This window comes from Musa acuminata, chromosome BXJ1-4 (genome assembly GCF_036884655.1).
Source record: "Musa acuminata AAA Group cultivar baxijiao chromosome BXJ1-4, Cavendish_Baxijiao_AAA, whole genome shotgun sequence".
Classification (NCBI taxonomy): Eukaryota; Viridiplantae; Streptophyta; class Magnoliopsida; order Zingiberales; family Musaceae; genus Musa; species Musa acuminata.
The window spans coordinates 25,921,449-25,993,537 of record NC_088330.1 but is presented as its reverse complement, the minus strand read 5'-3'; the positions used below and the strand labels follow the sequence as shown (position 1 = coordinate 25,993,537).

General features: G+C 35.5%; 2 protein-coding genes across 3 annotated transcripts in view; one reads left to right on the top strand and one right to left on the bottom strand.

Annotated features, from left to right (window-relative positions):
* The first annotated feature begins 35,949 nt into the window (after positions 1-35,949).
* Positions 35,950-37,609, top strand: LOC135651190 (probable methyltransferase At1g29790). The gene has a single exon (XM_065171083.1). The coding sequence runs from the start codon at positions 36,001-36,003 to the stop codon at positions 37,156-37,158; it is 1,158 nt and encodes a 385-aa protein (XP_065027155.1). The 5' UTR covers positions 35,950-36,000; the 3' UTR covers positions 37,159-37,609.
* A 29,989-nt stretch (positions 37,610-67,598) lies between these two features.
* The window catches only part of LOC103981817 (uncharacterized), a 7,248-nt gene continuing 2,757 nt past the window's right edge, over positions 67,599-72,089 (bottom strand). The window contains exons 3-9 of one of the 2 annotated variants that reach the window (XM_009398561.3): positions 71,872-71,982; positions 71,483-71,792; positions 70,694-70,784; positions 69,508-69,844; positions 69,276-69,424; positions 68,229-68,730; positions 67,599-67,913 (exon numbers count right to left, since the gene is read on the bottom strand). In XM_009398561.3, the coding sequence (XP_009396836.2) occupies positions 67,899-67,913; positions 68,229-68,730; positions 69,276-69,424; positions 69,508-69,844; positions 70,694-70,784; positions 71,483-71,792; positions 71,872-71,982 (1,515 nt within the window). In that variant the 3' untranslated portion in view covers positions 67,599-67,898. Of the gene's footprint in view, positions 67,914-68,228; positions 68,731-69,275; positions 69,425-69,507; positions 69,845-70,693; positions 70,785-71,482; positions 71,793-71,871; positions 71,983-72,089 lie in introns of those variants that run through there. The other variant, XM_018824464.2, reaches the window with a different exon arrangement.

Genomic DNA, 72,089 nt, shown 5'->3' with positions numbered 1-72,089 from the left:
GCAGGAGCCGTTACCCCACGGCGCCTTTGCCTGCGGGCGCAACGGTAGTAGGCACTACTGCCCCACGGCACCGCTGCACGTCGGCGTAGCGACCACAAGCGTTGCTGCCCCACGACGCCTCTGGCCATGGGCGCAGCGGCCGCAGGTGCCATTGCACGCGAGCATAGTAGTCACAAGCATCGCTGCCCCGCAACGCCTCTGCATGCTGGCTGTCAGTGGCAGCGCCAGCGGTTGTAAGCAGCAAGCCTGCTGCAAGCAGATGGCAACGCTGCCATCTACGAGGGCAGCAACAGTTGTTGCCCTTTCTCTCTTTTGTGTCAACAAATTTGACGCTAAAATCTTCTCCAAAACACAACACACGTAGTTCAAAACTAATCTTTCACACGAACAACCTGGTTTTAAGGTGGAGAAGGGGAGGAGAATAGGAGAGGCAAGCAAAGGCTCTAGCCTATGAACCACTGATCCCTCCTATTTGTAGAGGTCCTCTATCAACTTAACCCTAATGGATACTCCCCTATTGGGTATTGGATCTTTATCCAACTACCCAAGCCTCTTAGATTAGTGGATCTCTATCCAATAATCTCTCATGGGCTCTTATGGATCTCGTTCATGGGATCCCATTCATGGGATCCAATAATTCAGAAGCTTATTAGAAATCCAATAAGATAGGGGGTTCGGCGGATATCTCATATCCGAACATCTACTCATCGCAATGCCTATCATATGTGTGTGATGCTTTAGGCCCAATATCGAGCTGGCCGTAAGTCATACTTGTCAGAACTCCTTCTGGCTCAGTGAATTATTATCTCCATAATAATTCACTTGACTCATCGACTACAGACGTACTAGGCCACTATGCCACAGTCCCCAGACGATACAAGAGAATCCAATCCATTGGACCTGTCTGTCCTCAGTTACCATGTACTTATAGTCCCTCATCCAACTAATATCCTAAAGACCATATACCGGGCTTGGTGCTATCAGACCCATACAATTTCTACTCGAGTCTTATTCTAATATGATTCTCCCAGAGAACTCTTTCTCTCTCAATCCGAATAACCTTGGCCAGGGATTTGTCTTAGCAAAAACACTTAAGACATTCCTCTCATGATATCGAGAGTGGATGATCCTCTATCGACACTCAATAGCCCTCGTAAAGTTGACTACCACTTCCGAAGATCGGTTGTGCTAGATCTTGGACATCTAAACCTATAAGTCCGGTATCAAAGAATGGAGCACTCATACAGGACATTCTTGATGTCTCAAGTCTAAAGACCAGATACACCACTAGGACTACGGAATCACTATCTGACAATAAGACATCATTAACCATCCAGTATTCAATAAGCGGATCAATCAGTAAACTCATTCCCTAATGAACACTTGTATCGTACCCCTAGTGTCTTCACATGAGCAGTTATGAGACCAGCTGCATCTATCATATGGAAGGGTATACAATACACCAGTCCGTTTGGTTATCTCGATGTCCCACTCGAGTAACCTATGACTAGAATTATTTAAGATCTATGTTTAAAGGCGAATCAGTCTCATTCTCTTGATCTCATCACGATCTGATTCCCGTTACACAGATCCAAGGATATCACAATATATATATGTGTGTATGCAATAGTCAATATAAAGTGATAAAACGCTAAAATATAATTAGCAATACGACTTCGTGTCAAGTCATACATGTCATCACGCACGTGATTAGTTTGCTGGGCACCTATGAATAGCAAGCTCGCCATAAGTCATACCTATCAGAACTCCTTCTGGCTTAGTGAATTATTATTTTCATAATAATTCACTTGATTCATCGATTGTATTCATTGATTGCAAGCGTACTAGGCTACTACGCCGTAGTCCCCAAATGATACCGAGGAATCCAATCCATTGGACTTGTCTGTCCTTAGCTATCATATATCTATAGTCTCTCATTTATTTAATATTCAAGATATTTTATTCCAGGCATGGTGCTGTCAAGCCCATATGATTTCTACTCGAGTCTCGCCCTAATCGGATTCTTCCGGAGAACTCTTTCTCCCTCAATCCGAATGACCCTAGTTAGGGATTTGCTTGAGCAAAAACACATGAATATTCCTCTCATGACACCGAGAGTGAATGATTCTCTATCGACATTCAATAGCCCTCGTAAGGTTGGTTGCTACTCCCGATGATCAGCTATGCTAGATCTAGAACTTCCAAGCTTATAAATCCGGTATCAAGGAGTGGAGTACTCATATAGGACATTATTGATGTCTCATATCCAAGAACCAGATACACCACTAGGATGACAAAATCGTTGTCTAACTATGAGGTATCATTAACTATCTAGCATTCCGTGAGCGGATCAATCAGTGAACTTATTCTCCAATGAGCACTTGTGTGGTATTCTTAGTGTCCCAACATGAGTAGCTATGAGATCAGTCACCTCTATTATATAGATAGGTATACAACACACTAGTCTACTCATCTCGATATCCCTTTTGAGTGACCTATGACCGGGATTATTTAGGGTTTGTGTTTAAAAGTGAATCGGTCTCATTATCGTAGTCTCATCATAATCTGATTCCCATTGCTCAGATCTATGAATATTACAATACATACAATAGGCAATATAAAGTGAGGAAAATACCAAATAAATAATAAGTAAAAAGAGTGTGTATCATGTCACACGTGTCATCACTCACGTGATTGGCTTATAGGGTACCTATGACTAGCAATCTCCCAATTGACCTAAAGTCAATCACCTACATGTCTGATCCCCATCAGACCCTTATGACACTCAAAGATAATATGAGATAATGACTTTGTTAGTGGATCTATGATATCATCTTTGGACGAAACTCTTTCTACTACTACATCTTCTCGAGCCATGATCTCTTTGATCAAGTGGAACCTCCTTAGAATGTTCTTAGACTTCTGATAAGACCTGGGTTCTTTCGCTTGAGTGATCACCCTATTGTTGTCGCAATATAAGGGAATTGACTCCTCACTGCCCGGCATGACTTCTAGATCTGTGATGAACTTCTTCATTCATACTCTCTCCTTTGGTGCATCTTCTGCAGCAATATACTTTGCCTCTATGGTCGAGTCAACAGTAGTGTCTTGCTTGGAACTCTTTTAGCATATTGCTCCTCTATTTAGGGTGAACACATACACTGAATTAAACTTACTATCATCAACATTAAATTGGAAACACGACTCCTGTAGCTTGAGCAATCGCCCTATTGTTGTCGCAATATAAGGGAATTGACTCCTCACTGCCCAACATGAATCCTAGATCTGTGATTAACTTCTTCATTCAGACTCCCTCCTTTGGTGCATCTTCTACAGCAATATACTCTTCCTCTATGGTCGAGTCAACAGTAGTATCTTGCTTGGAACTCTTTTAGCATATTGCTCCTCCATTTAGGGTGAACACATACCTTGAATTAGACTTACTATCATCAACATCAGATTGGAAACACGAGTCCTATAGCCCTCAACCTTGAGGCTTCTACCTCCATATACCAGTAAAAGATCCTTAGTCCTTCTCAAAGTACTTAAGGATATACTTTACTACTTTCCAATGCTCAAAGCCTAGATCTGCTTTATACCTGCTCATAACACTCAAATCATGTGCTATATTAGGCCTAATACATAGCATTGCATATATGATAGGCCCAATCGTTGAGGCATAGGGTATCCTATCCATGTTTGTGTTAGAACCCTTGCAGATTCTAATCTTGGGGTTAATCTCTTTAGGGGATCGACCTCCTTGGAACTCTATAGGAGTTCCTCCCTTGGAGTTACTGCTCAAAGGCTACAGAAAATATTCATCTATTACTTATCAAAAGAGGAGGAATATATGGTTATTTATAGAGCTTCTAAACCCTAACTCCTAATAGGACTCCTACTCAAGACTCCTACTTCTAACCAACTTCTAATATGACTCATATTCAAGACTCCTAATCCTTTACAACTCCTAATTCTTCTCTAAGAAACAACCTCCTAACCCTAGCCGGCCTCTTCACCTCTTTAATAAGGGTCAACTTAGGTAGGTTTTATATAAATGCCCCTCTCTATTAGGACTCTCCTAGCTAGAGTCCTAACAGACCCGCCCTCTTCAAATCAGACTTATCTTCGAGGCTGAGATTCCATGAACTCTGGGAATTTGATCGTCAAGTCATCATAGTTCTCCCAAGTGGCACCTTCTATTGGTAAGTTCACCTACTATATTAGCACTTCAGTAGTGGGTCGTCGTCGTCGAGTCATGATCCGTTGATCAATAATGGCACTCGACTGGGTTTGGAGTTGTCCTTGGGTAGTCATATTTGGTGGATGGCTTTGGGTTATCTCCAAGCACCTATTCACCACTTCTGTCTAGCCATCGATTTGCGGGTGATACACCGTACTACTTTTCCATTTAGTGCCCTTATAGCGTAATTCTTTTGAGTCCCAATTGTAATGAGCCTCGGAGCTTGGTGTTTCCTCCATGATCTTACTTATATCTGGATCTTCCTACCATTCCCTCTTAATATCCTCAGGGATGTTGCTAATCGAAAGTGAAATGGCTGAAAATTCAGCTTGCTTGGGTAGCCGTGAAAGAGCATTTGCAACAATATTTTCTTTCCATTTTTTATAAATTATTCCATAATTATATCCAATAAGCTTTGTTACATATTTTTACTGCTCGGGGGAAGATATCTTCTGCTCCAAGAAATATTTTAGGCTTTTATGGTCGATCTTGATTTGAAAGCATCGTCTGATTAAGTATAATCTCCATTTGGCCACCGCATGTACAATCGCGAGCATCTCCTTGTCATAAATAGTCATTTTGAGATGGGAAGGAGATAATGTCTTACTAGTATAAGTAAGGGGGCGGCCATCTTGCATTAATACATCACCAATTCCGACTCCGGAGGCATCGGCTTTAATAACAAAAGTCTTGTCGAAGTCGAGTAGTGCTAGTACGGGCGTTGTCATCATTGTGGCTTTAAGTTTATCGAAGGCGGTGGTGGCTTTGTCCAACCATTGGAAAGCATCTTTTTTCAGCAAGGAAGTAAGTAGTACACTAATCTTTCCATCATTTTTTAAGAACTTACGGTAATAGCCTATTAAACCGAGAAAAGCCACGTAGCAATTTTATGTTCCTCGAGGTCAGCCAGTTCTCTATTACTCCAATTTTAGAGGGGTCCACCGCTGCACCTTCCTTTGATATGATATGCCCAAGATATTCCACCTTTTGTTGAAGAAAGCAAAAATTCGTAGTGGTCGTTGTGTGTTCAAAAGGTAGTTTTCGGTATATCTTCTTCACACACTTGTATTTGATGATACTCAGATCAAAGGTCTAGCTTTGTGAAGATTTGTGCTCCCTTTCATCTAGCAATTCATCTACTTTTGGAATAGGGTATTTGTCCTTGATGGTTATGCCATTGAGAGCTTGGTAATCAACATACAATCGCCATGTTCCATCCTTCTTTCATACGAGGAGCACCGATGAAAAGTAGGAGCTGCAACTGTTAGGATCAGAGCGGCACTAAGAGGGGGGGGGGTGAATTAGTGCAGCGGATTAAAACGTCGGTTTTGATAAATCTTTCATACAATAAAAATCGAACTCGGAAGTGCTTAACTTGAAAGCGTATTCGTAAAGTTGTGTAGCAAAGGTAATGAGGAAATAAAGCACGTAAGAAGGTTTACAGTAATGTAAATAGCAATAATGAAATGCAAACCAGAGATCACGTCGATTTTAAAGTGGTTCGGTCAAATGACCTACATCCACTTGCGAGGCCCTCTTCGATGAGGCTCCCACCTTCCACTAGCAATCTCTTGAAGGGGAAGGGCAAATACCCCTCTTACAACTTTTTACAAGCGGTTCACACTCTTACATATTTTCAGCAAGAAAGAAGGAGGTGAATACTCTAGCAAATTGAAAACAAGACTTGCTAAGACTTTTCTAAGACCTTTCTCTCAATCAATTGCTTCTCAAAAAGTTGTTAATCTCAGTTGAGAATTGAGGGGTATTTATAGGCCTCAAGAGGATTCAAATTTAGGCTCCAAAATTTGAATTCTCTTTGGTTCCCGATGCTAGCGATGCCACCGCCTGTCAGTGTCTGACACTGACAGTGTAGTAGCGGTGCCACCACCTGGCTCTCAGGTGCTGGGCGGTGCCACCACCCAGCCAAGCGGTGCCACCGCTTGGTTCTCGGGTTCTAGGCGATGCCACCGCCTACACTATTTCAGCTCACTAGTTGGGCTCCAAACTTGGCCCAAACCAGTCCGAACTCGGGCCCAATTGGCCCCTATTTGAGTTATAGGATTAACACCTAATCCTAACCCTAATTAACGTGCTAACTATGAATTTAAAGACATTTTCTAAGCTATTACAAAGTCCGCAAGTCAAGATTTTTTTCGGTGAACTTCCGACGGTCTTCCGACAAACTCTCGGAAACCATTCTACGGACTCCCGGCAAGCTCCTAGACTTCACGATTTGATCTTGTTGAGTTCCAATGAGCTTCTTCGGCAAGCTCCGATCTTTCTCGGCAAGCTCCGCGAACTTCCAACGAACCTTCCGGCGAGCTTCCGAAAAACTCTTCGGCAAGCTCCCTACTCATTCTCGGCTAGTTCCGGTAACATTCCCGACGAACCTTCGGACTTTCGTCGAACTCTTGAACTCACAACAAATCCTTCGCGCTTGACTTCGACACTTTGTTTCGCTTTATGTCTTCATCGTTATCGTAGTTAATCCTGCACACACAAGCCAAAACTCTACTCCGATCTAGACAATTATTACAACGCGAATTGACATTCTGTTGCCCGGCACATCATTGGTTGGCGCTTCATTCGATTCTTCAGCGCATCGTCCTCTCTTGCGGCTTGTTGCCCAATCGGTGGTTGACCTTCGCAACCCCGATATCCTTGGCGCAATTCCGCTCTTGGCCCGATGCCCGACGTCCGATGCCTTCTGCCATCCAATATTCTAACGTGATCTCCTCCGGTGCAACGTCAATTCCTCCTACGTTAACTGTCTAATCCTGATCGAGTAGACCTGCATCACTCAAAATACAGTTAAACATATAAATACAATCAATTAGTTTCATCATCAAAATCCGAGATTCAACAATCTCCCCTTTTTTGGTGATGACAACTAATTGATGACTAACAGAGTTAACCTTAACTCCCCGGAGTTTAACCAAACTCCCCCTATCAATATGTCATTAATAGAACACTTGGATTATCCCAAATCCAAGTAACATTCATCACATGTATCATGTTTAAAACCGAAAGTATAAGATTTATTACGACAAAGATTAATAAGGCATAAATCACCCAAAAATCATCGTTACTTCAAATCATCATACATAATTTTGAAAGATAAATTCATTAAGCAAGATCATTATGCATCATTACATTATTTCATCAAACATGATTTCATAAAGTATTTTCAATCAAAAGTAATACGGAAATCATTAAGATACATATTCTCATTAAAACATCTAGCATGATTTAAGTCTAATATTTTATTCCTTTATCATAACATATATAATTTTTATGATTATTTTTAAAATTACTAGAATGATAAGCATGATTCATATTTTTTTTACATTTTCATTACATTATTAAATATATAATTTTTAAGAAAAATAATTATTTAAACTAAATTAAAAATAACTCATGAAAAGCATTATGTAATTTCAAAGTAAAATAAGGGCATTTTGATTATCTCATCGTCGAAAGTCGTTAAGGCGTAGTTTGCCACCTCGCCTTTGTTGAGTTTCTCCTCGTCTTCGGAGGAGCTCGATTTGTCCCAAGTCGCCTTCTTCTTCTTTTTAAGTTCATTTTTAATTTTTGATTCTTGTGAGAAGTTCAAGTTCATCATCACTTGAGCTTATACTCGAGTGGTCTTCAATTGTTCTAAGTCTGAAATCCTTCCTATTCTTTGGAAGGTGGTTCTCAAGTTCTTCACGTGCATTGCACGTTATTTCATAGGTCATCAAAGACCCTATAAGTTCTTCAATTGGAAAATGGTTTAAGTTTTTTGATTCTTGAATAGTCATTATTTTGAATCTCAAGTTTTAGAAAGTGACCGTAAGACTTTATTCACAAGTTTAAAATTTGAAAAACATTTGCCAAAAGCTTTTAAACTATTGATGACATCCGTAAAGCGGGTGTACATATCAACAATAGTTTCGCTCGGCTTCATTTTAAACAGCTCGAAATCATACATTAAAAATTTAATCTTTGAAACTTTTACTCTACTAGTGCCTTTGTGTGTGATTTTGAGAGTGTGCCATATATCGAAAGCCATTTCACAAATAGAAACCCCAATTAAACTCAGTTTTATCCAAAGCGTAAAATAGAGCATTCGTAGCTCTAGCATTTAAGGAAAAAATTTTCTTCTCCAAATCATTCCATTCTTTCATTGGAGTAAAAGATTTTTGAAAACCACTTTCGATAATATTCCATAAATTCAAGTCCAAAGAAAGTAGGAAAACTCTCATTCGAGTTTTCCAATATGTGTAGTCCGTTCCATTGAACAAGGGAGGATGAATGAGAGAGTGACCCTCTCGAAAGCCGAAAAGAGTCATTTCTCTTAGGTGTTAAACCAAATGAGAAACGAGCATGGCTCTGATACTAACTGTTAGGAACGAGACGGCACTAAGAGTGGGGGTGAATTAGTGCAGCGATAAAAAATACGTCGGTTCTAAAAAACTCTTCGTTTCGCATGATTAAAATCGATTCGTAAAGATGCTTAGATTAACTTGAAAGTGTATGTGAGTGTAGGCATAGTAAAAACATAGTAAGAAGAGAGGCAGTTTTCTATAAAGTAAATTGCTCAAAGAAATGTAAACCGAGTTTATAGTGGTTCGATCATCGTGACCTACATCCACTCCCGATTCCTCCTCCGTCGAGGCCACCAGCATCCATTATCGGTCTTCCCTCTATAAGCGAAGACCAACCATCTTTTATAACTCGATTCTCCTTTTACCAGGTTTAGGAGATAACCCTTACACCCCCACTTACTCCTCTCTCAAACTATTCTAATACTTAGAACTTTGAGAGGAGTTTCACATAAGATTATAACAGTGTTTCTTTCCTTTTTACTCTCAATACTTGTGTAACTTAACCAGGGATGAGAGGGATATTTATAGGCTTCAAGTTGATTTAAACTTGGAGCCAAAAAAAGTCTCATCTCGGGTTTCCTGGGTACGGGCGGTACCATCGCCTGGCAGAGCTCGGAGACCGAGCTCTAATGGTACCACCACCTGACAAGGGTGCTACCACCACTGGCAGCATTTATTGCCAGCAGTACCACCGCCCATACCACTTGGGCGACTGGTACTCCCAGGTGGTGTCACCGTCGGCTAGGCTTTTAGGTGCTGAATAGGCTGTTCAATACGGCCCAATTCAGCCCTGTTAAGAGCCTAGTTGGCCCCTAATTAAGTTAGTGAGATTATCTTTCAATCATAACTTAATTTACAAACTAACTATAATATTTAAGACAATTGACAAGGCATTTTAGTTCTGATACGTCAATTGCTCTTCCGACGAGCTTCCGGCGAACTTTCGACGAACTCCCGGCAATGTTCTGACGGACTCCCGATAAGCTCCTAGACTTCATGACAATCTTCTTAGTGAGTTCCAACGAGCTTCTTTGGCAAGCTCCTGGACTTCTCGATTGGTTTCGGTATAATTGCCTACGAACATCCGGACTTCCGACGAACTCTCGAACTCCCAACAAAATCGCATTCTTGACTCTGGGACTTCATTTTGCTTTATGTCTTACTATCATAGTTAATCTTGCACATATAAAAATATCTTCGATCTAGATAATTATTTTAAAGCTTTGAATCATGTTGTCCAGCATGTCATTAGGTCATCGATGCTTCATCCGATTCTTCGGCGCATCATCGTCTCTTGGGGCCTATTGTTCAATCGGTCAGTTGACCTCCGCAACTCTGATATCCTTGGCGCAATATCCACTCTTCTTGGCCTGATACCCGAATTCACGGCTCGAAGCCTTCTACCGATACATCGATCAATCCTCCGGCCCGACGTCCAATCTTCTAATATGTTTGCTTCGGCCCAACATGATTCTTCATGCTTTAATTGTTCCTCCCTGATCGAAGCATCCTACGTCACTAAAAACGCATATCAAATCATAAACATTATCAATTGATTTCATCGTCAAAATCCGATATTCAAACACTTTCATACCTCAACTTATAAGATTTCAAGATCTAATTAAAGTCTACTCCATTTGAAACACAATAATAAGGGGTTTAGAGCAAATATAAATAAAGATCTATTGTAACTATGGCTTCTATTGTTCCCGTCTATTTGTTTTCTCTTATTTTCTCTTTATTCTCTTTTCTTTTTCTTCTAATCTTCTTTTTGAGAATATTTTCTCCCTCAAAGAAAAATGATAGGAAAGCAAAATCTTATCAGCTTGGTAAGAGAGACTACTTCCCATCATAAGTATACATATTTTAATCTCAAAGGTCAAACCATCCATTATAAAGATGGAGGACGACTCTTTTATCTTTTATTGGTTGCTTGGGTGATTGATTACATCTAAATGTCCTCCATTTTTATAGTGATATTCTTAGGCTTCTGAAAAAGAGGTTGAGATTACATTTTTCTCGTATACTCCAAAGGCTAATTGAATATTAGAATGAGCTATTGCTGCGAGTATGCCTCTTTTAGCAAATGTTTAAGAATTTGCTGCCCCATAAAAAAGTTTAAATAAGATAATTATTCTAAAAAAAAGTCTTTTAAAGCACTTCTTCGCAAATTTTATAACATGAACTTTTTTTTCTGAATATCTAAACTTGCCACAATATTTACTGATATCTTCAGTATCAACAAAATCTTTTTTTTTTTTTGCATCCAATTACACACTAAATTTTCATGAAGATCCTCAATTTGTTAGGGCCTCAACTTGAATCTCACCATGATCATTATTCAACAAATTTCAATTTCAATTTCAATGGATGCTCCTTTAGTTTGTGTTGATCGTATTTAAGATGGAAGAATTTATCCCCCTAACATGACCTTTCTCTTCTCTTCTTCTATGCTTTGGCAAAATGTCCCAAGTAAAACATCCACTTTCATATGTTCATATAATCATAAAAATCTATCATATTCTGAGAATAACCTTGAAATGTTCTCTATTTAGTTTCCACAGATACTGGGAATGCCCTTCTAAGGAAAACATTGCAAGTATATCTCACATAGACTTCATCATCCACTTTTGACTCCGTAAGGTAGACCTCAATTATATTTCCACCCGAGATGGGCCGCACCCATACCAACATCAGATTATGCAATCTCCTACTTTGATACCATCTAATGTAGGACGGAAAAGATGAAGTTGCAAGTATGCGTTGAGATACCATCTAATGTAGGATATATGTTTATAGCTAAAATACTTTCCTAACTGAATTTTATTGTAACTAATATATCCGATGAATATTTCAGATGAGGAAATAATATTCTACATAATCAAAATACATATATGGCATAAATGAATATAAAAAATTGAATTATTTTATTTGAGTAGCTGCATAATGAACCACATATGGTGGCATCGAATAATGGATACATGATACCGTGATAGAGAAAACATGTATTTTGTGATTGACTATATCTTGTTGGTTCCCCCCCAGTAATTCTTGTAAAGGATTATGGTACGTCTAAAGTTCGAGAACCATAATTACTTAAAATTATCGGAATCTCATTGCATGAGGCAAAATCTTATCGACCTTAATAAGCACATAAAAATAAGTATCAAAATTAGTACGACAACTTTTGTTGACATAATTACGTGCAAAATGGTACATGGGAAAAAAAGTGGTCACATGATATCTACCTGAATAACTTTAAATTGTAGTTGAGCCAAATACTATTTAAATGTAAGGTGTGTTCGTTGAATATCCATTAAATCGATAAAAATTACTAGCACCCCTACAATTCTCATCTAGAGTATGCTATATTTATTAATTGAAGAAATATCTATCCAGAATAATTTAGTTCGTTATTTGTTAATTATTTCAAAGAACCGTATTTTGAAATAGATAAGCAAGAACAAAAGAATTGAAATAATTTTATGATTTGAGGTAGTGTAACAATATGATATTTTGACAAGAGTTGAAAATTTTATGATCAGATTTTGGTGGAAAGAAATTCATGAGTGAAGGTGATCGTCCTAAGCAGGCCTCATAACATAATGTTTGATTACTTGTAACCAAATATGTTTATCCTCAAATTTAATTATATTATTATTTTTTTTAAGGATAGGAGGTAATAAAATTATTTTTTTATGATATATAAAATTGATATGATTGTTAAGGCTAGTAAGTATCTTAGGAGTCATGATTATATTTAAATTAGTTGAGAAAATTTTAATTAAATTTAACCCCTTTGGTGATTCAAGATTTATTCCTATAAATATTCTTGGAGTGAGAAAGAGTAATAACAATTTCAATACTCATAGGAGTGATATTAGGGTTGAGAGAAAAGTGTAAAAGGTGTACAGAGGGAATCATAATTGAACAGGGATAACTCAAGCATCTTATAAATAATCTTACATAGTGAAAATTTTAATTTTCTTCGTAAACATAGGATGGGATTTATCAAAGCACATTAATCTTATATTGGTTTCCCTTTATTTATTTATCTCGAATAAATTTCTCTTTTGATTTTTTATTTTTGATCTTTCTTCTGTCCCTCCCAATAATGATAATACTAGAAAAGGTTTCAAACTTATCAATGCTTTAGTTTCAGTGATTAATTAATAACATATGACAAACTTGAACACTATAGTAATTTCAAGCTTATGTGAGTGGTATACAAGGCAAATTATACTTGAGTGAGGATCATTCAAAAGTCTTGTAATTGACCTCATATACTATAAAATTTGATCTTCTCCGTGAGCTTATATTTTGAGATTCAACTAAATAACCTGTTCTAAATGAACTTATATTATAGTCTGTATTTAAATATTTGGGCTGAAGCACTTTCGTAGCAAGTCTGGTTCGTAAGTAAATTTAATATTAAATGTCAATCATCCACAACTGAAAATTTAGCTATAACATAAGTCAAGAAATTAATGCTTCAAGGTCTTTGTTATGATGTATTTGTGTAGACAACTATGAAATATTCATTATGAAACATTAACATTTTTTGTAATAACTACACAAAAAAATGAAAAAGATATCTTATTTCTCAATTTTTTTCATCACATTTATGTGACTAAACTGTAAATTGCTTGGATTGACGCTAATGAATAAAGATAAAAGTAAAAGAATTATGTTAAATGTTTAGTTGATTATATATAGTATCGATTGTAGGGTATTGTGACCGTATTATAATTAATGCGGGTCCGTCCTTGCTTTTTTTTTTAGCTTTGTCTTGCTTTCTTACGTATTGCAACTATCGAAGGAACTCAAAAACTATAAGAGGGAGTTACGTCTTAAATTGATGAAATATTAAGTCTCTGATGATAAAATTAATTGATAAGTTTATTAGACTAAATATATTTTTGAGATAAGTGATGTAAGAAATATTTTGATTATAGATTTGGATTACTGAAGGGCCAACCATCCAGCAAGAGGGTCAAACGTTGTATTGAAAAATTATTATGCCAAAAAATAGATGTAGTGCCAAAGAATTGGCTAACGTGCCGAAGATCGGACATAGTAGTAGAATTGACGATATGCCAAAGGATTAGATATTACATCAAAAGATTATAAAGTCAACATACTAGTAGAATTGACGATATGCCAAAGGAAAAAACGATATACCAGAGGTTCAAACATAGTGTCGGAAAATCAGATGACATATTAGAAGAGCGTATAATGTGTTGAAAGCTTTGTAAATATGTCAAATATGTAGTTGATTTGTTAAAGTCTTGATTGAGGTCATTTTGGATCAATTTGAGTTGGTATTAAGTTGAAACAATTCCAACTTATCAAGAAAGCTAGTAGGCTTAAAACTAGGTTAAATTGGGCTTGTTATAAGGTTAAACATATGGCCTAAAACAACTTGGGTGGTGGTACTGCTAGGACTAAGTGATAGTATCACCTAAGTCGATCGATAAGCACTATTTTATGTTTGTTAGGCTTTATAACGATAGTATCACCTATGCCGGTAGTAGTACCGCCTAGGCCAACAATAATATTGCTAGAGGCAATATTTGCAGCCCCATTGAAGTAATAGTATTGCCTAGTGTCAACGATAGTACCACATTTCAAGGATTTAAATTTTTGTCTCTATTCCTAAGGCCTTTTGGGGATTATAAATATTCCATTTAGGCTTAGGTGATGGAGTATCTATTCTTGAGTTAAAAAGTATTGTAAACTCTCATTTTGAACATAGTTTGAGTCTCCTCCTCTTAAATTTAGTTATAATTTTAAATTATAGAAAGTGGGAGACCATGTAAAAAAAGTATACGAAGATTATCTCCTCAGCTTGAAAAAGAAGAAAATTATAATAAGGATAGTTGATCTTCGTAAGCTAATGACCTTTTAAGGGATGAGGAATCGGGAGTGGGCATAAGTCGAGAAGATTGAATTACTATAAATTGATTTACCTTTTTTAACTATTTTTTATTTATAACTTAATTTTATTCTCCTTATTTGCAACTTTAACTTAGTCAATCGAGTTTTTGAAACATATTGATTTATCGATTGAGTTTTAAAATTGATTAAAAATATTATTGCACTAATTCACTCCCCCTCCTTAAGAGCCTAATAATATATCATAATATTATTAATCATTTTTTTATTCAAGGGGTCAACCCATCTTAATTGAAAAAGAAAATTTGTTTCAAAAAAATCTAGTTCTCTTTTCTTATTTTTCTTGGATTATTTTTTTTTAACTTTTTAATGTTTGATTTCATACAATCCTCTTCAAGATATTTCTTATGGTTTTGTTTTCATAGATTTGATACAAGATTTGATTGACTCTCTTTTTTTTTTGTTGAAAATTTAAATTTTTATTTTTGTGGAATCTTTGATTTTTTTATTTTGACTAATATTTTTTTTTTATTTTGACTAATACTTTTCATAATAAATATTAGAAAAAAGTAATTTGATTGATATAATCCACAGTTTAATGTTATATACATCAAAAAGTAACACAAATTCTAGGAAGAACCAAGGTTCTAGATTTGATATTGTAGAATAATTTAAATTTATTCCCATCCAATCAAAACAAAATTTTTGATGAGTCTTAGTATGTTTTATCAATTTTGATATCGATATGTATATCGATCCAATCCTCAATATCACTATTGTTCTCAATATCAATATTATTTCTAAGACAAAAAAAAAGAATTTTATAATCAAAATATTTTCTATCTAGATTTTTATGGGTATAAATAAAATATCCTTTTTCTATGCAATACATGAAACGATTAGGGTTTCAATGTGTTGAAATTATATGAAATTTCTTGATTCCTGTTTAGGTAGTTTTGGTCCATAAATATATGAGTCCTTACTATACCCATAATTTATATATTCATGTGATAAATGATTATATCTATAGTGTTTTTAAAAATTTTTTTTTGGCTCATCGATAAATCCATTGCATAAATATTTCTTTCATATAATGAATTAATCAGTCTTTACTCTATTCAACCATTTTTTAGTACAAATCAAGACCATTTGCTCTAAGATAAATTATATTGATAATGACCCTTTAACCAATTTTTTCATTCATTCACTTATGACTTATTAATTTTCTTATGCCTTGATTTGGAATTAAATATTTCTCGTGTTATAAGATAATACTTTATTCTATCTTTAATAAAAGGACAGATCCCATGATCATGATATTGAAGCATAGATCTTAAGTGATGGTTGTTAAATAATTGGGTTTGTGACAATTTATAAAATACATATGCTTGGGATAAGGAAGATAAGTCATGATAAGTGTTTAAATCATTTCCAATATTAGGATTAGTATGAAACTTTTTTATAGCCGAAATAAAGTTCATTGTATTTTGATCTATGTCATCAATTCCTTCTTGATTTCTTTCATCATTGTAAATGGATTCATTGATAATTATTTTGTTTAAGTTGTGCATTAACCTTAAAAATTGTAACCATACCAAGCAAGATATCTATGTATATTTTTTCAATAAAAGATTTCATAAAATAATGTGATTTGCATATTAATTGTAATTCTGGTCTTTTATCATGATAAGCTAGAACTATTTTCTTATCTTTTGTGATTCTTTAAATTTGATTCCTTATTGTGATTGTCTTATATACATGATTATTCTTTTTTTTTCTATTGAGTAAATAATTTATCCAATTCATAAATCAAATTTGACTGTTTGATTCATGAATAAAATGATTTTTTTAATCTTTGGCATTTTCATTTGGTTCATGTACTTTTTCCTTCCTCGATTCAAATAAAGAAATTTGGTTCACTTTTTCAAGTTTTTTCATTATACATTTTAGAACTAGAATTATTTGTTTTAGAACTAGAGCATTTTTTATGACCCATCTTGCTTTTCCTATTGAAACTTTTAGAGCTAGAAAATAGTTCTTTTTTATTTTTCTTTTTTTTGGGTTCGGGTTCAAAAAAGGAAGGTTGGTTTCGGGGAGAACCAAAAGGGAGTTCCATTTCCATTCCACAAACTATTAAAAAACAAAAATTTTCTTTTTTTCCTTTTATTTTAATTAAATCTCCATGATGAGATTATGTTTTAGATCTTCACCAAGGTTTTAAACGAAAAGGAAATAGAATCTTTATTTGAATACCATATGTTAACCAATCTTTGAGAAATTCTATTTGAACACCAATTTAATATGTATTTCTCTATTTCATTCCTTCAAATCCTCATATCACTTGGGAAATTGGAATAATAACATATGTCCAATATTTTTAGCTATTATCAATGAAGGTAATACAATGTATTTTCTAAAAAAAGATTGGGTTATCAGTATCAAACCTCGTATTACTTGAGCAAATATTTGCAGCCCCATTATGGTAGTAATACAACCTAGTGTCAGCAATAGTACTATCCATATATTGAAATTTTGAGGATTTAAATTCTTGAAATCTTTTGTGGCCTATAAATATCCCATTTAGATTTAGTTGATGAAGTATTTATTCTTGAGCTAAAAAGTATTGTAAACTCTCATTTTGAGTATAGTTTAAGTCTCCTCCTCTTGATTTTGGTTATAATTCTAAGTTATAAAAAGTGGAAGATCTTGTATAAAAAGAGAGTGTGAATGTTATCTCCTCGGTTTAAAAAAAGAGAAAATTATAACAAGGATAGTTGATCTTCACTCATTAGAAAGAATATTGATAGTGAAAGCTGATAGCCTCAAGGGAAGAGGAATCGGGAGTGGACATAGTTCGGGAATTCCAAACTACTATAAATCGATTTACCTCTTTTTACTTGCCCTTTACTTGTGACTTAGTTTTATTCTCTTTGCTTGCAATTTTAACTTATTCAATCAAGTTTTCAAAACATGTTGATTTATCGATCAAGTTTTAAAATTAGTTAAAAATATTATTACACTAATTAATCCTCCCTCTTAGTGTCATTAAGATCATAACAATTAGTATCAAAATGAGGTTCTCTCCTATGGATTAACACCCAAGAGAGAATAAATGATATTTTTAAGTAATTAAGAAAGACACTATTACATTTCCTCTCGTATTCAATGAAACATATTACACCTATTGGAAAACATGAATGAGAATTTTTATGCTTTCTATGCATTTTGATTTATAGAATGTTATTGAGTTTGGTTTTCAAAAATCTTCTAATCCAATAGAAGAATGGAATGATTTTTTTAAAAAAAATATTTTCTTTCAATGCTAAACCTATGAATGTTTAGTTTTGTACTATAAATAAAAATGAGTTTAATTGAGTTTCTACTTTTGACTTAACATATGATGTATGACATACACTTGAAGTCACTCACTAAAGCTTAAGTAGAGTAAAAGATTCTAATTATTTTTGTTTTAGTTCATAGTTATGAATTATGGCACAATCAATATTTCTTTTTTGAGATAGTCTTAGCAATCTTTGAGATATGCCCCTGAATATCTTAATACTAATAATATAAGTTACCTTATTCATATCAACTATCTTAAAATTCTTACTAAGAAATCTTTTAACTAGGTATAATAAACCAAGATCGCTATTAGCAAGCAAAATATTATTCACATATAGACCAATATAATAAACTAGCTTCCACTAACCTTTAGATATAAACATTGATCAATAGTATTTTTCTTAAATCTGAAAAATATAATGATATTATGAAACTTTATATACCATTAACTAGAAGTGTGTTTAAAGCTATAAATGGATTTCCTAAATTTTCATACTAAAATTTATATTTCTTTTCTTTTCTCTATGAATCATTTAAGTTAATTCATTCAAAAAGGTTATGTTCACTTCCATCTAATATAATCTAAAATCATAGTGAGGATGATTCTTAATGAGTTCATTTAATAAACTAGAAAAATTATTTCACTATGGTCGATGCATAAAACTTTTGATCGTAATTCTTACTTTTATATCATTTGATATTATCTTTTGAGTCACACTTTATCTTAATGATTTTTTTTTATTGTTATTAGGTAATTAAATAAGTTTTTACACACCCATTTTATTTCATTGATTTTAATTCTTCTTTTATTATATTGTATCATTTTTCATAATCATTATTTTTCATAACTTATGAAAACAACGAGGGATTCTTTTAATTCATAACTTGTTTTATTGGACTTTATTCATTCCATATTTTTATTCTTGAAACAAATTATAATTTTTCATGTGAACTCATAACTCATATTTTATAATGTGAACCTTCTTAGATGATGTGTTTTTATTTATTCATGAATATTTGGCAGTGTGCAAACAACAATATGGATGTAGTTCTTTCTTTGATTTTTCTGGCTTTATTTTCTTGTGTTTCATAACTACTTTTTTTTCTTTCTTATCCTTATGGTTTTTGCAGTATGTTATTACTTCTACTTCACATTGGACATCACATTCTTTGTACATTGAGCCATCATATTTATTAACTGATATTTTTTTGTCAAGTGCTTGAATCTGCGTGCTGCTCTTAGCATGCCGGTTGTATACCCTAGCATGTTTATTGTAGTGTCCATCATGGAATAAAACCAGGCTTATTAGCTAGTTTCGTTGAGAATGGAGCTTGGGCTTATCTCTAGCAAGTGCTGTGCTTGCTGAGTGGCAATCAATGGCAAGGAATGATATCTCAAAAATTGTACAAATATTATGATGATGATTTATGTAGATTATTTGATGTTTATTTAGTGAAAAAATATTAATCCAGACAAAGATTTGTTGTTTTTAGTCAAAAACTGGATAGTCACTATATTTGTGATCATAATGAGGTCGGATCAGTCAAATAGGTGTTGAATCTAATCTCGGATTTTGATGATGACGTCAATTGTCATTTGCTATCTAATCCATATGTTGAGATAAGTATGCAGGATTAACTACGATGAAAGTAAGACATGCAGCAGGAGTTGCGCCGGAGTCAAGACTATGATCACATTGGGGGTTCGAGAGTTCGACGAAAGTTCGGACGGTCGTCGGAGGTTCTGCGAGAACAAATCCGAGAAGTCCAAGAGCTTGCCAAAGAAGCTCGTCGGAACTCGCCAAGTAGATCGTCGCAAGTCTAGGAGTTTGCCGGAAGTCCGTCGGAGCATCGTCGAAGGTTCGTCGGATGTTCGCCGGAAGCTCACCGGAAGAAGCGATTGACGCACCGGAGCAAGTTGCAGTAAATGCCTTAAGAAATTTGTAGTTAGCACGATGATTAAGTTAGAAATGGGAGGTGATCCCATTAACTTAATCTTGGGGCAATTAGGCCCTTGGCAAACCCAAATTGGGCCGAATGGATCAGTCCATTCGGACCTAGATTACTTGGCCAGAGGTGGCACTGCCTAGGTCGGCGGTGGCACCGCCCAGGACTCAGTCTCCGAGCTCTGGTTGGGCGGTGCAACCGCTCCAGTCAAGCGGTGGCACCGCCTGAGCTCGGTCTCCGAGCTCTGGTAGGAGGTGCAACCGCCCCTGACAAGAGGTGGCACCGCCCAAAGGCTCAGTCTTCGAGCTTTGCTAGGCGGTGCAACCGCCAGACCTCGAAATTCTGGGAATTGACAGTTTTGAGCTCGGAATTCAAACTGGGTTGGGGCCTATAAGTACCCCACCCTTTCATCAATGATAGAGTAACCAAAAACCGCCGAAATCCTGATCTTACTCTGTGTTTTTGAGAGCTCAAAAAGTGTTGTATTAGTTAAAAGTTCTCCTTCCTCTTTTCTTCCAAGTTTTGATATGTCAAGAGAGGAAAGAAAAATTCTATAAGGGTTTTCTCCTAAGCCCGTCAAAAGGAGTGAAACTGTAAAAGAGTGGTTGGCCTTCGCCTATTGAAGGAAGGCCTCTAGTGGACGTCGGTGACCTCATCGGTGGAGGAAGCCAAAAGTGGATGTAGGTCAAGATTGACCGAACCACTCTAAATCTCGGTTTGCATTTACTTTGAGCATATTATCTTTATTGCAAACCTCCTCAATAGCTTACTGCCTTCTGCGCTTTTACGATCGTGTTTCAAAGTTCAGTATTTTCCGAATCAGCGTTTAGACGTAAATCAGTTTTATCGTACGAACATCATATTTCAGTTTACGCTTACATTCTAATCTCCATCACAATTGCAAACTGCCTTCATAGACTTGCTTTAACTGCATCTTGCTTGATCACAAGTTAAAGTGATTTACGAATTGGATTTTCTACCGAAATTGCTCTTATCGTACGAACACAGTTTTAATCATCGAAAGTTTTTCGCTACACTAATTCACCCCCCCCCCCTTCTTAGTGCTCTTGATCCTAACATTAGGATGATGGGATTAAATTTTTTTGGAATATTTGTATGATCGACTACTTTTGACTGAATGAATCAAGACGTGCCAAACTAGTGCATGTGTGCACACTTAGCTAGTTAATGGTGGAGTCCACGCCCCAAGTCGGTGAGAATTCATAAAATTTTTAGGATTAGATTATCTACAAAGCACAATCATGGCCATGGAAATTAGTTGTGGGTCATGCAAAAGATATTTTTATAAATATATTAGTTTTTTAATCAAGAGAGAGGGAGGGGGTTGAAAAGGTTTAGCATTGATGCCTCTTATTTTTCTTGATCTTAGGATTTGAGCTGGCCTAAGAGTGATTAAATTAATCTTATCTTTGTTATACATGTCTGTCCATCATACATCAGCCTCTGGTAAGAGATTTAAACCCTCTCTTGCTTCACTATTTGACATCAGTATTCTCATAATAATTTCTGATTTTTTTTATATCAATTATTTGTCCTCTTTCAAACTTATTACAACTAGAGACTAATGGCTCTCTCATGATCCCATTCGCCACATTTTAAAATTACATCTCATAGTATATGTCAGTATTCTGCCGCAACTAGTTACTTCTGTTATTAGTTATGCACTGTATAATTAACTTACAAGTTAGACTTTTACAAATACATTGTTTGTATGCTTTTTTATATGAAGTTGTTTGATTTGTGTGGTTTCCCATATGTTTTTATTTTGGGTACTGTTGCCATCTGCATCCAATATGAAAACCTGAAATTGGTTGATCCGCATGTAGTTTGGCGGTTAGAGCGGTAATTAACTATTTTTTATTATATATTACTGTGAATTTTAATGTGTACGATACGATACGATACATACATACATACATGCATACATATATATATATATATATATATATATATATATATATATTTCAATTTGTGTTCCTTCCCTATATTATGTAATTTTTGTGATACTTGAATCATGCGTTTTGCCGTGGTTAATGTTTTAAACTTGAATTGTTACTGTATTCACACAATGCTTTTAAGCATTGATATTTTGTCTGTTATTAGTTTATGAAGTCGATTATTTTGGATCGAGTTAGTTCATATACTTGCTTCCGTCTCTTGTATGGATCTTACTAATTCTTTATGACTCCTCTCTAAGCATAGTGATTCAGAGCTGTCAAGGATACAGTTTTTCTAGTAGGACTTGACAGTATCAAAGTACATCACTAGAACTCCTAGGAAGGATGATGTTATGGTGCAGAACTTTGTGTCCAAATTGCTCAAGAGCTGAGAAGAGAGGGTGATGGGGGTTCATATAGAGATGTTATCTCCTGCTTTAATGTGCTTAACTCATGCATCATGCCCTCGTATATGAAAGTGCAGTCACAACATTTTACATATGGAAGATTGCACTTGCTTTTACAAACCTCCGAGAAACTTAAGATGAACAAAATTTTAGTTGCTTGCTTTAACTTATAATTTATCCTTTGTGATAGATTAGGCAAGACAAGAGTCATTTATTATGGCACAAGTTAGTCATCAATTTAACTTGACTTGCAAGTGTTGTCATTTTATGATCTACTTAGATCTTGAACACTAGCTGTGATTCTATAGAAATTTTATGCAAATGGTTCCTACTTTGTTTAAGGTATGTTGATTTTTTTTTTTTTTTTGTTAAGGACATAAATATAAACCTTTGAGACAATGACACATCAGACGTATGAATCTCATTTGGTAGGTTAATTTTATATTATTTTGTTACCGGATTATCTCTAGAAACCTAAGAGAACCCACTTGCATATATGGATTTGGTCTCTTCATATAGATTACTTTGGAGGCAAATTGGAACTCTCCTTTTATGATTTTCTATGAAATTAAAACCTAATATTGTCTAAAAGGATGTAACAACTTTTGATTACAATTTCTTTGTGGTTATCCACATGCATGCTAGATCATGTAGAATAGACTAACCTATGAACTTGCCAACCCTTCCAAATGATATCCAGTGGCATTGCAATAATTGTGTCACAGAAACTGCTCTGTGTTATACTATCAGCCTCATACACCCATTACACAACTATATAGTTTCTTTGCCCCTCGTACCTATTTCCTCATAAGCTCTGTTTTGTACCTATTTCCTCATAAGCTCTGTGCTAGATAGAATATTATAAATCATGATTTTGGTTGTAGTTCATGACACTTTGGATTGGGCAACATGTGTTAAGTATCAGTATGATTCAACTAAAATATAGTGGACGAGGTTTCTTTTGGTGAAAAATTGATCAAACTAATTTTTTGTCAAAAGATTATTTGTCTCAAGCAATATGAGGATGGCCTTATTACAATAGTCACAATCTTGGTTGTCATTAATTTCTATCTTAATCTTTGTTCACTATTTTATCTTCTAGCATCAAGGTGTCTCATTCAATAACTCAAAATGATGATGATTAATAACAAACTATTGATCATTCTCTTGTTCCATGCCAAGGCCCATAAATGTAGACTTTCTTATCCATCTAATGATAATGAATTTCTTGAGGAAGAAGCCAAGGAGATGGTTCTTCATGGTGCTTAAGAGGTGGAAGTTGCAAAAATCAACCTTACAAAAATAGAAAAAGAGAGGAAGATTCTACTTAATGGCATTAGAATCTTATTGGGAGATTTTTATTTTGATCCATGATCTCAGGAAAAGAGTGGTGACTTGTGGATGATTACTAGTGGATGAAAAACTAGATCCATGATCCATGATGTTGGTAAGATTTTAGCTCAAATGAAAAACTAGAACTAGAAATTTTATGTGTTAGACTATGTAGTTCTATCAATTAGGTAATATATATTATATATATGATTGGATTTTAATTATAGTTATCGATCAATAGAAAGAAAATCTAATTATGATAAGACTTTTTAGATATGACCTTGATGGGAGGGACTCTCCTAATTAATTATCCTAGACTCTTTACTCTCACCAATAAATAAAGAAGAACTTTTAAGGTCTCAATATAATATGATGCATGGTGTGAGTGTGATATTATTGAGAGATTACAGATCTTCTCTCATCTTCCATTAGTCATGTGACATTATTGAGAGATTATAAATCTTCTCTTATTTTCTCTTAATCGATAATCCATCGCTCATAGCGACCCTATGAAGAAGAGGAAGAGATGAAAGTGAGTCTAGTTCTCTTTGTAGATCGGTATCGTTGTAACCTTTAGATTGGGTGATAGTGCATTTGCAGATTAAATAAGAGTTTTCTTAATAATATTAAAAGGTACACATTGTATATTTAATCTATCATTATTTGATTTTTAGTATATGATATTAAAGCTTTTTGCATAAAAATAGTATAATTATAGTTTTTATGCTTACAATTAGTACCAAAGCTATGTTTTAAAATCAAATACTTTAAATTTGCTTATTAGCCCTCTTCGCTTATGAAAAAGTGCTATTCAGTTTTGATTTATAATGCTTAAATAATCTGTCGGTGTTGTCGATCTACTTTTTTTATCTAATTTATCTTATCGTCTACTTACGATGTAAGTTTCCTTATGTTTGATCGATAGACCATTGCCAATAGCTTGTTGTCAGTGATAATATTATTGAGGGCAATAGCCTCTGGTGGTTGCTAGTATAGTCGTGGGTAGCAATTGCATATAGGTGCTATTGTTTGCAACAGAAGCCTTGTCGAGTGTGATAGTCGGCGACGGTCGCATACATAGCTACTTGTGTGCAATAGCCTTGCGGTGGTTGACCAGCCTTGGTTGCAAGAGGTTGTAGTAGTGCCACTACTTATGGCAGCTATAGTGTTGCCTCTAACCAATAGTTACAGTAATGCCACTACGACAGCGTTTGCTAGCTACAATAGATATCAACTAGAAGTCGAAGGCCATGATTCCTGACAACTACATGGTGGACAAGAATAGCCATGATCAGATGGACGCATGGGTAAAATCGTATATTATGGTGACTATGGTGGTCGGTGTGTGAGCACAGCTACATGATGGGACGATAGTCAGTGGCGCTTGGTTGGTAGCGCAAGGCCGTGGAGGTGTTCCACCCGTGAGGAACCCGTGCATAATGAGAACAATTGCACATGGGCATAGTAGCATGATGCAGCATAGTGATTAGTGAGGTTGTCAGTCGACTACGTAAGAACAATCTCTACCTATGTAGAGCGATGCTTGTAGGTGGTGATCATGCACCGTGGTGATTATATGCTTCGTGTAGTGACTGCGAAAGGAAAAAAAATATTATTTCATTTATTAAAATAATAATTTTACCTTTATAAATCATATCTTTTTGATAGTTTTACCCTTCAAAAATTATATATTTTCATATATACCCTAAGAAAATTATAATTTTACCCTTTAGAATTTAAATTTTTTTGACTTATGTCATTCGTTATAAAATTAACCAATTTAATTTTTTAATCAAATATTTTGATCAAACTTGATCATCATTGTATTTTTATTACTTGATTGAATTTAGATTCGATAAACCAAATTTTGAATGAATTCAAATTTTGATCAATTTTGACTTTAATTAGCTTTATTTTTTTATTTACTTAATTATACTAATGTTTAGCCCAATTTTGAGCCTACCCAATTAAATAGGATTGACTAGTCTAAGGGTTCTATATAAAATTTAAAAAAATATATAAATTATGGTTTTCTTTTATAATTTTCTCATTTGACATATTGATAAAATTTTATATGTGATAATTAAAAATCTAGTTTTTATTCTTGTATATTTGTTTGATTATTCAAATATATATATAATTATAAAATAATATTTATTTTCTATATAAAGATATAATTTATGTTTCATCATGATTATAATTATCATGAGTTTTCCTTTATACTGATTAATATTTAATAATTATTATGATTATTATTCTATTATTATTAAATTATTTTTATATAAATTAGATTAAAAATTTTGATGAATATTATTAGTAATTTACATCACTAAGTTTTATTTGATTAGTAGTTGCCAAAGAAGTTTCGGATGATAGACTCTTGGGATGTGAATTATAATAAATATTTTAAATTATATTTTATATTATTGTATTGGTTTTATAGTCACCAAAGTGGCCTAATTCAATAACTTATGAAATTATATTAAAAAATTAATTCTAAATGATATTAAAAAATATTCATAATGATACAGATAATTAAGATATTTAGATAATCATAAAGGAAAATTTACTTCGAATAATTATGTGATAGGATATGATGATACTATTTTGAATATATTTGTAGTTTAGGATTGTATGCCTAAAAGTAACAATACTATTACACAAAGATAATATCAATCCTCTATAAATAATTTTATGTGAATACTAGATATATCAATATTTCACACAAAAGTGAAATAGAAATAGTATCGATAGTTCAACATTTACTTAAAAAACTCAAAATATTAATATTATATTATTTTATTGCTGTGGTAATTCCTTCATTGCATTCTTATAAATGTTTTTATATTTTTTAGATTAAATTATTATAAATAACTTGAGCATATATAATTTATGCTCAAGCTACGTTAAACCTTAATTAGTCTAGTTGAAATGATCATAGACACAATTGTTAAATGTTTTGTGGAACAAATAATTACAATAAATAATTGGGAATGGTCTAAAAGGCTTGATTTTATAATAATTGTTGATAATATTTGGACTTCATTATAGTCTAAACTAACACATTAAAATATTTAAAGATCAATTTAAATTTGATGACAAGTCATTAGTTGACATATTAATAAAAGAACTAACTAAAATTTAATATAATAATATTTAAGAAATTTAATATTATATCCTCAATATAGTTGACAAAGTTGTAAGGTCAAGTAACATTAGACATAAATATACTTGAGTCATTTCTCGTATAATTTATTCTTAATTCTAATTATCCTTAGTTTGACTCATTTAAAATTTACTATAATAAAATTAAGGATAAGTAAAACCTAAATGAGTTAATTAGTATATATGTATAGAAAAAAATAAGACTAAAGTAAGAAAGACTCCTAATATTTTGAGTACTATTTGAGAAGTAGATAATAATAAAATATTAAAGTATAGTGTATTATCAAATAAATCAATTGAGTTTATAAATGTTATATAAACTAATAAAAGTAAAAATATCATAATAAAGTGCTACTTCTATGACAAAAAAGATCGTGAAGTAGGATCATAAGGTTTTGGTTCAAAAGGGAAATGTATAAGTCTTACATTTGTGTGTTTCGAATTAAACATTATAGAAGTCTTGACGTATTAATTTTGATGCTTTAACTTAGGTTACAAATAATAAGGATTCATTTTAACATAAGAACAAAAAAAGTAAAATATTCATTGTTACAAGAAATCATCTTAAAGCAAAAGTAATAATAATTGATAGTTATCACCTATGCCTAGATACGATTTATTTGATGGATTTTAAGAATGCATGTTATATTCTTACAAATCTAGAAATTTGAGTTCTTTATCTAGAATTATTAGGATATTAATTTTCTTCTAATAGAGGTAAACTCATTATAATTTAATAAAAATCTTTTTTTTTAATTCTATATGATGTTTTATACAGAATTAGTATGAATATTATATTTCAATGATCTTATAATTAAATATTAGAATAAAATATAGATTCATAAACTCTAAACAAATATTAGAATAAAATATAGTTTCATAAACTCCTTGAGATTATATATACCTATATCTGCAGGTCACCTCATGTTCTTAGTTTTAGTGGAGAGAGATATTTTATAACCTTTATAGATAACCTATCAAGATATAACTATAGATATATATAAATAAAGTCAAGAGATAATTAGATAGAAATGTTAAAATTATCAAATCTAATAAAATTGATAAATTTTATGGTAAATATGATATACTTGATCATAATTTTGGTTATTTTACTAGATATATTGAAAAATGGGGTATTTGTGCTTAATATGTCTTAGTAAATGTGTTAAAGTATAGTGGAGTTGCTAAAAGGAGAAATCGTATTCTTATGGATATGATTAAGAGCATAACAAGTTATTTATTTGTACATGAATCAAAGTGAGGTGAGATACTGACGGTTATACATATCTTGAATAAGGTTTCTAGTAAATCAATTTCATCAACTATTTCTAAGTTTTAGATTAGTAGGAAACTCAACTTAAGATATTTATATATTTAGGATTATTTATATATTTAAAAATTATTTATGGATATTTTATTATTTATTCAAAAAATTCAAAAGATATATATTTCATTATTCTAATTATAATACAAGGATAGTTGAATCAGGTAAAGTAAGATTCCTAAAAAAAAATAGTGAATCAATATGAGTGAAAAACTCAAAATTTTAATCTTGATATTGAGGATATATAAGTTGATACTCTTTTATCATTTTATATTAAAAAAGTTATCATTCTTCAAATTATTAAACGATTTGATAAAGATGAATAATAAAATAATATTAATAAAGTCTCACATAATAATAAAATTATTAAACTTGTTATTTAACAATCACAATTAGTAGTTTTAAAAATATCTCAAATGAAAAGGAGACATCATTTGTTATTATTATATGTGATAATTAATCAAGCTATGCGTCCTTTAACAAGATAATTTTTCATTCCATATTTTTATGAATTAAACAAAACAATGTGATAATTTTTTATAATAAAGTCCTTTAACAAAACAATGTGATAATTTTTCATAACTTATTCCATTTTTAGATAATTAATTATCTACATTAACTGTTATTTTTAAAAATGACAAGAAAATGCTAGCTCAGGCTATGTGTCCTTTAACAAGAAAGATTGAGAATATTTTATTATATAAGTTTATAAACATAATAACAACACATCATGTCAGCACTCAAGTTCAGACTATTATACTTTCTAATTGTATGTGACATAACAATTGTAGCGGTGATTTATAGATATCAAAACAAGGATGGATGTAAAAGGAGTGTGGGCTATCTTATCGTAAACAATTCACGTAGTCATGCAAGCAGTTGATCATCATAGAGTTCCAATAGGAAAAATTGGATGCTAATCATGATCTGCAGCAGCCAAGAACTTATTAGATGATAACTCATGTCAATCTACTGTTATGCTTTCGGTAAATTGGCTGAATGAAAATCCATTGAAAATAAATGCTTGTTGATCAGATAAAATTTATTCTTTTGAACAACAATGAAAGATATGTATCGTAATATTGTTAGATCTAATTTTATTTGATTTCAATCTTAACATAAAAATATTTTCATATTATAGATTGCATGATTATATATTTTATGTTAACACATCAATCACTTCAATCTCAATAAATTGGATGTTAGATATGTTGAATTCTCATATGAAACCTGATCATAATAAAAACTCATGCTTCTCGAGACGTTTATGTAGTTCTACAAACTATGTGCATATATTTTTCTTCAAAGCATACACTATACTATTATGGTACCAAAAAAATCATATTCCCATGAACATCTTTATGATGCTTATATATAGAGATACATCTAGGAAAAATATTATCTGTGATGTACAATTAATTCTAGTTTAGATGAAGTTCTTATAACTACTAACTCTAAAGCACTATACTAAGGCTACCAACAAAAACATTTAGAGAAAAAGTAACCAAAACAAAGTATTTTCAGATAATATAGCAAATTATCTAAGACACAAATTTGTATGCTCTTTAATTACGCAACGATTTTGATTCTCTATCGCATCCTACAAAGCCATCCAGCATAAACAACATAGTAATGATAACCGACAAGCACAATTCATCAACTAGGGATAATACCCTTACAACCCTTTTATATAGATAGTCAATTTAAGAAATACAAATCCTTAGAGCATTAATTATAAATGATTATGATTTGTATAGAAGCAAGTCGATCTAGCAGATGTGAATATAATTTCACCTGCATGAATATAACAAAAGTGGGAACACGAAAAGACATTTAATTTTTTTTTTTTTTCTTTTAATGTTCAACGGACCCACTAAGTCAGGTCAAATTACAATCAATATCGTACTAGTTTCCTTTTGTGAGAGCTGATTCTCAAGTTCATCTTCAAACAATAAACATATTTTAATTAAGGAGATCAATTTCATCTAGATTAGTCCATACTGACCCGTATTATCCGATTTGAGCATGAAAAGATGCACGAACCACTCTATTTCATTTGGTTTGGTTTTTACGTGGTATTTTTCTTTACTATTTCTTTTAAATAGCATGTCACTTGTGCTACGACTTATGACTCCTCACGGGCATCTCCTCTTCGCCACCCGCACGCCTGTCATTCACCTCATCTTTGATATATCATATACTTGACTCTACTCAAATGACATGGGAAGACTTTATGTAGCTTTCTTGTAAACGACACTGGCCATATAAACTTTCTTACCAACATAAGACGGCTAGAGAAAAGAGCACTAAGCTGCAACAAAGCCACTTGTTAATAATTTGATACTGGCTTGGACAATGGCTCGAGTATGCTTGACGGACTTGGATATACATATATGCCAAGCTTCAATACAAGATCAAGTTTAAACAGTTTTAAGATAAAACAACTCTACACAATCAGGCTCGGCTAGTAAGTTCAAAAAAATAACTCACAACTCCACCAACTTTCTTGCTAATAATTTGATCCTGACATGGCCAATGGTTTAAATAAGCTTCAATACAAAATTAGGCTTAAAACAGTTTTAACATACAATAACTATACTCCACTAGTAAGTTGGAAAATAAAACTTCTTCAGACATAATGAATTTTTGACTCCATGATTTTAAACTAGAAAATTTAGATCAAAACCAAATTGCAATACTTACACAAGCTTGAAGCATGTCTGAACCAAACTTGAAATAGGCTTGTTTAGGTCAAAATTTATATTGTGTAGCTTTCACATAACTTGATTATAATAGGAGGTATCACCTATTAAGCCACTCAAACTAGTGTCAGCTCGGGTTAGAATCAAAATTGCCTGGTTCTAGATTAACAACAAGGATAAAATTCTTCAAGCTCAACCATATTGTACCCTTACAATCGAACTTTATTTATAAAAGACCAAAAATTGTTTTACCTCGGCATATTCAATGATAGCAACATTCTAACTCAATACAACAGGAGGTCATACCAACTATCACAAAACTCACATTAAAGAATGTGTTTATGTGCAGCAGGAGGCTTTTCCAGGCCTCATTTTGTTTTGCTCTGATGCTTTTGAGTTGATATATCAAAAGTTGAGGTGTCCGGTACCATGATAATAATGTATCACATTCATTTATCGAATAAGATCATGGGCTCAAAATCTAATTCGACGTATTTTATACTTAAAACGTTGATATTAGGGTAGAATGTTAGATCCACTTACCAATTAAACCAGTCAGATTTTTTTTTTTCATAGGTATGTTATGATTGTCTTAATGTACATTAAAACATGATACCAAGTAGGTCAATGCTAACTACATTAGTAATCTCCAACTTTGATCATATATTTGTTTAGTATATTGAAATTTTTAAATAAAAACAGTTATGAGTCACTTCCTAGTGACTCAAATACCCAGTTTACTCAATGCAAATAAAAATAATTAGCCATAATGTCTCAAATATATGTCAAATCGTTACATGGATCTTTTCTCTTATTCAATTCAACGTAGTTTAATCAAGGGTATTCAAATATTTTTTTTAATTACTAATAATATTTAGATTTCTTCCTATCTCTTCTTGTACCACTAATTTTTATCAACTCAAATAATCTAATCATGAAATTTTATAGGTTTTCTTCAAAAAAATTCATAATCTCCTAAAAATCAACACACCTGAAAAATGTTGGATGAAAAAGTTTGTTTTTATCTTTTCTAAAAGTTTCATATATTCATTTCAATATTTTTGTCAAAATTACACTAATTTTTTGTACATATTTTCTTAATTGTCCAATACCTATTTATAAAGATGGTTCACCTTACAAATACCTTTTAGAAATTTTCCTTTTAATACAAAGGGAAAATGGTGATTACACAAAATATTGATGTCTATTCCAACTTTAAACATTAAACCATTACCTTACAATTCGATGTTTTCATCAATCTTTCCTCCCAATTAAACAATATACTTACGATCACTAAAGCTTTTCGTTGCAGGAACTCCTTATTCTTCATCAATCTAGCTTGACACACTCCTTAGGATCCTTAATTAACATTTTATTGCATCAACATAATTACTAGATATTTTTTATTTAAAATCCATCGTAATGATCTCTATGACTTTATGATAAGTTTTTTTCAGTTTATAATAATTGCATTAAAATCTTATTTCTTCTTTGGTATTTTTCATTAATTATTTTGATAAATAAGTAACATCTATTTTAGTCTTCCAAGCATAAGATCAAACTGATTTTAGAAGTAATTATCTCGCATCTTTCTCTTAACCCAATGGCTTTTTTTTTTTTTTGAAGTTTTTGTGTAAACCATTATTTTAGTATCTATAATTCAGATAGTTTTAAATATCTCCTTTTCCCAATAAATATATTCCAGAAGCCTTAATTCATCAAATATCTTTTTTATTCTCATTTTTTTACTAAATACATTGCTCAATCAATTACCCTTTGATCTCTTAAATCCTTACAAATCTAAATTGAGATATAATTATAGCCGATAGTCTTACTTATTTCAATCTTTTTAGAATTTATTTTATCTAATTTGTTCTAATTCTATGGACAAATTAATTTTCTAAGGCTAAGTTGTCGATGAAATGTTCATTAAATAATTTATACAAACCTTTGTTTATTTTTCTTTAATATTCATTTCATTAGCAAAGCACCTTTGATCTTCTTCTCTTATATAATTTTATAAAATTTTATTTTAAATAACAGTATATTTTACTGTATGTCAATTACATTTGGAACCAATAAATTTATAGTTATTCTTCTTGTGGAGGAGACATATTTTGTTTAATAAATTATAGTAAATAAAAGTGAAAACTTGAAGCTTGCAATCAGTAAAATTTAAGCTTGTTTATGGTTATTCTTCGTCCCATCTGAATACAAATTTTAAATTTGACGAAGAAAGGGATTAGTTTAAGTTCAACTAGAGTTTGGGTTGTGTACTACATGGATACTGATCTAAATCTCTCTTAGTCTGATTTGATGTGATTTAGGATATTATTACTCTTTATTTGTTTTAATTGTTACCGTTTCCTATGTATAATAACGGTATCTTTTCTCAATTGAGATTACTAAAGTTTGATATCACTACAATGATAAAGTATAAATATATAGTTAATTTATCTTAAAAAACCACTAGTTTGGTTCTCACCAGAGGTGTCATTTTTTTGAACTTTGATCAAAATATCATCAATAAAATTATAAAAATAATAATTATTCTTTAATTAGGTTTGACTCAATTTTTTATAATGGAACTAATTTTTTTAATGAATTTAATCATATCAATTCAATTAAATTTGGTTTAATTGAATCCTACATTGCCCCTTGATTTCCTTCAAATCACTCCCCACCTCATCCATCTCCACTTTGCCTCCTCCTCCATCTCTTCCTTCATCTTTTTCTATTCAGTTTCCTCCTCATCTCTTTCTATTCTATCTCCTATTCCTCCCCCCTTCATCTTTTCTTCCTCCCTATTCATTTTCCTCCTCCATCTCTTTCTATTCTATCTCCTCCTCCCCGTTCATCTTTTCTTCCTTCTCCTCTGTCTCCGTCTTCTCTCTCCCCCTTAGCCTCCTCCTCTTTCGTCACCTCCTTTATTATCACTCCTCTCCATCTTCTTTTTCTTCTTCGTCTTTTTCTACTCCACCCCTCCCCTCCTCCTCGCTCATCTCTTCCTCCTCACAATCCACTTAGACTACTTCATCCCTCCTCTCCTCCTCGCTCATCTCTTCCTCCTCACAGTCCACTTAGACTACTCCACCCCTCCCCTTCTCCTCGCTTATCTCTTCCTCCTCACATTCCACTTAGACAACTTGTTATACTCAATTATACTCATTCATAAAATATATTAAAAAATATTATATTTTTATATAAATTTATGTTAAATTATTTAGAAAAATCATTATACTCAAGTTATACTTGGTTATACTCATTCACATAATATATTAAAAATATATTAAATTACATATAAAATTATCTTAAATTTATCATAAAACTAAAAAACTCAAGTTATCCTTAAAAAAATATATTAATTTATATATAAAATTATCTTAAATTATCTAAAAAAATAGACTGTAGTAACACTCAAGTTATACTAGAGTTATACTTATTCACAAAACATATTAAAAAATATTAATTTTTATATAAATTTATTTTAAGTTAATAATAAAATCACAAAATTTTATGTTTCTTATTTTCTATGTTGACTTAACTGTACTCAAAATTGAACTAAGTTAAATTTGATCATTTAACATATTTTTAAATTTAATAATTATTCAAATTTTTAGATGATTTTAGAATAATTAATTATCAAAAATTTAAGAATTCTATAAAATAAAATTCTAACAAAAATTATATTAATTTTTATTTTATGATGAATTTAGAATACGTTTATATAAAAATTAATATATTTTTAATAAGTTGTGAGATAATTTTCCTAAAAAATATCCATATTTTGATGATTTTTCAAACCATACGGCCCCGACTCCAACCTCCCACCCCCCAACCACCCCCCCCCCCCCGCAACCCTTTATTTTGAGTTTTTTAAATCATAACTCGTAATTCATAAATTATAGCCTTCATCAATGTAGCCCGCACTTCTTCCTTCATGTTCCTCCCCTCCCACCACTTATCATTTCCCCTCCTTTCCTTGTTCCTAGCCGCCCACCCTCTCTTTCTAGTCCTCTCCCCTTCTTTCCAGTCATTCGCCCTCTCCTTTTTCTCTTCTATCGTCGCTTGTCCTCCCCCTCTCGGGACGGTAGGTGATGAATAGTAAGCAACGACAACAAGTGACAGTGGGCGAATGAGGTGGAGGGAAATAATGAAGGAAGGGCAGGGGTAGTTTTAATATTTTATAAATTAGGAGTTATGGTTTGAAAAAACTTAAATGAGGGTTATGGTTCAAGAAATATCCAAAATATGAGTAGTTTTTTAAGAAATTATTCTAAATTCTACAAATGAGTATAATTTATTTGTAATCTAAATGTAACACAAGTGTAATAATGAAGAGGAGAAGAGTCTATAGTGAAAAAGAAATAGAAGATAAATAAAAAGATGAAGATGAAAAGAAAAAGAGAAATAAAGAGAAGGAGTGGGAGGATGAGAGATGATGAAGGTGAAGGAGGCAATGGAGTGAGAGGAGGCATAGGTGGAATGAGAGATAGAGTGAGAGTAGGAGACATGAAGATGAAGTAGGAGGCAAAAATAGAGTGAGACGGAGTGAGATGAGGAGGAATAAGAGGATGAAACTAAGAGGAAGGAAGAAAAGAAGGTTGCAAGAGGATGAGAAGAATGTGAAGGTAGAGTGAAAGACAATGAAAGTAGATTGAGAGGATAAGACAAAGGCGAAGATAGAATAGAAAGAGGAGGGTTGATTCAAACCGATTTATTGGTCAAAATCCATTCATTAATCTAAATTAATTTATTAGTTTAAATTGATTCAAAAAATTTTAAAAATAAGAATAAAATTAATATTTATAAAAATAAAGATATTATCGATAAAAATAAATAGTAAAAAAAGATAAAAATGAATAGTTAAAATATTATTTGATAAATTACCCTAAATATATCACACAATTGAACTGAGAACTAATAAAAAGATTAAGATTAAAAAGCCACGAGGAATAAATGTGGCATCACAATTAAATTCGGCAACCTGTTTAAGTCAGATCGGCTATCAGCGATGTGCCACGAGAGCAGTCGGAGAAACCGCTGAGACAATGTCATCATACAGTTGTTTGACGATCTCGGAGTCCGCAAAGCTCAATACCAAACCATACAGAAACGAAATACCAGCCCGCACGGACCGAATCAGGCCCAAATTGTATCCAGGCTGATGTGGTTGGACCAACGGAACCCACACAGCATGCGCGTGAGGGCACTTCAATGACGGTGTCGAACCCCGCACGCACAACAGACACTCTTCAGTGTTTAGCTCGACTGGAATAAAATAGCTCGGTCCGGAGACGGCTGACGCGGTGATTGAGACAATGGGGATCGGGATGGGTCTCAATCTCCTCCTCTTGCTCGCAATGGTCGCCACCAACATCCTCTCCCTTTACCACCTCTCCTCAACGCGGAGCCCCACCCCCTCCTCTACGACTCCCGCCGACGTCCCCGACCACCTCCTCCACCAGCTCCACACTATCCGTGCCACCATCTCCCACCTCACCCGCCTCCGCTCATCCTCTTCCTCCTCATCAGCCGCCGCCTCTGCGCCGCCACCGGAGCTCCTCCTCTACTCCCGCATTGGCCCCATCGCCTCCTCCTGCTCCGACCACCCAGACCTCCTCCACCGTTACATGAACTACACGCCCTTCGCCGCCTGCCCCCGCGACGACGCCGGCGCCGTAGCCGAGGCCCTCATCCTCCGTGGCTGCCATCCCCTCCCCCGCCGCCGCTGCTTCTCCCCCACGGCACCTAAGGTCCCTGCGTCCCTCCCCTCCGACCCCTTTCACGCTGTCCTCCCCGACGCCGCCGTCCTCTGGCCGCTCTCTGCCGCCTGCCGCTCCTTCTCCTGTCTCCCTCCCGCCCTCGGTTTCGATCCGAAGATCGAGGCTACCCGCTTCCTCTCCGCCCGGTCCGTCCTCGACCTTCCCCTCACCCAACTCCTCAACCTCGCCAGATCCGCTGGCGCCGCTCCGATCCGCCTGGGCCTAGACGTCGGAGGCGGCACGGGGACCCTCGCGGTGCAGCTCCGGCGGATGGCCAACGCCACGGTGCTGACAACCACCCTGGACCTGGGGGCGCCCTACAGCGAGGCGGCGGCGCTCCGGGGTGTGGTGCCGCTGCACGCACCGCTCCAGCAGCGATTCCCTGTCCAGGATGGGGTGCTGGATCTGGTCCGGACGGGGCACGCCGTGAACAGGTGGATCCCCGGGCCGGCACTGGAATTCCTGCTGTACGACGCGGACCGGGTGCTGCGCCCGGGCGGGCTGCTGTGGATAGACCACTTCTTCTGCCGCGCCGGCGACCTTGACGCCGTCTACGTACCCATGATCGGGCACCTGGGCTACCGCCGAATCAAGTGGACGGTGGCGAACAAGACCGATGCCGGCGGCCTCAAGAACGGGGAGGTGTACCTCACCGCCCTCCTCCAGAAGCCACTGCTTGCCGCCTCTACTGCTGTCAAAGCTTCTTCCAGCTAGGCCAGGATATCTCTTTTTTCCCCTTTATTAGTTATTGCTCAAACGAAAGCATCACCCGATCGAAATAAGTATTATTATTAGTAGTAAGTCTTGGATCTGTGAAGGGCCAATGTGAATACGAACATCACAAGCAGTGGAGTGCTTAACGAGTTAGTTGCTCAAGGAGGAGGTGGTAGGAATAAAATCACTCGGAGGTCACGGGACCGCTGCATGCTTGCCAGCGGGGAGCTACCTACCTACCGAGGGGTGAGAGATTTATAGCTCGAGTTTGGAAATAACGTTACATGAAACCATAATTCCCCATGAAATGTTGTTTCGATCATTTATAATTTGTATTTTGCTTGTTTCTGACATGTTAAGGGTTGTAGTTCAGGGATCCATATTGATTAGTTCATTGTATCATGGTGGCTTGGCAGCTGCCCTCTCATCTTATGCATTATTACCTTTTATACTTTTGAGGTCATCAAGCTGGACAACAATGGTATCTTTTCTAATGGCCGTCAGTGAAGGCGATCCACTTTTTAGCTCTTCGGTAATGATGGACGTAGTTGACTGATTTTCCGGGGAATATAAGATAGAAAAGTACTTAATACAAATGTGATCAAATCAAGTATGCTTATTGAGGTCATGCTAACATGGTTTAACATACTGATCGGTTATACACATTTTTTCCGTTCCAACCATATGCAAAGTGATGAATTATATCTTCAAATATCGTTTTGTTATATTGATGTCGTATGGCATAAATCGATATAAACTGGCTGTTACCTTTTGATGTCAATTACTTGGCTGATATAAATCTCAACGTTTTTGTTAGTTTCGTCCTCTACGGTGCCGTTCAGCCATTTTAGTTTAGTTTGTAGCCATAGTCAAGGGAGAAGCAGTGAAGGGGTGGGGAGACGACATTGCTCATCACCCACTCATTTCCTTCTTATCGCTATACTAAAGCGCTTGACAACGATGGCATAGCTTTTGTTTCTGGAGAGTCCTTTTCCTTGAGAGAGCTAGCTGTGTGTGTGTGGGTTAGTGTTGCATCTGCCATGTGGTAAGTCCACCATTAGATCAAAAATCAATCTTTGGTAAAATTACATCTGCCATATAAACAGAAGATTAATAACACTTGCGTACAAAAAGTGTCATTCTTTTGAAGTTTAATGACGTTAATTGAGTCACATTCTCTGTGATGTTGACCAAAAAAAAAAGCCTTACAGTTATGAATAACGGATAGGATTGCCCCCAAGTGGAAGCATAGACAAAAAGACCACTAGCTTGTTCTGATCTTGATTACAAATACTAAATTATGTTTCATAGAAAATATATAATAAGTTAATCATCATTCGTTACGTCAACGTCACGTAAGGCTCATAGAAAGATAAAGGCCCATGCAACTCTACACCCTCTTGTCCATATAAATAAAAGTTCAAAAGATAGCTCAGATCAGTTATTAATATGCCTCCTCTATGAAATATTCACAAGAAAATTTCTGAAAGTTCAAGAGGTAGCTCGGGTCGGTTACGAATTATCAATATTTTAATGAATATTCTCGAAAGTCTAGGGACATCTCGAGTTGGGTATGAACTATCATTTCTATAAAATATTCGTAGGAATATTCTTAGAAGTCCAATAGGCAACTCGGGTTAGTTATGAATTGTCTCCCGTATGAAATCTTTATGAGATATTTCCTCAAGATCAATATAAAAACATACTTTTAACTCGAGATTAGAGGTGGTAGACCTCGGTACTTACTTAAGCGTAAGAGGGATCAACTTAGAAAGTTCCTTCTGATCTTGATCTTTATGCAAATAAGAAGTCTAAAAAAATTATATTCCCTTTCAGACGACTCTTTGTATAGGTTATGTTGTACGAACAATATTTTTTTCTAACAATGCCCATCTCCTATTATAATCAAAGGAAGGAACAATATTATGATCTTTATGTTGTACGAACAATATTATAATCAACAATATTTTTTTCTAACAATGCCCATCATGAACCATTTTTGATATCCAACGACAATCTAGGCATTGTTTGAAGCATTTCATTGATCTGTATGTCGAGAATGCTCGAATTGTTCGGTCAATTAAATGTTCATGCTCGAATTGTTCAGGCAATTAAATGTTCCAAGTAACTCTGAGATCCTTAATTTGTGTTTTTTTTGGGGCGATATAAAGGTAGTGATCTAAGACCTCTCCCTTTGACCCATGAGAACCAGGGGCACCAGTTTCTATTCCCGTGGGTTTAGAAGCTTTCTAAGGAACAAAATTGTAAACATTATTAGGATGAATACGCTCTCATCGAGATACTTCAATCAAATCACAACTCTGAAGCGTAATCTACTTTGTGAAATAAATATATTCTTTTTAATTACAATACCATCTGTTTATGATCATACATTGCTCAAAAGTTAGATAGGAGAAATTTTTTTAAAAATAAAAATATAATCATAGAAAAATAAAAAAATAAAAAGAGAATCATATAGATCAATAATTAAAGAATATATCAAAAGAATCCAATAAATTCTTACTTATATCTAGAACAACTAATTTATTTACAACTATTTTGAGTTATCCCTACTTAAACATAATTTTTTTTATACACTCTCTCTCAAATAAATCTTGAAGAATTTATATCTTTTCTCTTGCTCTTTCTAGAAACTTTAGATAGCATTATCTCTAAATACCCTATAAAGAAATCCTTATGAAATATTTATAGAATAACCAAGTCCTTAATAGACAAGGTTTTCTTTAATCACTGAGGAGTCATCCTACTAAGATTGCTTATCCTCTTAGGACACTAGGCTTCACGAATCTTAAAATATTTATCAATCCCAATAATCTCTTAGTTAGTATTTTATCTACTTTTGTGCCTCGCGAAAAGAAATTGAATCATTCATATGAAGATTGAATCAAATCATAGTCTAACCTCTAATTCTAATGAACATGCTAATACATCTTGAATGCTTGGAACCGAATCAACGACGCTAATCGATTCCAAAGAGAGATATTCATCTCAATGTCTTACTACTAGCAAGATTTTTTTTTTCTCATAATCGTTTGTATCTTGAAAACCATGAATATCACTATTCATTTTTTTGCACCATGAATGAAACTTACTGCTATAGTGTCACAGACAAGTCTATACATAATATGTTCAATGTAATATTTTTATGTGTCCATGTATTTTGGTTGTGCTCATGTTTTACACAACATGTAAAGAGCTTGTAGTAGGCTTGACAACCCAATTTGATTAGTTTTTGTGGTTATTTTAGTTTTATACACGCAGGTCATGTGCAATCATTGTGTAGAGGTAAACTTGTCCCAAAATAAGCCATTAAGATAATCATTTTATATGTTTTTTAGCACAACACCGTAAAGCTATCTGGGTGACATATAACTAGATAAACCTTTGGGATATTATCTAGGGTTGGTTGGTTGTTTTGTTCTGCAATAGTATCATATGGATACTTATGAAGACTTTTGGGTGTGATAGACCTCCTTAAAAAAATTTTTATATAACTATTGAAAGTTTACAAAGCTTATGATTGTAATTTACATTACCTATCAATTATTTACTAAATATCTACTTGTGGGATCTCGCATATAATATTTCTTCTAACCCGTCTTCTCTTTATAGATCATTGGAGGACCCTAAGAGGTTAGAAGGAGGCTAACTTTTAACAGATAGACAAGCAAGAGTATCGCACAACTGAAACAAATCTAGTTAAATCTATGATAAATGGTATTAAAGTAGGTTAAGCATACTTAAAAATACTTAGTATGCAAACATGAAAGATCTAGCAAGGCTGCATTGAAGGTAGCCAACATATGAGTTCGATAAGGGGAAATGAGCATAGAGACATAAGGAAAGGAGTCACTTAGAGAAGTAGACATCCAATATTGACATTTAGAGGAATGACCAATTCTTTATGCGAGAGACACCATAAGGACAAGCGAATTGAAAAGAACATATAGTGCATAAATATTATGATGGCTAAGTTTGAGTTGTGGCTTGAAGTTGACAATCAAACTTTACAATATTCAAGATAAGCTGGGGTGCTTGGCAAAGGACAAGACTATGCAAGGAGAGATGGGTTGCTCAATGATCGAAAGAGTATGTGCAAAGCTTGTAAGCTTGCGGAGGCGAGGAGAATTACTAGCTCAAAGAATTTAATACTTATGCAAGGGCTTATATGCAAACAATGGATTATTTGTGGTTATCCTAAGATGACCGAGATTTAGTGTCATGGAGCATGAAAATTTTCTTTTTGGCATAGAAATGATACATTCATAGGAGGTTGAAAAGTATGGCAGGTTCAGCATATTATTGCTTTTAAGGGCGTAGCAAGGGTTGTATTAGCAAAGAGTCACAATCTAATAAGTGCATTCGCGATAGTGAAACAGTGCACAATTTGCTTAGCAAGGTAGAGTAGGCCAAGGAGATGGTGATCTCTGAAACTTCTAGAGGGAGTGATGCAATGAGTAAAATTACTCTAATATGATATATATCCAAGAGGGATAAGTCCTAGTTCTCCAAAGAGAGAACTATGTGCAATGGACCACATATGTTGAGGAAGGGAGATCAAGACAGAAGTTGCATGTAGCTCAGTGGACCAAGTGAGTAGCAATAAGTCATCACATGATCTTATATGAGGTGATATATTAGTGAACACATTGTGAGATCAAGTGGGAGAGCAACCAAATGAATGCAAATTTAGAGCTAATATAGAGATTAGGCTCAACGAAGGGCTAACCCGTGGAATTTTGAGCACAAACGCCATTATCAACTCGATGCAAACTAAAGAGTAAAGTAACTAGGATGAAACTTAGTGAAGTACCCAAGCTATATAAAGAGATTCAACATAGAAGACGGAACATAAAGCAAAGACGCAAATCATTCATTAGATAGAAGTCAAGGACATGAACTCTTGTAAAGACAAGAGCAAAATCATACTGTTCCTTCACTCCTCATTTTGATAGAGCGAGCTTATCTTATATAGTGCAGAAATCGAAGGGAGTTTTGAGGCACATACACCTTATCTCGATGAGGCAATTAATAGAGGGACTAACATGACTTATTAGTTGTCTCTCATGTTTCTTCTTATCGAAGCACCTTGCGTTATTTAAAACACAGATTAAATCATAAACACTATCAATTGGTTTCATCATCAAAATTTGAAATTCAATAGTCTCCCCCTTTTTGATGATGACAACTAATTAATGATGGAGTTAACCTTAACTCCCGGAATTTAACCAAACTCCCCCTATCAATATGTCATATTGATAGAACCTTGAATTCAAGCTGAATTTAAGTCATTACAAATTTCATCATGAATATTTGTAACACGTCATCATGCATAATATGATCATACTTCTCCCCCTTTATCATCAACAAAAAGAAGAAGTTTCAATCATCAAGTGTTTGAGATATAAGTTCAAATCATTGCATGAAAAACATAATATCAAGTTTTATCATTATGTAATTTGTAAGCTAAAAAATTTAGCAAGTGTTACATCATGCAAGCTATCAAGTTTTAGATATGCAAGGTAATAAGATAGCAAGTTTACAACATACAAGCTAGCAAAAATTTTGAAAGCAAATGCAAGATAGCGATGTTCAAGATAGCAAGCTCTTTTTTCTCTTTTGAGAAGTACCATTTTTGCTTCGTTTGCAAAGTGCAAGCTAGCAAAATTTTATAACACTTTAAAACATGCAAGCTAGCAATTTTGAGATATTCAAGAAAGCAACTGTTGCTTCTTGAAATATAAGATTTACTAGATATGCAAGTTAACATTTTTTGCTTCTTGAGATAAGCAAAATAGTACTTCTTGGTGATATTCAAGATAGTAAGTTCTACATCATGCAAGCTAGTGAATCTTACAATATTTTAGAATATGCATAATCACCAAATCATCATAAATTTTAATGATGTGCAAAATTATAAATTTTGCAAGTTTGCATTTGTGCGTGTTGAGATTTGCAAGATAGCACTTCTTGTTTCTCTTTTGAGATGAGCAAGCTAGCAAGTTTACTTGTTTTGCAATGTGCAAGTTTCCAAATTTTGCATCTTGAGCTAGCAATGTTTCTTCCCCTTTGTCATTGTCAAAAAGAAAGGAAGAATATACTTTTGTATCTCTTTTTCCCTTTACAACAATTTTCAAATCATGACAAAGGATGAATAATCAAAAAATCAAGTTATGAATATCAAAATAATTTTTCATCATGAATATTTTATCATTGCATGCATCATTATCATAAGTTGAAGTATTGCATGCATAATATCAAATCATCATTCATAATTACATTAATGTTTCAATCATTATTTCAATATGTTTATGCATTATTATGGTTTCAATTTACAACATGCACAATTTCAAAACTTTACATATGGTATCCTTACTTTATGCATGACATAAATAAATCAATCACCATGGGTATATCATACATGATATTCGCGTATTCATGATACATCATTTTGGCAACAAATCATAGCATTTCAAATCATGATAGTATCTAATTGTCAAATTATATTACATCCTATCATACATGATCATAACTTCTCATTTGTTTGCATAAATTCATGAATATTTCATGCATAATTTCATATCATCACATGAAAAATATCAAGAGAATTTTAGTGATGAGATATACAAATCATGAAGACAAATTGTGAATATCAAGAGACATATTATGATTCTTTTTGGATAACTCAAATAGCTAAAAGAAAGAATCATAGCAAACAATCTTGATTTATAAAAAAAATTTTCAAGTTATAATTATGAAAAATCAAGAGAAACCATGATTCATTTTAACAAACATCCTCTTAAATAAATAACGAAAAGAATTCTTAGGAGATCAAATAATATAATATCTTAATACATGCATAAGAAATCTCAAGTTATAAATTTTAAAAAATCAAGATAAAGCTCATTCAAATTCAAATCATCAAATCATCAAACCATCAAAATTACTTTCAAGAGATTCAAAATGGCATAAACAACTTTATTAATCTCTTAGTGAAAAATCGATAAGATAGAGAAAAAGATATTTTCAAGAAAAATGCTTTTCTCTTTTTAGTTGTTTCAATTCATGTGATTTGTTTCATATAAGTATGCTCAAGTTTTTCGTATGAAAACAATACATTATGGTTTAAAATCGAAAGAGTAAATCTCATAATAGAAATCATCAAGATCAATAAACCATAAATTACCCAAAAATCATCATTACTTTAAATCATCATGCGTAATTTAAATATAAAATCATCAAGCATGATACTTACATTATTTCATATAAGTATGCCTTTTTTCATTTATGCTAAATCAAAATATGCATCATTTTTAAAACAGAAAAAGTCACTTTCATTATGGTAAAAATCGATAGTCCATAAATCACTAAAATCATTATGCATAATTTTGAAATATAAATTTATTAAGCATGATCATTATGTATCACTACTTTGGGCATGATATCAAAACATGGTTTCAAGTTTTCAAGGTGTGCACAATTTCATATTAAGCATGATATCAAACCTCTTAACATTTTCATTAAGACATCAAGCATGGTTTCATTAGACATAAATTATTTTTAATCAAAATCGAAAATCAATACGGAAATCAATATGATACACATTATTGTTTCTTTAGACAAAAGATTTGATTTATCTTTTTATGTGATTGATTTTATATAAATATGCTCAAATTTTTCATATGAAAGCCATCGAACAAAACTCAAAAAGCAATACAAAATCATCCCAATACACATAATTGTTTATACTATACAAGAAATTAATCACTAGATTTAATTCTAATATTTTGTTCATTTATCATAAGACATGCAATTTTCATGATCATTTTCAAAATTACTAGAATGATAAGCATGATCCTAATTTTTTTAGCATTTTCATTATATTATTAAACATATAATATTCAAGAAAAATAATTAAACTAAATTAAAAATAACTCATTAAAAGCATTATGTAATTTCGAAATAAATTAAAGGAGCTTCATTTGAGTTGTTTACCTCATTGTAGAAAGCCATTAAGGCGTAGTTTACCACCTCGCCTTTATTGATTTTCTCCTCGTCTTCAGAGGAGCTCGATTCATCCCAAAGTTCTTTCCTCTTTTTGAGTTCATCAAGTAGTTGCATTCTTTTTGTTCTTTAATTTTTATTTCATTAACTTTACAAATTTTATGAGCAGTTCAAGTTCACCATGTCACGGACTTAGCTGGTTTTGCCTAAGTCGTGCGGCACCCTTGCGTGTCCGTCCGCAAAGGTCAGCCTCCTCGAAGCCTCCCATTGTCCCTTAGGACCACCAAAAGAGAGAACGGGTTAGAGAGAACGTCTCAATCGGGATCCATAAGCAAACATCTCCGAAAAATACTTCATAGACAATGCAAATTACAAACAGACTTTACAAGCTCTGAACAATTGCATAAAAAAGGGTAAAATGATCCATTATAGATCGAAAATCTCTCGCACGTGTCCATATGACACAACCTTTATTTACAAGCCTAAAGAGGCCACCAACCCAACTAAAATGGGACTATTAAGCCTTCGGTCGCCCCTCTACATGTTGTACAAGGCATGAACATGTCAAAAAACACGGACATACATAAGCATTACATCAAACATCTTGTTTAGAAGTTTATCCGTGACATTCTCCCCCACTTATTCCTTCGACGTCCTCGTTGAAGCCTTTGTCGATACTGCAACTCCTCGCTTTTGCTGAGTCTTCAATCTTCTGCTCCAGCTACAATGTGCCTCTTGACTCCCAGTTGCTCTCCGCTGCTGTTTTTGAGTAGTCAAACCTTTGATCCGCCATGCTACTTCAACTCACCAATGACTCTGACTCTGGTGTGGGGTTGGCTGAGTTGTGTTGATCTTTGTTGATTCCTACGGATCCCCCAGATGAAGGAAAAGACCATCCTTACTGCGCTAGTCTCTCAAATTCCACATGCTGCTTGAACTGGGTGGATGCTTGTTGGAGCTTTAACGAGCATCGTCTCGCATACTTCTGAAGTTTTGGGTCCTTCCTCCACAACATTTGCTTATTGACTCTTCTTTCGCTTAGTTGTCACATCCAAGTAGGTTCCCATCACTTCCGCTTTTGATTGACATTTCGTTGGGAAATGAAGCAGACAATCTACTCTCAGTAACACCGATCACCATTGGTGAGGATTTGACAACTATTATCTTCCATTATCTTCGAAGAGTCTTTGAACATATGCAGAGCTCCTCTGCTGGATAGATAAGAGAATTGGGGTACTCGGTTTCGCCCATTCTCTTGAGAGTTGAGAAGGCAAAGGTTACTTGACTTCGCCCGCCTCCTCGAGGTTGTACTCCATGCATCGAGCTGGTTACTGGCCTTCGCCTGCTCTTTGCTCACACTTCTGAAGCACTTGAAGTGTTTACACTCCTTGCATTGAGTTAGTTACTGTGATTCACCTTCTCAATGCCATCGAACTTCTGGAATGCAAGAAGTTTTCACCCCAACATGGAGAATTCTCTCATAGGTTTGGTCGCCTCTGGGATTGTACCGTCTTCTCCATCAATCCTGTTGCCTACTTCACTGAGTAGCAAAGGTACAGCACTACGTACTGCCTGCTTCGTTCCTTGGTTATGCACTCTTGCATGACTCGAAGTCCTTCACTTTCGGCTATCTTGATGAGAAGCTCATTGACACCGGTCTTACGAAGTTCCTCGACCTCTGCCCTTCAGGCTTGTCTCGGTACTTAGAGATTGCCTCTACACGCTCCACCTTCTCGACCCCTTTCACGACCAAGCACTCTCCCTCCATGAGAGCAAGGGATCAATGACTTTCACGGAAGTCCCGCCTTTGCAGTACCATGGCACTGCCATGCCCATGGCCCTACTATCCGTCGCCTCGCATCTGCATCCCTTTTCTTCACGATCAGTAAATATGTCTCCGTGGCACTCCTCTGAGTCCACCTTCATTCTAACTGATGCTTGATTTTGGGTAGCTAAGTCCCTCTAGACTCGTCATCGCTTCCTCGCCCCTTTCGACCCCCTGCTTCAACACCTTTGTGTTCTCCAAGCAGTCTGTTTGGTCGATGGAAAGACATACTGCAACTCCCATGCATGGCCTCTGCCATCACATTGTAGGGTTTGCACCGATTCTGTTCTCCTTAGCTTCCTTGGTAGCAACGTTCGCTTACTCGACCTTGTCCTCTGACTTGTCGGGCTCCCTTAAGCGAATATGAGCTCTGGAGCAGTCCAACTCTCCAACTGCTTCAATCATACCTCTGCATGATCAAGTCCCTCCCATGAGACTCACTGGTACTTGCATTCGAACTTTTCCCTTGGTGGAACCCAGCCCCCATATGCTGATGACCAAGGTTTTCATCCGATGCAAAATTCGATGCACGCATGGAAGACCCGCCTCTGCGGTACCATAGCCTTCACTCCTTGAATCCATAGCCCTTCTTGCCGTCGTGTTGTTCATCGAAGTGGAGCTCCTAGTAGCTCCCGATCATACCTCTATATGATCTAATCCCTTACGGGACTAGATCATGTGTATCACATTGCCACGAACTGTTCCACCACGATCCGCTGCACCATGTCGCCTCCTGGTGACATCTCCATTGCATTCTGATCCTTTTGGAATAAACTCGAATTGTGAACCCTCCATGTGTGGCCTCTGCCAATACATCACAAGGTCTCTTCCACCTTCGATTTTGTTCTCTCCTTTGGCAATCGACCTTCATCCACCCACTCTTGGGTCACACCTAGATGAAGCACCGCTCTAGGACAGTCCGTCGCCTAGTAGCTCCCGAAATCCACCGACTTCACTGTAATTTGTGCACCATTGTCTGGATCCTGGGCCTCTGCCCCTACCAGCATAATCTCCGCTGTGCACCGGTTCCTTCATAGCAACTCGAATGGCAACACTGTGGCATATTCTTCAAGAGTACCCGCCTCTGCGTCCTCTTGCCCTATGCTAAGGCCTTCTAAACTCAACTTCGCCTCCGCAAATTGAGTTGCCTTAGTTCCTCCATCAAATGCTCCTCCGAGATAAGGTGCATGTGCCCAGAAGCTCCCTTCGTCATTGGCACCATGCAAGATGAGTCCGCTCCGTCAGAATGAAGGACCCATGGAACAACATGATTCTACTCTTGCCTCTGCAAGAGTTCATGTCCTTGACCTCTGTCTAAGGAAAGCATTGTGCCTCCGCTCCATGTTCCAACTTCTATGCTGGCTCCCTTCATGCGGCTTGGATACTTCGCCAAGTTACACCCAAGTTGCTCCACTCCTCGTTTTTTCATTGAGTTGATAGTGGCCCTCGCGCTCACCATTCCATAGGTCAGCCCTCCCTTGAGTCCGATCTCCATATCGACTCCAAGTGTGTCTTTATTTGTGTTGCTTTGGGTCGCTCCCCCACTTGATCTCGCAATGCATCCACCAATGCATTCTCTCGAGCGAGATCATGCAACGACTCCTCGCTGCTTGCTAAGTCCATTGAGCTTCGTGGAGTTGTTTGTTGAGGTACTCCTCCTCAACTTGTGAGGTCGGTCCCACATGATTCTCCCTCTGGAGAGCCGGGACTTATCCCTCCTGGATAACTGTCCCATTGGAGCAATATCTCCCTTCATTTCGGAGACCACCATCCCCTTGGACTACTCTGATCTGCTGAACAAACTGTGCATGTTCTGCCTCCTGCAAACGCACTTGCTAGATTGCGACTCCACGTCAATACAGCCCCCGCTGCACCACTCAAGGCCTAGCAACATGCTGAACTCGTTGCACACTTCAGCCTCCTACGGACGTATCCTTCACATGCCGAAGAGAAAGTTTCAATGCTCCCTGGCGCCGAGTTTCGGTCGCCTTGGGATGGCCACAAACATTCCATCGTCCGCATACAAGCCCATGCATGAGTACCAAATTCTTCGAGTTAGCAATTCCCCTCACCTCTGTGAGTTTTGCATAACTCTTTTGGTCGTTGAGCAACTCATTCCACCTTACATGGTCTCATCCTTTACCAAGCGCCTCGCTTGCCTTGAGCACCATCAAGTATAGTTGTCAACGTTGAGCCGTAGCTCAAACTCAGCCATCCCAACCTTTGTGCGCTCCACATTCTTCCAAGCTTGCCTGTTCTCATGGTGCCTCTTGCGCGAAGGGTTGGTGATTCCTCTGAATGCCAATGTCAGATGCCTGCTCCTCTGAGCGACTCCTTTTCCCTACATCTCCATGCCCGTTTTCCCCTAAACGGTCATGCGTGTGCTGACTGCCCTCAACGCAGCCCTGCTAGGTCCCCCACGTTTGCATGCTAAGTGTTTATATGAGTGCTTGTCCCGCTCTGATACCATCTATCATGGACTTAGCTGGTTTTGCCTAAGTCGTGCGGCACCCTTGCGTGTCCATCCGCAAATGTCAGCCTCCCCGAAGCCTCCCATTGTCCCTTAGGACCACCAAAAGAGAGAACGGGTTAGAGAGAACGCCTCAATCGGGATCCACAAGCAAACATCTCCGAAAAACACTTCATAGACAATGCAAATTACAAACATACTTTACAAGCTTTGAACAGTTGCACAACAAAGGGTAAAATGATCCATTACAGACCGAAAATCTCTCGCACGTGTCCATATGACACAACCTTTATTTACAAGCCTAAAGAGGCCACCAACCCAACTAAAATGGGACTATTAAGCCTTCGGCCGCCCCTCTACATGCTGTACAAGGCATGAACATGTCAAAAGACACGGACATACATAAGCATTACATCAAACATCTTGTTTAGATGTTTGTCCGTGACAATCAGTTGAGCTTATGCTTGAGTAGTCTTCTTGTATTCTAAGCACCAAATCCTTCATATTCTTTGAAAGGTTGTTCTTGGGTTCTTCACGTATATTGCATGTCATTTCATAGGTCATTAGAGACCCGATAAGTTCTTCAATTAAAAAAGTATTCAAAATTTTTTATTCTTGTTAGCAGTTATTTTCGAATCCCAAGTTTTAGAGAGTGAGCGTAAAACTTTATTCACAAGTTCAAAATTCGAAAAACTTTTACCAAGAGCTTTTAAACCATTGACGACATCCGTAAAATGGGTGTACATGTCAACAATGGTTTCGCTCGGCTTCATTTGAAAAAATTCAAAATCATGCATTAAAAAGTTGATTTTCAAATTTTTTAACTTTACTAGTGCCTTCATGTGTGATTTCGAAAGTGCGTCATATGTCAAAAGCCATTTCGCACATAGAAACCTGATTAAACTTAATTTTATCTAAAGCGCAAAATAAGGCATTCATAGCCTTTGCATTTAGAGAAAATATCTTCTTCTCCAAATCATTCCAATGGTTTATTGGAAGAGAAGACATTCGAAAACGAAATTTGACTATGTGCCATAAATCGGGATTCAATGAAAGCAAGAAAACTCTATTCGAGTTTTCCAATAAGTGTAATCCGTCCCATCGAAAAAGGGAGGACGAATGAGAGTCCCTCTTGAAAGCCGAAATGAGCCATTTCTATTGGGTGTTAAACCAAATTAGAAATACGAGGCTCTTATACCAACTGTTAGGAACGAGTCGGCACTAAGAAGGGGGGGGGGGGTGAATTAGTGTGCAGTGGTAAAAGCTACGTCGGTTCAAAACTTCATTGCGATTAAATATGTTTCTGACGAAAACCATTTCGTAAATATCTTAACTTGAAACACATTCGTAAATGTATTGAAAGCATAAAGATATTAAGGAGGTTTGCAGTAAAGATAAATTGCTCAAAATAAAATGCAAACCAGATTTTAGAGTGGTTCGGTCGTCGTGACCTACATTCACTTCGCCGATTCCTCTTCCGTCGAGGCCATTGGCATCCACTATCAATCTTTCTTTAATAGGCAAAGATCAACCTCCTTCTTACACCCCTTTGTTAGGATCGAGAGCACTAAGAGGGGGGGGGGGTGAATTAGTGCAGCGGAAAACATTCTGCGATTAAAATCGAAAGCTGCGTTCAAACGATAAAAACAATTTCTGTGTAAAATCTGATTCTAAGCAAGATGATATTAAAGTTAATCTATGCAGGCAGTTTGCAGCTATGATGAAAACCAGAATATCGGCGCAAACTGAAATCCGACGTTCGTACGAAGAAACTGATTTACGTCTAAATGCTGATTCGTAAATCACTTGATTAGATAAGATGTAGTTTAAGCAGGAGTATAAAGGCAGTGTGCAGTTATGGTAAAGCTCAAAATGTAAACGCAATCTGCAATATGATGATCATACGAAAAAGCAGATTTACGTCTAAACGCAGATTTACGTCTAAACGCAGATTTACGTCTGAATCTTGAAACTCGTTCGTAAAATCGCAGAGGGCAGTAAGCTATTGAGAAGTTTGCAGTGAAGGTAAAATGCTCAAAGGAAATGCAAACCGAGATTTAGAGTGGTTCGGTCAATCTTGACCTACTCCACTTTTGGCTTCCTCCACCGACGAGGTCACCGACGTCAACTAAAGGCCTTCCTTCAATAGGCGAAGGCCAACCACCCTCTTATAGATTCACTCCTTTTGACGGGCTTAGGAGACAACCCTTACAGAAGTTTTCTCTCCTCTCTTTACACCTCAAACTTTGAAGAACAGAAAGAGGAGAACTAGCAGTTTTGAGCTCTAAGAACCACAGAAAGACAGCAAGATTTCAAGTGTGTGTTCTGTACTTTCAGTGCTGAATGGGTGGGGTATTTATAGGCCCCAACCCAGTTCAAATTTGGAGCTCAAATCTGTCAATTCCCGGAATTCTGGGATCAGGCGGTTGCACTTCCTGACTGGGGCGGTTGCACCGCCTGGCAGAGCTCGAAGACTGAGCCTCTGGGCGGTGCCACCTCTGTCAGGGGCGGTTGCACCTCTCTGCCAGAGCACGAAGACCGAGCTCAGGCGATTGCACCGTCTGACTGGGGAGGTTGCACCGCCTGGCAGAACTCGAAACTTGAGCTCTAGCGGTGCTACCTCTTGACAGAAGAGGTTGCACCGCCCAGTCTCGCTCGGAGACTGAGCCCGGGGCGGTGCCACCTCTTGGCTGGGGCAGTTGCACCGCCCAGTTTCGCTAGGAGACATAGCCTGGGCGGTGCTACCTCCCTGCCTGGGCGGTTGCACCTCCCACAACAACCTGGGTCCGAATGGGTTGAACCATTCGACCCAATTTGAGTTCTTCAGGGGCCCAATTGCCCCAGGATTAAGCTAATGGGATCACCTCCCATTTATAACTTAATCAAAGTGCTAACTACGATTATTTCCTAAGACATATTCTGCAGCTTGCTTCGGTGCGTCACTCGCTTCTTCCGGCGAGTTTCCGGCGAACTTCCGTCGATCATCCGACGAACCCTCGGTGATCCTCCTGCGGACTTCCGGCAAACTCCTGGACTTGCGACGATCCACTTGGCAAGTTCCGACGAGCTCCTTTGGCAAGCTTCTGGACTTCTCAGATTTGTTCCCGTAGAACCTCTGACGACTGTCCGAACTTCCGTCGAGCTCTCGAACTCCCAACGTGATCATTGTCATGACTCCGGCGCAACTCCCGCTGCATGTCTTACTTTCATCGTAGTTAATCCTGCACACACAAAAACAAAACCTTCGATCGAGACAATTAATCCTAAGCAATTAACCAAGTTGTCCGGCATGTCATTGGTCCCTCGACGCTTCGTCCGATTCTTCGGCGCATCGTCCTTTCCTGCAGCCTATTGCCCATCGGCCAGTTGACTCCGCAACTTCGATATCCTTGGCACAATACCCGCTCTTCTTGGCCCGATGCCCGAGTCCACGACCCGAAGCCTTCTGTCGATACGTCGACCGATCCACCGGCCCGACGTCCAATCTTCTAACATGTTCCTCCGGCACAACATGATGTTCCTGCTTTAATTGTCTCATCCTGATCGAAGCACCCTGCGTCACTCAAAACGCAGATTAAATCATAAACATATATCAAGTAGTTTCATCATCAAAATACGAGATTCAACAATCTTCCCCTTTTTGATGATGACAACTACTTGATGACGGAGTTAACCTTAACTCCCGGAGTTTAAACAAACTCCCCCTATCAATATGTCATATTGATAGAAACTTCTTGGATTCAAAAATCCAAGCAACATGTCATCATAAACTTATGCATAACATGTGATGTCATCAACAAAAATGAGAAGTACCACAATCAAGTGTTTGTGATGTAAGTTTAACTCATTGCATGAAAAACATAATATCTTTTGTTATCATCATGCAAGTTTACTATCATCAAATGGTAAGATATCAACATGTAAAATTATGATTCAAGTTCTTGATATCTTAACATGATATGACATTCATAGCACCTATTTATATGAATGCTGCTTTTGATATCTCATCATAATATGGCATTCATGACATCTATTCATATTCTTCAAATATAGCACTCATAGTATCAATTTATATATTTCTCCCCCTTTGTCATCAACAACAAGGAGAACGATATAAGCAAATTTTAAATATAAGTGCGATATCATAAGTTGGTTTATGTCATTTTCCAACAGTGAGTGATAGGATACCAATTATGCAAATATCTCGAGGAAAACATGACATGGAGATAGCTTTTATTGCTTCTTCCTTTTTATTTGTTATCTTTTTACATGAAGGAGGAAAGCCATATGTGAAGTTCAAATTGATAAGATATTAAAGCACACTTCATTTTTGCAAGGATTAAGATATGTAAATGAGTCAAATCCTTATAAAAATATCTTCCTTTTATAAGAGGGAATCATCAAATATGTTTCTTGAAAAATATTTTTCACATGATAAGTGCATTTGCTAGATGATTCCATATGTCAAAAATCAATGATGTGAATTAAACTTGATATGACATATGTTTGTTAAGTTCGGAAGAGGATAATGTATCAGAAAATCCAATTGTTAGGATCAAGAAAATCTGAAAATGAAATTTGACACTTTCATACATTCGGACAGGGTTTTACTAGAGATATTCAATTATAATCATGAAGGTAAAACATGCTTATTATCATGGAAATTTTTGTATTCAAGCACATAATTTCCAACATTTAATCATGGCAAGTAATTGTGTAAAATCATTATGGCAATCAAGTGATTTGATCATTCAATCAAAAAAGTCCGAAAAATAATTTTAACATGTTTAATCATTCGGACATATTTTTGCCATAGTTTTTCAAATATAATCATGAAGATAAGGCATGCTCATCATCATGGTAGTATGATAGCAAGTTTACCATATACAAGCTAGCAAAAAATTTCTACATTTTAAGGCCCGCAAGCTAGCAATTTTGAGATGTTCAAGAAAGCAACTCTTGCTTCTTGAAATATAAGTTTTGCTAGATGTGCAAGTTAACTTTTGCTTCTTGAGATAGGCAAGATAGTATTCCTTGGTGATGTTCAATATAGCTAAGTTCTACATCATGCAAGCTAGTGAATTTTATAACATTTTAGAACATGCATAATCACCAAAGCATCATAAATTTTAATGATGTGCAAAATTACAAATTTTGCATGATTGCATTTGTGTGTCTTGAGATTTGCAAGATAGCACTTCTTGGTGATGTTCAAGATAGCAATTTCTTCTCTTTTGAGAAGTGCAATTTTTGCTTTCTTCTTGAATTGTGCATGCTAGATCTCCCCTTTTGTCATTGTCAAAACGAAGGGAAAAACCCTTTACATCAATTTTTAAATCATGACAAAGGTTAGTATCAATCTCATTTGTGCATCATTATATTTTCAAATTAAAACATGCACATTTTCAAAACATATAAACTTATTATTATATGCATGATTTCAAATCATCATTCATATTATTTCAATCATTGTTTCACTCATCACTATAGCTTATCATGCACAATATATAAAACCATCTAACATGATACAATCATTTATTTTCAAGATATTTATCACTCCATTTTAATCATGATTCCAAACATTTATCATTTAAAGTATTCATGATACACATCATACATTATCATAATAAAAAGCATATGCATCATTCCAAATCATAAATATTTCAAATCATCATGGTATTAATTTGTCACATTGCATCCTACCATGCATGATCGAAACTTCTCAGTTGCATACCTCAAAATAAATTCATGAATATCTCATGCATTCATATCATCACTTGAGGAATATTGAAAAGAATATTTTTTGATAAAAATCATATCATGAATACAAGGAATACAAGTCTCAATCATTCAAGAGAAAAAATCATCATTCATTTTCAATTCCTTCAATTTGATAAATCAATATCATGATTTTGATAAAACTCATTTCAAATTTAAATCATCAAAATCATTTTTATAGCTCACAAAATTTATAACATAAATAGATTCATGATTTCATTGATAATATATTTTCCCCCTTTTTAAGTATTTCATTTTAAGTGGTCGATTTCATGTTAGCATGCCTTTTCATTTATGAAAACATGCATCAATTTTTTTTTTTTTTAAAGCCACTGTTATTATCATGAAAATCGATAATCCATAAATATCAAGAATCATCATAATTTCAAAAATATATACTCATTAATCATAACTTCAAATTAAACATGATTTCATATACTCAAAATCGAGAAATAACAATGGAAATCAACATGATACACATTATTACTTCTCAACCACATATAGCATGATTTCATAAGGTATTTTTAATCAAAATCATTTTGTTTATCATAAACATGCAATTTTCATGATTATTTTCAAAATTACTAGAATGATAAGCATGATTCCTAATTGTTTGTATTTTCATTATAAAATTATTAAACATGCAATTTTCAAGAAAATTAAATAAAAAGGAAAATGCTTTATGAAAAGCATCATGTAATTTCAAAGTAAATTAAAGGCATTTTGATTACCTCAACGTCGAAAGGAGTAAAGGCGTAGTTTGCCACCTCGCCTTTGTTGATTTTCTCCTCGTCTTCGGAGGAGCTCGATTCATCCCAATTTTTATTCTTCTTCTTACGTTCAAAGCAAGTAGTTCCGTTCTTTTTACTTTTTAATTTTTGTTTCATTTGTAATTTAAGTTCACCATCACTTGAGCTTATGCTCGAGTGGTCTTCAAATGTTCTATGTCCCAAATCCTTCCTGTTCTTTGGAAGGTGGTTCTCAAGTTCTTCACGTGCATTGCACGTCATTTCATATGTGATTAATGAACCAATTAGTTCTTCAAGTGGAAAAATATTTAAATCTTTTGTTTCTTGTAAAGCCGTTACTTTTGAATCCCACTTCTTAGAAAGAGAACGCAAAATCTTGTTCACAAGTTCAGAATTCAAAAAACATTTGCCAAGAGCTCTTAAACCATTGACGACATCCGTAAAACGGGTGTACATGTCACCAATGGTTTCGCTTGGCTTCATTTGAAAAAGCTTGAAATCATGCAGTAAAATATTAACTTTTGAGTCTTTGACTCTACTAGTTCCCTCGTGCGTGATTTCAAGAGTGCGCCAAATATCGAAAACCGTTTCGCACAAAGAAACCCGATTGAACTCATTTTTGTCCAAAGCGCAAAATAAGGCATTCATAGCCTTTGCGTTTAAAGAAAAATGCTTCTTCTCTAAATCCGACCATTCGATTATTGAAAGAGAAGACTTCGAAAAACCGTTTTCGACAATATTCCAAAGTTCAACATCCATAGAAATAAGAAAGATCATCATTCAGGTCTTCCAATAGGTGTAGTCCAATCCGTTAAAGAACGATGGATGAAAAACCGAAAATCCCTCTTGAAAGCCATGAAGAGCCATTTCTCTCGGGTGTAAGTCCGAAATGAGAAATACCGGGCTCTGATACCAATTGTTAGGATCGAGAGCACTAACAGGGGGGGGTGAATTAGTGCAGTGAAAAACTTTCTGCGATTAAAATCGAAAGCTGTGTTCAAACGATAAAAATAATTTCTGTGTAAAATCCAATTCTAAGCAAGATGATATTAAAGTTAATCTATGCAGGCAGTTTGCAGCTATGATGAAAACCAGAATATCGGCGCAAACTGAAATCCGACGTTCGTACGAAGAAACTGATTTACATCTAAATGCTAATTCGTAAATCACTTGATTAGATAAGACGCAGTTTAAGCAGGAGTATAAAGGCAGTGTGCAGTTATGGTAAAGCTCAAAATGTAAACACAATCTGCAATATGATGATCATACGAAAAATCAGATTTACGTCTAAACGCAGATTTACGTCTAAACGCAGATTTACGTCTGAACCTTGAAACTCGTTCGTAAAATCGTAGAGGGCAGTAAGCTATTGAGAAGTTTGCAGTGAAGGTAAAATGCTTAAAGGAAATGCAAACCGAGATTTCGAGTGGTTCGGTCAATCTTGACCTACTCCACTTTTGGCTTCCTCCACCGACGAGGTCACCGACGTCAACTAGAGGCCTTCCTTCAATAGGCGAAGGCCAACCACCCTCTTATAGATTCACTCCTTTTGACGGGCTTAGGAGACAACCCTTACAGAAGTTTTCTCTCCTCTCTTTACAACTCAAACTTTGAAGAACAAAAAGAGGAGAACTAGCAGTTTTTAGCTCTAACAACCACAGAAAGACAGCAAGATTTCGAGTGTGTGTTCTGTACTTTCAGTGCTGAATGGGTGGGGTATTTATAGGCCCCAACCCAGTTCAAATTTGGAGCTCAAATTTGTCAATTCCCGGAATTCCGGGATCAAGCGGTTGCACCTCCTGACTGGGGCGGTTGCACCGCTTGGCAGAGCTCGAAGACTGAGGCTTTGGGCGATGCCACCTCTGTCAGGGGCGGTTGCACCTCTCTGCCAGAGCTCGAAGACCGAGCTCAGGCGGTTGCACCGCCTGACTGGGGAGGTTGCACCGCCTGGTAGAGCTCGAAACTTGAGCTCTGGCGGTGCTACCTCTTGACAAAAGAGGTTGCACCACCCAGTCTCGCTCGGAGACTGAGCCCGGGGCGGTGCCACCTCTTGGCTGGGGCGGTTGCACCGCCCAGTCTCGCTGGGAGACATAGCCTGGGCGGTTGCACCTCCCACAGCAACTTGGGTCCGAATGGGTTAATCCATTCGGCCCAATTTGATTCTTTCAAGGGCCCAATTGCCCCAAGATTAAGCTAATGGGATCACCTCCCATTTCTAACTTAATCAATGTGCTAACTACGATTATTTCCTAAGACATATTCTGCAGCTTGCTCTGGTGCGTCAATCGCTTCTTTCGGCGAGTTTCCGGCGAACTTCCGTCGATCATCCGACGAACCCTCGGTGATCCTCCTGCGGACTTCCGGCAAACTCCTAGACTTGCGACGATCCACTTGGCAAGTTCCGACGAGCTCCTTTGGCAAGCTTCTGGACTTCTCGGATTTGTTCCCGTAGAACCTCCGACGACTGTCCGAACTTCCGTCGAGCTCTCGAACTCCCAACGTGATCATTGTCATGACTCCGGCGCAACTCCTGCTGCATGTCTTACTTTCATCGTAGTTAATCCTGCACACACAAAAACAAAAACTTCGATCGAGACAATTAATCCTAAGCAATTAACCAAGTTGTCCGGCATGTCATTGGTCCCTCGACGCTTCGTCCGATTCTTCGGCGCATCGTCCTTTCCTGTAGCCTATTGCCCAATCGACCAGTTGACTCCGCAACTCCGATATCCTTGGCACAATACCCGCTCTTCTTGGCCCGATGCCCGAGTCCACGACCCGAAGCCTTCTGTCGATACGTCGACCGATCCACCGGCCCGACGTCCAATCTTCTGACATGTTCCTCCAGCACAACATGATGTTCCTGCTTTAATTGTCTCATCCCGATCGAAGCACCCTGCGTCACTCAAAACGCAGATTAAATCATAAACATATATCAAGTAGTTTCAACATCAAAATACGATATTCAACACCCTCTTCTTCTTTTACCAGGTTTAAGAGACAACCCTTACAAGCACATACACTCCTCTCTAAATAGAATTCTAAAGTTAGATCTAGAGGAGGGATTTCTCAAGTGATTTCAAAAGCGTTTTCTCACTTTAAAACTCTTTGTGCTTGTGTTTGTTAACTAGGGATGAGAGGGGTATTTATAGGCTTCAAGTTGATTGAAACTTAGAGCCTAAAAAGGTCTCATCCCAGGTTTCCTAGGTACTAGCGGTACCACCGCCGTTCTTGGGCGATACTACCGTTGTAGGATCTAGTACTGGGTGGTACCACCGCCGAACAAGGGTGGTACCACCGCTGGCAGCATTGCTACCGACGGTACCACCACTCAGGTTTCCTAGGGTGTTGTTCCCTAGGCAATGCCACCGCCGGCTAGGGTTTCAGCACCCTAGTTGGGCCTTGAATTCGGCCCAAACCAGCCCATCTTCAGGCCCAGTTGGCCCCTAACATAGTTGATGAGATTACCTCCCAATCATAACTCTAATTATATGCTAACTATGATTCCTAAGACATAATCTAAGCAAGATTAGTCCGGTTTCTTCTAGCGAACTTCTGATGATCTCTCGACAATGTTCCGGCGGACTCTTGGTAAGCTCCTAGACTTTACAACGATCTTCTTGGTGAGTTCCGATGAGCTTCTTTAGCAAGCTCCAGACTTCTCGGTCAATTCCGGCAAAACTTCCGACGAACATCCGGACTTCCGACGAACTCTCGAACTCCCAACGAAATCATGTTCTTGACTCCTGGACTTTATTTTGCTCTATGCCTTGCTATTGTAGTTAATCCTGCACACATAAAAATATACTTTGATCTAGATAATTATTATTAAGCATGAATTATGTCGTCCGGCATGTCATTGGTCTATCAACGCTTCGTTCGATTCTTCGGCGCATCGTCCTCTCTTGCGACCTATTGCCCAATCGGCCAGTTGACCTCCACAACTCCGATATCCTTGGTGCAATATCTGCTCTTCTTGGCCTAATGCCCGAATCCATGGCCCGAAGCCTTCTGTTGATACGTCGACCGATCCTTCGGCCCGACGTTCAATCTTCTTACATATTTCTCTGGCCCAACATGATTCTTCCTGCTTTAGTTCTCCCCCTAATCGAAGCACCCTGCATCACTCAAAATGTAGATTAAATTATAAACACTATCAATTAGTTTCATCATCAAAATTTGAGATTGAACAAAAAATTCTTAGTGTAAGTACTAGTGAGTCCCATATAGGGACTTGATCATATAAAAGTATGATCAGAGTAGTTAGAGGGTTGGATTACTTATATTCACTCGAGAGAGCCCAACAAGTAAGAGGACAAGGTCGAGTAAGTAAATATTACTACCAAAAATATAAAGGAAAACATAATCGGAATAAGCCCTATAGCATAATGGTGGATGTCATGCATGGGAGTTATAGTCTATATTTTCATCAATCAAGATAAAGTATTTAGAGAATACATAGGTATTAAAGTAAGTAATCAAATGGGGTGAGGAAGCGATAATGAGTCCAAAGGGACTCAACTACTCAAAAGAGAAAAAAAAACACATTAGTCAAAATAGAAGTGGACTTAAAGGCATGCCACAATGCGGGTCTACTAATTATGAAGAAAAATGATGCAAATGCGAGGTGGTGGATTATAGCATCGTGGGCTCGGTATCGTAGAGGTGAAACTTTTGTAAAGTTATCGATCCCTTCCTCTTATAGAGAGAGAATGCATAGTCATAAAAAGGGTCGAAGATGTAGAGAATGCAAAAACAAACTCCAAATACTAAGATAAGGTAGAAGGGTAGAGACCAAGGAACTTCAAAAGACTGGTGTCGATATGCTTCTCATCAAGACAATAAAAAATAGGGGGACTTTGTATCGATGCGAGGGGGCTCGACTAAGGAACATAGTAGATAATATGGTGCTATACCCTTTCTACTCAAATGAGTAAGTGACAAAAATTATAGAGAAGGCATTATAATGCCGAAGGCGATTAAAACCAATAGAAACTTGCTCTAATCAAGGTGATATTTTATACTTTCTGAGCAAAACTTCTTGTATTTTAGAAATTCAATGACAATAATAAGGTGAATCACAGTAGCCGACTCAACACAAGGAGTGTAAACACTTTGAGTACTTTCAAGATGTGAGCAAAGAGTAAATGAAGGCTAGTAACTAGCTTAATACATGAAGTATAACTCTCAAGGAGGTAGGTGAAGTCATATATCCTTAGCCTTCTCAACTCTTAAGAAAATGGACAAACCTGAGTATCCTAATTCTCTTAATACTCTAGAAGAAGTGCTATATTTATGTGTTTGAAGACCCTTTGAAAAGATTTATCAATAGACAATAATTTTCAAATCTTTACCGATGGTGATTGAAACTACTAAGAGTATATTATTTACTTCATTTCTCAACCGAATGTTAATTGAAAGCAAACATGATTGGAACCTACTTGGAAGCGATAACTATGTATTTAATAAATCGATGGACACATTTTGTAGAGGAAAAACCTCTAAAGTTTTAGTCTACAAGGCAATACTCGTTAAAACTCTAATATGCATCTATTTAGTTCAAGCAACATAAGATATTTGAGAGACTAGGATACAATAGGGGGAAGTCCTTTCTTTTATACAAAATCTATGGGAATCAACAAAAATCAATATAACTCAATTAACCCTACACTAGAGTCAAAGTCATTGGTGAGTTGAAGTAGCATTAGTAGATCAAAGTTTGACTACTCAACAATTATAGTATAGAGTAGCTAAAAGTTGAGGGAGATGCATTATAGCTAAAGTAGAAGATTGAAGATTTAGCAAAGGTATAGAGATGCAATGTCTACAAATGCTTCAATGAAAACATGGAAAGAATAAATGGAAAAGAATGTCACAAACAAGTTTGTACACAATATGTTTGATGTAATGTTTCTGTGTACCGATGTCTTTTAGTTGTATTCATGTTTTACACAACATATAGAAGGCTTATAGTATGCTTGGTAGCCCTAATTTGGTTGGCTTTTGTAATCGTTTCAGTCTTATATATATATGTTATATGCGGTTATCGCTAAAGGCAAAACTATAAACCATCTAGGTAGTCAATTTAGTATTTTCTAACTTTATAGTGTAGTATAAAGTACTAGTACAGCACCCTGAAGCTATCCGAGTAACATATGGTTGGATGAGCCTTTGGAGTATTATTTAGGTATAGTTCATTGCCTTGTTCCATAGTAGTATCATGTGAGTACTTGTAGAGACTTTTGGTCATGATAGATCTCTTTGGACCCTTTGTCATACGATCATTCAGGGCTTATAAAATTAATTATTATAATTTATATTGCCTATCAAATATTTACTAAAATATTTGCTTATGAGATCTCAAGTATGATACTTTTTTTAACCCATATTCTCTTTTACAAGTCCTTATGAGACCCTAAAATGTTAGCTGGAGGCTAACATTTTGTAGACAGACAAATAAGGGTGTCATATGAGTTAGATAAATTTAACTAAGTTCATAATAATAGGCATCTACCATCCCCTACATGTGTAACATATTTTTAGTCATTTGAGATCTATATTGTACTTCTTTCTAGATGGTATAACTCTTGTATAATCTTTCTTTCATTAAAATATGCAACCTTCAGTAACTTTTAAAACTTTATCTCCAACCTTGTAGCCATAACTCTAGAAATCTAAAAGACTTATCTTCAAAACATAAGTCATATCCTTCAAAGTATTCACTCATAACCTCTACCATCGAATCATCACTTAGACTCAACTTTCTAATCAACTTGTCATTCATAGAATCAAAATAATCTTTCTGAGTGCAAACATGAGTAACACAAACAAAATATAAAAATCAACACTTCTAGAAAGATAACCTTTAGAGATTATGAGGATATCTCTATCATTATCTATCATAAAAGAGCACTTACCAACCTCTTTTTCCTATTTCATTTTCTATAGATAATTTTGTGTACTATTCTTTATATCTATAGTATTGAACATCATCTAAAGATTTAACTTTTGATCTTAACCTACCATATTGAAATCTACTCATGTCAGAAAATTCTTCTTACCAACCTTGAGTTTGAATACCTAATGCTTTACCATCCATATTCTTATATTTATCTTTTATCATAGTAGTATGAGACACAAGTTTTTTCAATTTGTTTTAGAGTTACCGTATCTTTTTCACATAGTATCATCTCTATAAAGTTGTCATAAGAGTTAGCGAGCTTTATCTTTTTTATCAATCTTCATATCAACTTTCTTTAGTTGATCAAATATTTCTTTAAATATGTTCAAATACTCTATTAAGTCTTCGCCTTCCTTTATCTACCATCTATATAACTTTTACTTCATATATAACTTTTTAGTTAAGCTTAGTCAAATAAAGTTTTTCTAACTTATTCAAAATAACCTCATTATCAATAACATTATTGATAATATTATTAGCGATGCAAAGACGATTAGTACTCATACACTTTGCCTCAAGCTTCGTTAAATTTTTATCACTCATCTTTTCTGATTTACCTACTTGTTCTTTCAATATTCTTGCTAAGTCTTGCTGAGTAAGAAAATCCTTCACCCTCCTTTGCCACTGGATGAAACTATTATTTTTATCAAATTTTTCTATAGTAAAGCCAACCGAAACAACCAACAATATCCTTGTTGAATATTTGATTATCAGATTTTTTGAACTCTAATATCACTTGTTAGGGAAGAAAAGGAGAAAAACTTTCAAAAACCAAAAGAGAACCACAGAGACCAACAATCAAAGAACATACTTGAATGCCAATACAAGATTAACGTGATTTGTTAAATTTTCTTCTACATTCACTTATTCATGAGATCAATTATAAAGCTTTTAAGTTATCCTTAAATACATAATTCTTTTGTATACCCTCTCATATAATCATATAAACAATGAGGAATTTATATTTTTTTCTCTTATTCTCTTTAGAAATTCTAGAGATCGCTCTCTAGATACCTTAGTGAGAAATCCAAGAGCATCAAAAGTATTTTTTCAATCTTACTTCCTCATAAAAAAATCTATATATGAGATATTTATTGAAGAACTAAACCCTAATTATCAGGAATTTTTATCTTCACAAGTATTAATTTCTTGTTCCCCTAAAATACTGACTCTAGAAAGTTTAAAATATTAAATAATTCCAAACAAGTTATATATACCCGGAGAAGAGGCACCCTTTGGCAGTCTTATGAGTGGCTCTGTGATGGCATTTGAACATATATGCATTAACTACTTATCTACTTATCGAAACATCGGTCCACATAACATCAAGCATAAAACACTTGTGCATGGATGCCAACATTCAACTACACCATGGCCAACGTAATCCATCACGACAAGTATATGATATGATCAGCATCCTGCCATAAATTATATGTTCGCACAATATTTGAGAATTTATCGAAGGGTTACAATGAAATGTAAAAATAAAAGCAAAAAATATTGCAACGACGTCATTTTTGTTTGATGAATGATGATGAAACTCGATATTTTGAGTATTATTTTTATTTTACATGACTATTATAATTGAAAACAACAGTCTTAAACGCTATTTTGTCCTGTTGCCGAATGTAAACTACCTAAAGATAAATTATAATTCAAAACCTTCTAAATCATTATGATGACTATGATTCATTGCCTGGCTCATAGCCATGTCCATTGTCAAGTATAAGAAAAGTTGGATATCAAATTAAAGTGTGCTGGGTTTCTCAACCCTTGGTTTGGTTAGGAGCCTTCTCCATTTAGCTTCGTGTGTATGGCCATCCTTGTTCTTGTTTCGAAAGGACGATTTGATTTCTCGAAAGACATCGTACCCCTTTGGATCCAGCAATCAAAATAATAACATTAACAAGTTCTTCATATATCCATTATCACTGATTCGACCTTCTTAATTCTAAAAGTTATTTGGTGCACGCTTCTTATTTTCTAACACATATTATATTACATCAATACACATATCAGGTATTATTAAATATTATCATAATAATAAATTTCTAGAAACTTTATCGTACTCCTTCCTTCCTGGTTAATATCCACTATAACTACTCCATAAATAATAAATTTATATATATTTCTATTTATGTTCACATTATTTATCTCATAAAATAATTATGGTTGATCATCTTGAAATAAAACCACGTTGAGTTTTAGAAAAGAAAATGCTCATCTCAAATTATATTCTTCGTCCGATCTCCATTTTTAAATCATTCCTAGTGTTTTATAGTTATAACAAATTTAAATATATTTCTTATATTTATATATCAGTAACAAAAACTTTTCCTCCATCTATTAGACTTATTTGTGGTTCTTATGATTTACTTAAACTGGTCGAGGATGTCATCAAATGCCACGCTACTGAGTATATTTCTATCGTCCTTAAAGCTTTATTCAAAATAACTTCGTAACTTTGAACTTACTATTATTTCCTATCCATGTAGTTAATAATATATCCCTTCATATTTCAATAATTTCTATATCATTAGGAAACATCTTTTATGTTTATCTATCGTGCATCTAATGTCACTAAAATCTCTATGTTTCTTTCCTAACTTCGTCATTAAATATTATTTTCCTTTTCCTTGGTTTCCAAGTTATCATAATCATTATTAGAACCATTAAATTTTGTCAGTTGACAACTTTTTTGTTGTAATATGTATTCTTTTTTTTGGTCTTTACAATTTAAACATCCTCTTTTTATTATGTATTTTTATACTTTTATCGGACTACCATCTACTCTGTCGGGAAACTACATTGCCTTTTCTTTTCTTTTTACTCTTCCAAGAATTTATTTGTCATATTTCTTATTTTAGTGACTATCAAAATCCACATGGCATTAGTTCCCATCTGAATTATCATCTTCAAACTTCCATCATGTAGGATTACTAATTACTATTTTTCATCCTCGGTTTCCCAAAGCATACATCTTATATCATCAATTTACATTGGTTAATCATATTTTTATTAGAATACGAGTTTGTAATGCTTCCATAGAACACCATTATGTTTCAATGGGACAAGTTTCTTTGACTACAATTGTATGCATTTTTTCATAAATATTCTATAAGCGAGTATACAAATTATGAGATCAAAAGGTGTAATAAAATATGAAGCCACACCTTTTCCTTTATTCCTCTTTGATACCCGTAACCCGCCCACTCGCACTCATTCAAATACTTACTATTCTATTTCTAGATGACCATTTAGTTTTTTTCTTATGATAAAATTTCTTTTTGTCATCGAATCTTCTATTTTAAACCCTCTCTCTCTCTCTCTCTCTCTCTCACACACACACACACACACGCATCATATTTCATCTATGTTATGCACAAAACCTTCTCCTTCTATTTAGAAAGATCATAGTATTCTGACTTGTCTTTCTGCTTTTAATATCTTGTAGCAAAATTTCATTTTTATTTTCTTCAACACGACAAGAAGGTGATTGACATACGGTGATTGTTGCAAGAATATATAAAAAAAAAGGCATTCAAGTATCATTTGACTACATAAAAGCATCATCATATGTTTCCAATGGGCGCTTAAAATGCTTCTACAGAACGAACAGAGAAGATGATATATTTAATTGAACCATGAACCGTAGAGAATAAGAGAAAGGAGACAAGGGAGGAAGGATAAGCCAAGATCGAGTAACAAATGACAAAAAAAAAAAAAAAAGTTGATGACAAGAGAAGAGGAAGGAAAATGGAGATAGGAAAGGAAATATTACCTTGAGGCTATTGTGTATGAAAAATAAAATATTTCTATCATAAAATCTTCAATTAACACTCGTAAAGTGAATATATTCTGGTGAATACAATAGAAATAACAATGACCAAGTGTGAAACATAATTCTGGACGAAGGAGACTACAATAATAATAATAATATGACCAAAACATCAGATATGAAATAAAATTCTCCTCTCCTCTTAGTAGCTCCCTTAATTTTCTTCTTATATGCATTATTGTAATGCATAACAACAAGAAGTCTGTGCATCACCCTTTTAACATCAAATTAAAAATACAAAAACTTAATCTTCTAGGTTTGGTCCATTCATCGGATATGATACCAATTCACACCAAAAATTTAGTATATTTTTTTTTTATTTTTCAATTCCACTGACAGACACCATGTTGGATTCGATACTAACTCAATCCAAAAGGCTAACCCTCTCGGTTGTGGGCAAATCCAGTAGTCTACTAACTCTGTAGGTTTTTACTCTTCCTCAAATCTCTCCTCACGGAATATTTAGAATCACATGTTTATAAAGTTCTGAAAGACGTACGCTTATAGTTTCCTCCCACACACACACAGAGCTACAAGCAATACACGATGCACATTCATGCCATTGAATAAAAATCTTGAACAAGCGATCAGCAACTCTCCGAGTGACACACAAGTTGGTTTCACCATCAAGGCACACAAGAATAGCAACAGATGAAAGAGAGAGAGAGAGAGAGAGAATAAGTCTGTTATGGCTCGAGTTAAAGCTCCGATGCATATTACTGCGAGCTCAACCTTGGTTTGGCGAGGTTGAACTTATCCACAATACTGAAATCAAGAAAGAGATGAGCAAAACCTATTGGGAACATTGACATCATTTCCAGATTTCGTTCTATAAATCTGCCGCACATAATTATCAAACAATACAGATCAAGATAGACATTATTATCTCCAATTCCAGTCAGACAGATGAGACCTTAAGAGCTACAAACTCGTCCTTCTCTATCCCAACTAAATGTTTAATTTCGACTACTTTCAGCAATCTTACGGAGAAATAACTTGATCAACAACAGCTAAGAACCACAGTAAAAATAGAACACTAGGTTTTGCTGCGTTCTATGACCCTTTCCACTGGATCCATTACTCCTGCATCATGATTACCGTAGACCAACCTGACAAATTTAGGGTATACAGTATCAGCACGATCCAGAATGAAAACTCTACACAACTAAAAGAGCCATAATGGCATAACAACAAGAAAGCAAAGGAATAGAAGGTTAACATGGTCCAGACTTCACTTGGACAACTCTAGTTGATTACTCATTTACCATAGCATAATATCTCATCAAAATCCCCAATGGGGCAATATCGCTGTGATAAGAAGAATACAGAGACAAGAAAACATTCATCTGCATCTCTTGGAAAATCATGGCATCGAGCATTCAAATACATGTTCTCAAAATGTTACAAGGAATAGAGAATCATACACTTTGGTCAGCACCAGTGAGCTTTCTCCTTTGCTGATGCTCTGCAACTTTGTAATCCACCACCTCCCTGAACAAGTCTGAGCCAAGTTCGCAGTCTTTGCTTCCATAGACGGCAGCCTGAACACTGGCCATCAGTTTAGCGATTTCCCTGCCAGAAAATCCTTCAGTCTTAGCAGCAGCTTCTCTGATTACATCATCTGATATGCCCTTTATCACTATTTTCTGCTGCTGAGGCCGATATAAGCCAAACCAACTGGACTTGCTATCCCCAGCCCTTGCAATGTATTTGTCCAAATACAACTTTAGCAACTTATACCGCTCCTCTTCCTCAGGCAATGGGAATTCAAGTACCTCATCGATACGGTCAGCTACAGCAGAGTCGAGATCCCCAGGCCGGTTGGTGGCAAGGACAAGCACAATGTCCTTTGACTGGTCCCCTGTGCGGAAAAGGAGCGCATTAAGAGCACTCCGTTGGGCTTCACTCATATATGTCTTGTTGCGCCTATAAATCCAAAATCTGATTCAGTTTCTTTCAAATGTAATTATCCAGAAAAAAATAAAAATTTCCATCAAATAAAAATGTCCATGAGATTATGGCCATGTATAGAGCACAATAAACATAGCATGACAATCAAGTAGCATGTCTTAGTAAGCAAATATAACAATAAACTTTCTAACATTATGAAACCTATTCTATTCAGATCTCATCACAGTTAAATACAACCATGAAATCTAGATTCTTCAGCTACAAATTAATACATCGAAAGCTGTGCTATTAAGAAATATACAAGTAGACCAAAATGAAAGGATCAGACAAACATTGAATAAAGTATTTGGAAATGGCAGAGTAGAAAGTAGAACAACTGAACTTCTATTAAAATATGAAAATGTCCACAAAGTTAATGTCACATGAGAAACTACAACTATGTGACACTTCCAACCTAGTCCATTTAGTTGCAATTCGTTTTTGGCTCAGAAATGGCAAATGCCAAGTTGTACTATGACAAATACATGAATGAAAATGTTATAGTGGTAAGGATCACTCACTCACACAAAAATGCATCTGCTTCATCAATGAAAAGAAGCAAACCCCTTTTAGATTTCTTTGCCCAATCAAATAATTGATGTATCTTGGTGACTGCTTGGGATCCCAATGGTGCAACATCACCACCGGTCATCAGTGCATAATCTAGACCCTGGAAATCATTAAACATAAAGTGAATGAGGACTTACTTCACAATCACTTCCCAGAAAAGAATAGGTCATAAAAGAAACATACAGATTTATGAGCTAATTCTCTAGCTGCCATTGTCTTTCCTGTACCAGGAGGTCCATAAAAGAGCATGTTACGGAATGGTGCCTGATGAATTTTTGTGTTTGCAGTGGCACTTGCGAGCTGTTCAATTCTTTTTTGAAGGGAAGGATTCAGAATAACATCACCGAAACCAGTCACTTTCTTTCCAGCATCATTCCCTTTCATCATCTTGTTGGATGCTGAGCTAACCATACGAGAAAAGAAACCAGACCAAGGGTATTTACCTCGGGAAGACTCTCTGATGAGAGAAGGTTGGCCCAAAATACGGTCAACATATCCCCAAACCACTCTAGCACCTTCTCTGATAACAAATATGATGCAAAAAACAGTAAGATATAGCTTAACAAGGACTTAATTACAACCGAATACAAACTACACCCAACTGTTAAATGACTTTCTGATAGTATTGCATAGATCAAAGTTTCAAATTAAAACACATACGATTATAATTTTGAAGCTTTTGATTCAGAAGCTTAATAAATGATACACTCAAGTTGGGCCTCAGGTAGCTAGGACGAGTCAGTTTAACTATTCAACTTTTCATTTTTCTGACATTTCCAGCAAGACTACTATTTTTTGGGTTACTTTGGATTTTTTATTGAAGTAATAAAATAATACATAATGGACATGAAAGCAATTGAAATTTAGAAATATCTTCTCTTTTGCCTATTGGTGATGAACAAAAACACATGTTCAATGTACCAGACGATACTTTAAAAGGACCAAAGTGATTCTGACTATCACATCTCTTTGCATTTAATTCATGACCTATTCTTATTTTTTTACAATAATTGATTAATCATCTTTGGACCCTAAACCTCTTGTATAGAAGTCTGTTGAATTACAACTGAAAAGAAAGCCCAAAATAGACTTGAGGCCTATTACCCATATAAATGCCACCTGTCATCTTATCTCAGTTTTCTCTATCCTAGCTAATTATTACCCAATGGTTATGCTTCATCTAGATTCTTACCAATGCAGCAACCCTGAAACATTATTCCTCAATTACAAATCCAACATAGCAGCATGTAAAACGTGGCCAGTAGAAATTATAGAACTCTTAACTTTAAAATAAAGAAACAATTTTATTTAATTACTGAGAGACAGCAAAAGTAGTAAATGGGATAGACTTCCATTTTCATAAGGCTACCTTGTTGTGTAAATACCAGCAGCGACTGCAGTGACACCTCCAACAGTTATAACCAACTTGTTCTGATCAGTGAGTATTGCACGCAAACCACCTAACAAGCATCAAATTTTGATTTTGAGATCAATTAGCATCATTTGGCTCTTTTATCGCACATAAAAGAAAGAGATACTTAACACAAAATTACAGATACACTGACAACGCTTCAAGACTGCTTAACAACCCGATCACATAAAAGTTGAAAATTTTATGGAGTATGCATTGGTACATAAAATAAGGATATGTCCAGCACATTGTTTCCAATCACTCAATTTTTGGTGGCAAGTGCTGTTTCAGAAGTTTTTTTAATTACTGTAACTTGTGTCAAGAACATAAAAGAAACTCCGAAATCACTGTAAAAAATTGAACAATTCACGAATACAGAACCATTTTTAGCATGCAATAATAAGATGGTGCAGAGTATAATTCAGTCGATAGAACTCACAGAGTTTGCAGCATAGAGTGAAAAGGTAGGAATAAAGAAATAGATGAAAAAATGAAGAAATCTGTCACAAAATATTCTGGGGTTACAATATTCTCCCGGGTGATAAGACAAGCATAACATATCATGCTTCGAATTTCATTCTTTGGAATACTTTATGAAACATAAGCAACATCTAATCAATGATCAACCAACATCCTGAAGCATGAATAGGTGTCAACTGGTAACTAAGACTGCTCATGATAGAGAGCTGCCAAGGATAAACTAGGATAGGAGATATTGGCACTTAAAGTGTGTTATTAAGTTAGTACCTCCAATATGTTCAAAGGTTGTATTAATTGCTGATATCCACTTTTCTCTCTCTGCATTAGCTCTTTCTATCAGCATCCGTCTGTTTACATCTTCAGCTAATTTTGCTTCATGTGCTCTTCCTTCTGCTTCTGCCAATGCTCTCACTCTAATAGTTTCACGTTCTAACTCTGCTTTCTCCCTTTCTGTCTGTCTTCGTTGTGCTTGAATCTGTTCCTCTGTAGCGCGACGAATTTGCTCTTGCCTAATGGATGATTCTTCTTGCATTTTCACAAGCTCCTGATTTCTTGCTCTTTGACTTTCATGCTCTGCCTGCAGAAATAAAGAAAAGATAATAAATCTACAAAGATAGGTCAAATAAAATCCAAATCAATAGAGATACTTAGCATGCCTGCATCCTTTTCCTGGCCAATTCATCCTCATATCGAGCCATTTGGGCCTTTGTCTGAGCCTGTTGTTGAACTAGCTTTTTCTGTTCTTCATAGATTACTCGTTGCCTGTCCTGCAAGAAAGTGATATCAGTCACATTTAAACAAATCCAAAAACCAAGAGGAAGCTTAATCCCATCAAATTGCAGCTTAAATATAAAATTTAAGTGACAGCCAAAAT

What these genes read in the sequence shown, in the direction of transcription:
- LOC135651190 (XM_065171083.1), top strand. Translation starts at nt 36,001, where the DNA reads ATGGGGATCGGGATGGGTCTCAATCTCCTCCTCTTGCTCGCAATGGTC.